This window comes from Benincasa hispida, chromosome 9 (assembly GCF_027475165.1).
Source record: "Benincasa hispida cultivar pf3 chromosome 9, pf3_genome.v1.1, whole genome shotgun sequence".
Classification (NCBI taxonomy): domain Eukaryota; kingdom Viridiplantae; phylum Streptophyta; class Magnoliopsida; order Cucurbitales; family Cucurbitaceae; genus Benincasa; species Benincasa hispida.
In genome coordinates this window covers 59,202,747-59,274,835 of record NC_143486.1, presented here as the reverse complement: position 1 = coordinate 59,274,835, position 72,089 = coordinate 59,202,747, and the positions used below count along the sequence as shown (strand labels likewise).

The 72,089-nt window shown below is 34.2% G+C and overlaps 2 protein-coding genes and 1 non-coding gene across 3 annotated transcripts; 1 reads left to right on the top strand and 2 right to left on the bottom strand.

The window, feature by feature from the left end:
* Positions 1-25,223: 25,223 nt before the first annotated feature.
* Positions 25,224-28,650, bottom strand: LOC120087332 (vesicle-associated protein 4-1). The gene is made up of 7 exons (XM_039044317.2): positions 28,154-28,650; positions 27,703-27,773; positions 26,943-27,024; positions 26,631-26,749; positions 26,048-26,125; positions 25,811-25,933; positions 25,224-25,685 (listed from the first exon to the last, which is right to left on the bottom strand). The coding sequence occupies exons 1-7, from the start codon at positions 28,428-28,430 to the stop codon at positions 25,626-25,628; spliced, it is 810 nt and encodes a 269-aa protein (XP_038900245.1). The 5' UTR covers positions 28,431-28,650; the 3' UTR covers positions 25,224-25,625.
* Positions 28,651-34,618: 5,968 nt separating this feature from the next.
* UBP14 (ubiquitin-specific protease 14) lies at positions 34,619-50,924 on the bottom strand. The gene is made up of 19 exons (XM_039042489.2): positions 50,545-50,924; positions 49,479-49,650; positions 45,319-45,431; positions 44,815-45,151; positions 43,638-43,732; positions 41,996-42,129; positions 41,858-41,914; positions 41,694-41,771; positions 41,492-41,546; positions 41,032-41,112; positions 38,116-38,314; positions 37,988-38,045; positions 37,788-37,910; positions 37,583-37,671; positions 37,401-37,490; positions 36,452-36,622; positions 36,173-36,288; positions 35,893-36,031; positions 34,619-35,128 (listed from the first exon to the last, which is right to left on the bottom strand). Exons 1-19 carry the CDS (start codon positions 50,650-50,652, stop codon positions 34,950-34,952), a joined length of 2,394 nt encoding a protein of 797 aa, XP_038898417.2. The 5' UTR covers positions 50,653-50,924; the 3' UTR covers positions 34,619-34,949.
* Positions 50,925-62,773: 11,849 nt separating this feature from the next.
* LOC120087419 (small nucleolar RNA R71) lies at positions 62,774-62,880 on the top strand. The gene has a single exon (XR_005484559.1). It is a non-coding gene; the product is annotated as a small nucleolar RNA R71 (small nucleolar RNA).
* Positions 62,881-72,089: the final 9,209 nt, after the last annotated feature.

Below are 72,089 nucleotides of genomic sequence, written 5' to 3'. Positions count from 1 at the left end.
AAGAAAGAACCTAGACTTGAGAGAGTTAGATTAGAATCTAGGCTTGAGAAAGTCAGATTAGAACCGCATAAGTAAGAGATAGAAACTTAGAGATAAGTTTTGTTTGCTATCATGCATCGCATGCACCCTAGAAATAGGATATGATAGTATACGGTCGCCTTGTGTATGTGTGTATCATTCATCATCGCATAGACAAGAATAGAGGCTTAGACATAAGTCCTATAGACATTATCGTATACATCGCGTGCGTCCTAAAATTAGGAACTATGACATTTGCATTGAGAGATGACATGTTGTTGTATGTGTAGCATGATCGCATGACTTGAACGCAATCTTAGGAAATGTTAGCTAAATCCCTTCTCAACCCGTTCCCCGCATACTCATTGTAACTTTCTCTGTTATTAACTCTTTATTCAATTCTGCCGCATAGGATTTATACTTTAAACAACATACCAACCAACTTATTGTCTTTGTCACCGCAAAGGAATCAAGATTTACCAACACATAATATCTTAGTAGTCCCTGTGTTCGACCTTGGACTTACCAAGAAACCTAGTAGGATTTATACTTGGATTTTACTAGGAAAACTTGCATGTGCAACGCATACACCACTATCGCAATATACACCATTATTTCATCATATTCACAACACATCACTTCCACTTGTGATATTTAGATTTCTTTTCATGTTTTTACTTTTAGTTTTGATGTTTGAAACTTACCGTTAAGATTTGTTTTCATACCTATTTATTATCATTTATGATTTATGGGTACCCTATCATTTGTTTTAATATTTGAATTTAATGGAGGTCTTTTGAATTTACCTTATTTATTTAGCATTTACTACACTATAAAAGGGTGTTATTTTAAGTTCCATGCATGCATGTGTTTAGTAACGGCCTAGCTTGAGTTCTACGGGGTCAAGTCGTTACAAGTAGGCCACATCCTTCAAGCTCTGGGTTTGCAGTTACTCCCAACATTAACTTTTTTCTGCTTTCTTCTCTTCTCACTTATACAAAAACTTCTCTAATGTTATCTAATGGTTTGATAGCTAAGATTCGACCACGTACCTCATCCAAGTCTTTATTGAGACCGAGAAGGAATTTGAAGACTCGTTTCTTCTCAACAATATATTTGTATGTAGTTGCATCTTTTGTGCACTCCCACTTATGGCTTTCAAAGGTATCGAGTTGTTGCCACAAATGACAGAGTTGAATGAAGTAGTGAGTCACTTGCATATCGCTTTGTCTTAGCTCCTGCAATTTTCCTTCTAATTCAAATGATTCTGACGTATTTTCCTGATCTGAATAGGTATCACGAGCTGCTTCCCAAATTTCTCTTGCAGAGAAGAAGAAAGTGAAGCCTTCACCGATTTCTATAGTCGTGGAATTGATTAACCATGACATAACCATATTGTTTCTAGCCTTCCAAATCTTGTGTTTTTTTTTCACCTTTATCCGGTATAGGATGTTGGCTCACCTTTCTTGGTTGCCACTCGTATTTCAAACTTTTAGCATTTGTATCGACTGGCAGCTATATTGACTATTTTGTACCTATCCTCTTTATTCTTGATGTATCTCCACTTGTTCTTGTTTTTAGACATTCAGGGATCCTTTTCTTCCCTCCCCTCTACACTTTCTATAATCGTTCCTACCCTGGGGTTTCTTTTCCATTAACATTGAGCAATGGGGATAAGATTCTCTCATGCTCTCAAGTAATGGAACTTTTCCCTTGAGGGGATCCTAAACCAATTTAATCTTCTAATTTTGATTCTGTTGATAAAAAAACTTCTGATAGTTTGAAAACATCCCGATCTATCCCATTCATTCTTTTCTATAGAGCTTCAAACTTCTCCTTAGCTCGTTCTTCCTTTGATTGAGGCAGAAGAGACTTCTATTTGTTGACCCTATACAGATGGCAAAATTCATTAGAATCTTCATCATGCAAATCCTTGTTCATATATCTTCGGCTCATCTCTTTACCCTTATATCCTCTAATGTAAAATAAATTGACCCTAGTGTTTCTGTCGGCTAACTTTCTTAGTTGGTCTCAGCCTAGACCTCGACCTCTTCCTCTTGGTTGGAGAATCGATCATTTCTTCTTCATCTACAAAATTGGAAGCCCTTTTTGGTTTAGATTTCATTTTTATGAAAATTCTAAGGTTGGTCTCGCCTCAGCCAAATAACCCTATTTTGTCTCAGATTTTCTTATCTCATCTTCTTTCTTGCTTGAATATGCATCCATGAAACTCAGCATCTCGTGGTCGGTTGTTGCACCAATTAATCGATCAATTATGGGAAGAAGAAAATTGTCTTTTAGACAAACCTTATTCAGATCAGTAAAGTCTATTCGCCATTTTCCATGTTGGCTTTTTTACTAACACTACATTAGACAACCATTGGGAGTAATGAACCTCCCGAATGAACTTGGCTTTCAAAAAATCATCTGCCTAGCTTTCTATGATCTCGTTCATTCCTGATTAAATGTTCACCTGTAAACCCCGAACCTTATTTTTCCTACATAAGTATATTAATTAGTATATTAATTAAGTTTTAAGAATGATTTAATATTACGTTGTAGGGAAGAAGCTTGAGAATGATTAATGAAGGAACAAATATTCTAAGTAATGAGAATGAAGCTCATGGGTGTTAAGTAAAGGTAAAGGTAAGTTTGGTTAAGGAGAGCAAATTTGGCTAAGTATGGAAGCCGTGCGTTGAAGAACATGTTGAGGTATACGGTAGCCTAAGCATCTTGAGGTTATTTTAGTGCATGTTGGCTGTTAGGCAAAGAGTAGGCGGCCAAGTGTTAGCCAAAGGGTGTACCATGTGTTGGGCATGAGCTATGCGTTGGCCAAACCTTATGTTGAGGTTAGATGGGCATGCATGCGCGCAGCGTGGCAAGGTGCCTTGACGATGGGACTGTAGTGTGCATTGGCTAGGTGAAGGGTCGCGTGTGAGGAAGTCATGCGATGACCAAGTACAAGGTGATGGGCACAAGAGGTGCCAAGATATGCACTGAACAGATAGATGTGTACACCGAGTGTGCCTTGCGATGGTGAGGAATTGAAGAACCATGCATTGGTGATTAGGCTTAATCATTGACTTAAGTGGGTCAGCTGTCAAGGTTAGGAAAGTTAAACCCACTTAGTAGGTGAGTTGGTAGCCTAAGGTTAAAGGGGGGGCATGTAGTTCACGATATAAAAAGAAGGCCTCAGTTAAAAGCTCGGTTTGAGCACTCTACTCATGCAAAGGAGGTGATTCTAGAGTCATTTGTATGGGTGATGGGTGTAGTTGATCTCCTTAGGCTACTGAGAGGAAATTCTTAGAGATTCGAGTTGAAATCTGAAGGATTCTTCAAGAAGGTTAGGTTCTCTGATGAATCTAGGCCAGAAGTAGATATCAAAGGATTCCAACCAAACACGAGGAATTTAAAGCTCAAATTTTAAGTTAAGTAAAATAAAACATTTAAACGAGCTTGTAGAAGAAAATTTCCCAAGAAAAGGTCTGAAAAATAAGTTTTTGAGTTCAAATTTGAATCTGGAATTTTGGTTTGAATAAGCAAGCAGCTGCAACCATTGAGCAAGCAAGCAGCTCAACACAGGTAGGCTGTAGGTGTACGCGAAGGGCCAGGTTGAATGCAAGGTATGTGTTAGGCTACGTGCAAGGGTGTGCTGAAAGACAAGAGGTTGTGCGAGTGTGTGCACAAGGCTGGGAACACAAGGTTAAGCTAAATATGCAATAGTGTGTGGGATGAATTGACGTATAGGCATGCCCTGGCGCATGGGTGGTGCTAGGTGGCCGCATGGTTTAGCATAAAAAATAAGAAATTTCCTAAGTGTTGAACGCATAGAGGAGGTATGCGTTGAGGTCAAAGATGATGTTTTAAGTTAAATGTTAAGGTCATCTGGGTAAGTTAGTCCCATTAGTCTCACAAGGGGACTTAAAGCGTTGGCTAAACATGTTTATTATTTCCACAAGGTTAACGCCAATAGGAAAGGCCTATCAACCCTTGGAGGAACATCCAAGGCTGTTAGTGACAAAACTAAGTGTTTACCTAATGCTTCAGTAAATGCATGATTTACTTAAAAAGACTAGTTTTCATACTTGCTTTCATTTAAAGTGTGAATATGATAGTTCCTAAGCAAACTAGTTTTCTAAGAGTTTTCTTAACACATGCTTAGCTTAAAGTTCCATGAAAGCATGATTTAAGTATTTCTATTCTCTATGTTTACAGAGTATTGTCAGTAGTTTCATGATTATATGATAAAGATGTTCAAGCATATGATCTATGTGACTTATGCTTTCAGATATGCTTAATTCAATAAGTAAGTTTAATGATGATTATGATGAACTCGATACTGAAGGACTTTTAAAGGTATCTGGACCATAGTACCTAAGGTATGATGGTACTTAGTTGTTACGATGTGTACGTAGGTAGAATTGACATTGGTTGTATTGAGATTACTCCACACCAACTAAGGATAGAGGTTGAGGGATAGAGCAAAAGGGTTCTCTCTTAACAAGGTTAAAGAGGATTTATGATTTCAGAGAATTCCATGTATTAAAAAGTATAAAGTATGGTGTTGCTTAGCAGTTTTCAATTTTAAGCATGATGATTAAGTTTTATTAGCCAGTCACTAGGCTAGTAGCTCATTTTTTTCAAATGTTTTCCTTTTCCCCAAGTAGTGGTCATCTCTCTAGAAGTTAGTTGCCTTGCCGCTCTGCCACTCAAAGACTCAAGATTAACGAAAATTTTAGAGTGACGTTCTAGGTGTCTATTTTTCCTATGTCTGTACAAATGTGTTATTCATGCTAAGGACTAGTGATGAATGTTGGGACCCACCGAACTCTGTAACCATTATTATGATGTAATTATGCTCTATGTTGGACCCTGGTGTTTTGATGTTGTTTTTAAGTTTTCTTTAGTTTACTAAATGTTATATGTGAGTTCCAGGATTTCCCAAGCAGGTTAAGAAGGTTAGTAGGCAGTAAGTACCACTAAAAGGTTGGTAACTGTTGTTATCACATTCTTTTATAGGTTAAGAGGGTAATCTGGGAGGGGATGTGACATCACCTCTTTTGCTTCACTAGTTTGAAATTTCTATCTACATTAAGGCGATGTACTATTTCACGTGGATCTATCTCAGGCATATCCTCATGTGAGCAAGCAAATACATTTTCTTTTTCTATAAGAAATTTGATTAAGCTTTCTCTCTTTGCTTTTGTCCCATTCTACTTGCGATGTTCACCCTTTTATCCTCTTATATGGGAGGAATTGATTCATTCTATCAGCTGACTTCCTCAGTTGACCTCAGCCTTGGCCTCTGCCTCGTCCCCTTGGCTAAGGAACTGATTTCTCCTTTCCTTTCTTACAAAATTGGGAGTCCTTTTTTATTCAGGCTCGCCTTTCTTGAAAATTCAAGGGTTAGCCTTGGCCACTCCTTGGTTGGCAAACTGATCATTATTTCCCCTTTTCACAAGATTGAAAATCCCTTTTGATTTAGGCTCCCCTTTCTCGAAAACTCTAGGGTCACAGTCGGCTAAACGAATCCGCTCTACTTCAATTTCATTTTCTTCCTTGAATGTCTAATCTATGTCTTCATACTCTTCGATTCTTCTGGTTTCGAATTTTGGGGATCTAATTCTCTCATTCACTTTCCCAGGGCTTTGATTGTCTCTTGGGGACTGAAGGTTTTGAAGACTAAAGCATAAGCATGAAAGGCTATCGTGTCTCTCAATTTATTTTACAGCACAGTACCAAATCAGAGATGACGGAGACTTATGATAAAAATTCATACATACAACTGTTGCGGTTGATGCCCTAAATCTCGTAGGGTTCAATAGTTTGTAAACCTTGTATCGACAAACTTTTATGTGGTTAATAATATTTAATATTTTTATTCACTTTGTCTATAAAATATCTGATATTTTAGATGCATTAACCATAAACCAATAGACTAACATCCAAGGTTATCTTTGTAACTTAAACATATATGTGGAGACATACTGGTAGATCATGTTTAAGTGATAACCTAAATGGTCTGTAGTATATGGATAAGGTTAGGTACCTTATCCTGGTGACACTACGAGTATGATCCGCTTTGTAGGTGTTACAATTGTTGTAAAGTGCTACAAATAATCTGATCATGATCATTCATATATTAGACATACAAGTGGAGATATTCTATACAAAGGAGTTTGTATAAGACTGGACCAGGAAATGTTTAATCTCATTATATAACACCGTTCATAATAGAGACTTTCATTTCACTAAGATGGCCATAGATAACATGACTTTAATCCCGAGTGAGTTGTGAACTTCTGTCTATGAGGGCGGTTCTTTGATTTGTACAGGTGAGAGTGGCCAGATCTCCGACTCAATAAGGCTACCATTTTAGGGATTCATCTGACTGGGGAGCTGAGAACTCAGCTACACAAGATGGAATTCACACCTTCCCCGAAGCAGGAGTAAGTAGATAAATTGCTCCCTTAAGGGCTGATTCCGGGTCTTGAATAATGTGGCACCACACCCTCTCCTTGCCTGAGAGAGATTTAGTCATAGTGGGACTATGATCTATTGTTCATTAGAGGAATCAGTGGTACTTAAAGAGTTATATGTAACTACAGGAGCAATTTATAGAGGATCATCGTACTGTTGATTGGTTATATCCAATGGACACATAACTATAGATGTAGTGTAAAGAGTATAGTTGTTGGTCTTTAGTAGAGTGCCCGACAATTAACGTAAGGTGGATAATGTAATTAAGGAGTTTAATTCATTATTCACGTACCGTTAGAGCTTCAAGCTACAGGTCTATAAGGTCCCTTTGGTAGCTCAAAAAGATTTAGTTGAGAATCAATTTTTGGATTAATTTGAATTGTTCAAATGAATAAGAGAAAATTTAATTATATATGATATAATTCAATTAATTCAATTATATATGATATAATTGTTATAATGTACGTATTTGATACATTATAGTTTATTTGGAAGAAATAAATATTTGAATGAGATTCAAATAGTTGTTAAATTTAATATAAATATGATTTATATTAAATGCCATAAAATAGAAAAAAAAAAAAAAAAACTATAGTTTATATTGTATATGATACAATATTAAGACTATAGATTATGTGTTATATTTGATATAACATATAGTTTAATATAAATAAGATATGATAAGTTGGTTATCATATTTACTTATATTAAAACATTATTTTGGATAATTCATTCCTAGTTTCCCTCCAATCACCTTAGTGGGTAGTTAATTGGTTTTTTATGGCAAAAGAAATAGGATATTTGTAATACATAATAGAACAAGAGAAAAAATCTAAAAAATATATTACATCTTTAAAATATTTGCAAATATAGATAAGTTGACTAGTCAATCATTGATTTTTTTAATTAACAATTTCGTCCTCCCTTGTCTTATCTTGTTGTACACATTTTTTTTAGTCTTTTTATTTTCTTTCTTTTCTTCAAATTTTGCTTCTTTCCTTCATTTTTTTCATTTTTCCATTTTATTTTCTTTCTCAGTTTTTACTTTTTCTCTTTTTAAAAAAAAAAAATTATTCTTTCCTTTATCCGATTTTTTCTTCTTTCCTTTATTTTTTCTTTTCTTTCATTTCCTTCTTTTTTCCTTTCTTTTTCTTTCCTTTATTTTTTATTTTCTTTCATTTCTTTAATTTTCTTTTTTTAAATTTTCTTTTCTTTCTTCGGTTTTTGCTTTTTTAAAAAAAAAAAAATTACTTTCTTTCTTCAGTTCTTGCTTAATCCTTCTTTTATTTTTATTTTCTTCCTTTTCTTTGATTTTTGCTTCTCCTCTTATCTTTTTTTATTATTTTATTTTCTTTTCTTTCTCCGATTTTTTTGCTTCTTCCCTCTCTTTTCCTTTTTTTAGTTTTTCTTTCATTTGTCCAGTTTTTTCTTCCTTTTTTTCTATTTAATTTCTTTCCTCTTTTTTTTCAATCTTTGCTTCTTCTATTTCTCTTATTTTAAAAATTTTTCTTTCCTTTATTTGAATTTTTTCTTCTCTCCCTTTTTTTCACAAGAATTATGAGGTTGAGTTCCATACACAGATCTTGAAAGTACTCAATTCATAGGTGACTTAACATCAACAAGTCAATCATCAAGTTTGATTATTATAACAAATAATATAAATAGCAAATAAAAGTCTAACAGTGATAGCTACTAATATTTTCTATCATTGATAGCTTAATCTTTGATTATATTTTCGTAGTTAATAGCCACTTATAGAAATTTATCATTGATAGCCAACTTAGTGAATTTAATTAATAAAGTTGAATCTCGAACTAAAATGTAAGTGCAATGCCTAGAAGTTATCGCTAATAGCATGTTTATAAGTGATAGAAGCTATCATCGAAAAGAAAAGGGACTTATAAATATTTGGGAAGGACAAGAAAGGGGCAAAAAGGTGTTCAGTGGCTATGATTGATAGAAGCTACTACTGATAGCATGTTACCAATGATAGAAGCTAATACTAATAGCATGTTATCGATGATAGAAGCTGTCTGATAGCACGTTATCGGTGATAGAAGCTACCACTGATAGCACGTTATTGGTGATAGAGAACTATCACTAATAGCATGATATCAGTGAGATCATTGATAGCATCTTATTAGTGATGTTATCAGTGAAAAAAGCTATCACTAATAACCACGATATGAGTGATGTTAGTGATATCGGTGATAAAACTTAGGTGATATCTATATATTGAGTTTCTTTCAAAGGTGATAACCAGTTATAAAAGTCTATCATTGATAGCCTTAAGTGTTAATATTTCAAGGTTGATTCTAATTTATGAAAGTCTATCAGTGATAACGACTAATAGCTTCTATCAGTGATAGCCATGATAAAATATTATTAGTGATAACTACTATGGTAATCAAAGTTGTTGATTTTCTTACAAAGTTGATCACTATTTATAAATATATCATTGATAGCCACTGATAGCCTTAAGTAGTAATATTTCAATGTTGATTCCAATTGATGAAAGTGAATCAATGATAGCTACTAATAATTGATAGAAAATAAAAGCTAATATGTCAAGATTGTATTAATTTTTCTCAAATTGAAAGCTATCGCTGATAGCAACTATCATCGATAGCAATTGATAGAAGCTATCAATGATGGCAGCTGATAGCAGCTATCAATAATTATCACTGATAGCTGCTATCAATGATAGCTTTTAATTTGAGAAAATCGGGAAGAAGTGAACAAAATGGTGGCTAGGCATGGGTTTTTTAGTCTTTTACTATTTTTTGATCTATATATGCAATTATTTTATCCTTGTACTACATATTCTATTATTTTGGGCTTGAATTCTATTTATGCAACTAGCCCAAAGGAATAAAAAGAAAATGGTTTTCTTCTTCTTCCTAAGAGATCTACACGAAAAACACAGAGACAAAACAATTGAAGTTTGTTAAACGATAGAAGAGATCTATCTTCTTCAATCTTCTACCTCCTCTAAACTAAAATCTCCCTCCTTACCAAAACAATCAGAGCCCACGACTCCTGGACTCTCACCCTGAGTATACTGAAGGTTCCTGGTGATTGTGTCTCTTGTTGATACGAGATTTCTTGAAGATGATCTTCAAGTTTTGTTGCTTTTTTTTTTTGTGTTCGTGACAGTTCGAGGGATATACAAGAAGAAGGGTTCTTCAAAGGTATAATTTCTTGAACTCTATTTCTCATTTAAATAGCATGCTGTAATTTTTCTTAGAACGCATAATCTATATGTTTTTCTGTAAATTTGTGTTTTCAATCAAAATGGAATTTGGATAATCCGCTTCTACTCATGGATCTCTTTAAAATAAGTTCCTTCAATAACATGCTATTTACACAGTACATAGAGAGAAACGAAGGGAAAATGATTATTTACCCTTGAAGAGCAAGTTCTTCACGTCTTCTCTCCAACATACTGCTCGAACAACAGCAACCACAACTTTTCTCTTGAAGCCAAAAACTGTGCAACCGGACACCACCACTGGTTTACCTCGATATTCTTAGAGGGAGAGAATCAACGAAAGTGTGTGGGCTTCGCTTTAATTTTGGAAGATAGGAAGAATTTTTTGTTTGAGAGAGGAAAATTCACAAAGAATTCACTGAAAGCGTGAGATTGAGATGCTGTGTAGAAGGAGATAAATCTATAATCTTCTTATCCTGAAACCAACTCTCATGTTGGTTATATAAGAGAGTGGGTTGAGGGAGTTACAGTAACTCCTTCCTCATTATTTAATTTAAATTCAAAAATAATTTAATTAAAAATAAATATATCGTATCGTTACAATAACAACTACCAATTGTTTAGGGAGTTACAATAAGAACTACCATGCGGGTTGTATTCGTAGTGTCACTAGGATAAGATATCTAGCCTTATCCATCTACTACAGACCGTTTAGGTTATCACTTAAACATGATCCACCAGTATGTCTCCACATACATGCTTAAGTTACAAAAGATAACCTTGGATCTTAGTTTATTGGTTTTGTGGGTTAATGCTACTAAATATCAAATAAAAACATCTGATTTTATTAGATAAGTAAATGGTCCGTACAGTACAATTACAAACTACAAGACCCACGAAATTTAGGGTATTAACCCTAACAGGGACAGCCTTCATGTGGCCGAGGCCGAGGAGACACTTCACATTGCAAAACCTATTGCGGGTAACAATTTTGATCTGAACCTTCTATGCCTTAACCGGTACACTTCAAGAAAAACCACCTTTCTTGACGTTTGCAATTTTAAATACTTGACATTTTTATGAAAAAAAATGTCAAGAAATAGGTGATTTTAAAGAAAATACGTCAAGAATTTATTGGGATTGGTGTCCTAATTCTCCCGAAGTCTCGTAGTTTGGAAACAGTTTTGTACACATTGTTATTAATAAAATAAGAGTTATTTTATTTACATTTACTCATATCCAATAAACTAAGATTCGTGATTATTTTATGTAAACTTAAGCATATATGTGAGACATACAAGTGGATCATGCCTTAACCTAAATGGTCTATAGTATAAGGATAAAGGAGTGATACCTTATCATAGTGACACTATGGATATGACCCACTTTGTAGACGTTTACAAGTGTTGTAAACTACTACAGATTGTCTGATCCTTGCCATTCATGTGGAGACATGCAAGCGCGGGTGTCCTATACAAAGATTTTGTATAAGACCGAACCACGAGATGATTAGTCTCTTTATATAACGCCATTGATAATTGAGACTTACATCTCACTAAAACGACCATAGGTGACATGACCTTAATCCTAAGTGTTTTGGGAACTCTTGCCTATAAGGGTGGTTCTTTGATTAGTATGGGTGAGAGTGGCCAGATTGCCAACTCAATAAGCCTACCTTTTTGGGGATTGTCTGATTGGGGAGCTGGGAACTCAGTTACACAAGACGGAATTCACTCCTTCCCTGAAGCAATGGTAAGTAGATAGATTACTCCCTTAAGGGTTGATTTTTGGTCTTAAACATAGTGGCCACACCCTCTTTTTCGAAAAGAAAACTCAGTCGTAGTAGGACTATGACTTATTGTTCATTAGAGGAATCAGTGGTACTTAAGGAGTTAGATGTAACTATAGGGGCAAAACGGTAAATTGGCCCAGCTGTACTTACGAATGATTTGTGAAGGGTTATCGCACTGTTGATTGGTTAATATGGACACAGAAATATATCTGTAGTGAGAAAAGTGCAGCTGTCGATCTTTAGTGGAGTGCCCGGCAGTTAACAGATGGTGGATCTTGTGACTAAAGAGTTTGGTCAGTTATTCACATACCGTTGGAGCTTCAAGCTACAGGTCCATAAGGTCCCCTTGGTAGCTCAATGGGTTCAAGTTGAAAATCAGATTTTAGGATTAGTTTGAAGTGTCCAAATTAACAAGAGAAAATTCAATTATATGTGATATAATTGGTATGATGTATTAAATATATTATTTGGAGGAATTGATATAAATATGATTTATATCAAGTACCATAAAATAGAAAAAGAACTATGGTTTATATGTTTCATGAGATGAAATATTAAAACTTAGGTTATAAATATAATATGATAAGTTGGTTATCATATTTATTTATAATATATTAATTATATGATAATTAATTCTTTTTCTCTAATAACCGATTGAGGGGAGGTTATTAGAAGTTTTATGGTAACCATGAGATCAAAGGAAAATTATTTTCCTAAATTTAGAAGTTGATCCATTCGGAAATTACTCACGGTGACAAGTTATCAAGTAAAAAATTTTTACTAAGCGATAGCATTAAGAAACTAAACGATCGTTAAGAGTTGACAATATGATCGTTGACCTTCTGATCGTTGCTACACGATCCAGTGGCAAAGTCTATGTGATAGACTTCATTTACTAAACGATCAAGCACATCGTCTATGCGATAGACTAGCTTCTTATCTCCCACTTGCCCGATCGTCTACTCGATCGTAGATCTCCAGTCTCTTCCTCAAGCCAAGATCATACGGAGCCCACAACTCTTGGATTCTCACACCGAGAATACCAAGGTAACACTTGTGGTAGTGTTCTTACTCAGTTCGTGAATTGAGTTGGACTTGATTGGGTTCGAGGAGCATTCAGAAGATCGTTGTGTTCATGGTCGTGTTGTTCCGCTCATTGCGTTCGAGTGTTGCTATGTGGACGCATCGTAGGCCGTTCGAGGGATACGTGAAGAATTGTTCTTCAAAGGTACGCATACTCTATCCTTTGATTCCTATTGAAGCATGCTGTAATTTCGTTTTGTGCATGATCTGTTAGTTTCCGTTTAGACTATAATTGTTTTGTGTTCAATTCGAATGAAATTTGGAACGATCCCTTCTACTGCTCATGGAAATCCTCATGTTTGATTTCCTTCAAAATTTATTTTAAAAAAGCGAGGATTATGCATTTTTCCTAGAAAATACAGTACTTGACGTTTTAAAAATGTCAAGTTAATTTAATAGATTCTTGACGTTTTAAATGTTAAAAATTGTATTATATACAAGGTTGCGTTGCAACACTACGTATTTGGACAGAAAATGGAAAACGTGCATGTCTCACGAACCCAACACTGCAATGCTCTCAATAGTGTTGCAACGCTACGAGTTTTGACAAGAAAATTGCGCACCTCTTGAACAGTGTTGCAACGCTCTTTTAGTAGCATCATGACGCTATCAGACAGATTTAAAAGAAATTCCAACAGTTGATTTGCAGTCCCTTTGATTTTTTGCGCAATACATTCGAAATCTTCTTGGTTTTCACTTCCCTTTGATACATCTTTGTTATTCTATCAATCTTAAAGAGATTCTTCATTGAGGTAAGTAGATTTGAGGCAAGAACTTTCAAAGTTAGGGTTTAATCTTGATTTTCTTGTTTAGGTTGGGTTTAAGTCTTGATTTGTTTAGTTTGATTAGGCTTAATCTTGATTTTCTTGTTTAGATTAGGCTTAATCTTGTTTAGATTAGGTTTAATTCTTGATTTTCTTGGTTTGAGACATGAAGTTTCAAAGTTAGGGCTTGATTTTCTTGGTTTAAGGCATGAACTTTCAAAGTTAGGGTTTGATTTTTTTGGTTTGAGGCTTGAACTTTCAAAGTTAAGGTTTAATCTCTCATGTATATTCTCGAATCTCATAATAAACTCTTGTTTCATATTGTTCTTGAATGAGATTGAATTTTAGAGAACTTGCCAAAGTTGGGATTGCCACTTTGCCAAAGTTAGGGCTTGAATTTTAGAGAACTTGCCACCTTTCTTTAATTAAATGCTTGAAGCAGCAATCTAACATGCAGCGGAACAAATCAGAATCAATAAGCACTCTAACTACTCTTAATTTGAGTTTTAAACATGCTATTCAAGTGAAATTCAAAGAGGGTTTGAAGCAAACATTACCTTTGAAGACCTAATCCACGAATTCAGCAGTAATACTCCAAGATTGAGCTTGAAACTTCAACAAGACCACCATGAAGGTCTTCTCTACAAAGCTCAAGAAGGAATATGTGGTGGAAACACTCAAATCTAGCTGAATTGGAGAGAGATTTTGATAGGTTTAAGAGGGTTTTCAGTTTTCCAGCTTTTCAGTCAAAATTCCAGAAAATCTTCTTCCATTTCTCTGCATGCAGCATGTATATATACACTAAAACATGCAGGATCATCAGGTTGCATGGAAGGCAGCTCCTTGGAGTATTTGATGGAAAATGGTGAGTTACCACTTAAAGAGAAAGTGGATTTTTCCCAAAATTGAAAAAATCCACTTTCTCTTTAATTTTGTTTTTAAAATCAATTTTCCTAAAATTGATTTTTTTTTAAATAAAACTATTTTATTTAAATTTTATTTTTATAAATTTAATTTATATAAACTAATTTTATTTTAATTAAACCTTTTAATTAATAGAAAATTAATTTAATATCTTAATATTAAATTAATAAAACACCAATTCCATCAATAAGATTCAATTTCATATTTAAATAATAATTTAAATATTAATTGATTCTCCAATTTCATTTAATTTCAACTAAATTGAATGATTTTAATTGTATCAAATACAATAAATTGAAAACCCTAATAACTGAATTTTGAACATTTCAAATTCATAACCCTAATTCCAAAATTCATCTAATTAATACTCAATTTGCTATTCCAATTTATAGCCAGTATAGGGACCTAATGGACCTACAGATCATGAGCTCCAACAATTTGTAATTAATCGGTTAAACTCTTTAACCCGAATTAATTACTATTCGTTAACTATCAAGGTCCACCACTATAGCTCGATAGTTGCACTATCCTCACTATAGATATATTTTGTCCACTTCGACTATAATCAATAAGTCGATCCTTCACAGGTCATTCGTATTTACAGCTGGGTCAAAATTACCGTTTTACCCCTATAAATACATCTTGCACCTTAAGCTCCCACTGACCCTCTATTGAACAACTGATATGTAATACCATTTATAAATCAAATCCCTCTCTACCAATTGTTGGGGTTGATGTCCTAAAGTCTCGTGTCTTGTAGTTTGTAAACTATTTGTATGAACGCTTGTGTTGTATGATATATGATATTTACTTCACATCTTGTTTTTGCTCAGTTGTATGTTTTATTTGCTTTACCCCAAACCAATAAACATAAAGTCCCCGGTCATCTGTATGTAAGTTAAGCATGTATGTGGTGACATACAAGTGAATCATGTCTTGAGTGATAACCAAAATAGTCTGTAGTATATGGATATAGGAGGGAAACCTTATCCTGGTAACGCTATGGATGCAGCCCGTTTTATGGAATGGTCACAAGTGTTGTGACTTATCACAGATGATCTAATCCTAATCATTCGTGTAGGGGACATGCGAGCGGGGGCGTCCTATACAAAGAGTTTGTATAAGACCTGACTATGAAGTGTTAACGTCTCGTTATATAACACCGTTCTTAACAGAGACTTCACTTCACTAGGATGACCATAGGTAACATGACCTCAATCCTGAGTGACTTAGGAATTCCTACCATTGAGGGCGGTCCTTTGATTTGTATGGGTGCGAGTGGCCACGTCGCTGATTCAAACCTACTATTTTGGGGATTCACCTAATTTGGGAGCTGGAAACTCAGCTACACAAGATGGAATTCACTCCTTCCCCGAAGCAGGGGTAAGTAGATAGATAGCTCCCTTAAAGGCTGATTCCAGGGCTTGAACGATGTGGCGCCACACATCTTCTCTTAGCCCGAGAGGTGTTCACACATAGTTGGACTATGTTGTATTGTTCATTAGAGGAATCGGTGGTACTTAAGGAGTGAAATGTAACTACAGGAGAAAAATAGTAAATTGACCCAGTTGTACTTACGAGCATCTGTGATGGGTCATCGTACATATGATTGGTTATATCTGATAGACATAGAAATATATCTGTGGTAAAAAAAGTTCAGATGTTGGTCTTTATTGGAATGTCTAACAGTTAACTGATGGTGGATCTCGTGGCTAAAGAGTTTAGTCAGCTATTCACGTACCGTTGGAGCTTCGAGCCATAGGTCCATTAGGTCCCCTGGGTAGCTTGAATAAAGTCGAGAATCAGTGTTTGGGTCAGTTTGAAATGTTCAAATTGAAAAGAGGGTATTCGATTATATATGATATAATTGAACTGGTTAATTATATATGATATAAATAACTAAATGTATGAGATACATTATTTTTGAGGAAATTAGATATAAATATGATTTATATCAAGAGGAAGATAAATTACTATAGTAGATATGTGATATCAAACTATAGGGTAAGAATATAATATGATTATATTCTTTAATTATTAAATTGATTAATAATATGATAATTGACCGAAAACCTCTCCTCAAACGTGCGTTAGTGGGAGAATCTGAAGTCGGTTATTGTAACCGAAGAATAAAATGAAAATTTGTTTCATTTTGCAAAAAGTTCGAAAATTCTCAATCGGTGTGAAAACACATCGATCGCTTAGCTTGAGAGCCTATAAGATAGTTGCTCATTGCCTAAATGATCGCACGTCAGCGCCTAAACGATCGCTTAGCTTTCCTAAACGATCGCATAGTGTGTCGCGTTTTCTAAACGATCGTCTACCATTTATTAAACGATCGCTTAGTAAAACCTACACCATCGTGTAGCTTCTTCTAAACGATAAGCACACAGCTATACGATAGTTCTTTTACTCTCCCACTTGCTTATCGTCTATACGATTTGTTCTTTCTCAAACCTCTACAAATTCACCAAAGACCACACTTTGGATTCTCACTCCGAGAATACCAAAGGCTTCATTTGGTGGTGTCGTCTTCGCTGTTGTTCACTTGTTTGTGACTATTCGTGTAGACGATCGTGCTGCTGCAGCCGACTGGTTTGTAGGGCGATAGAGTGCGAGTGGAGGTTCTTCCGCTACGTCTGAGTTCAAAGTTTGAAGAGGGTCTTCAACTGGCATGAGAACTCTTTCCTTTGTATTTTTATTGTTCGAAGCATGCCTTTAATTACTGTGAATTTACATAATTGCCTGTTAGAATGTATGTGTTGTATTTCGGTCACAATAAAATCGAAAAGATCCTAACGTACTCATGGATGCTCTTCGTTAAGAGTTCCTTCACCAAGAGAGGGTGGGTCCCGTTGTTCAAGACTAGGCATCAACACTTAAGAGAACAACTTCTCTACTAACCCTAAGTCGGGTAGGAGTGAATTCCATCTTGCATAGCTATGTCCCCAGCTATTTACCCAATCTTATCCCCAAAATGGAAGGCTTATTGAGCAGTGCTGTTGGACTACTCTCACCTACGCAGATCAAAGGATAATCTCGAAATAAACAGGAGTTCATAGTTAGCTCAGGATTAAGATCGTGTTATCCTAGGTCATTTTAGTTTGAAATAGTCAATTTTAACAGTAAACGGTCGTTATAAAGAAAAGTGACTACTTCGAGGTCCAGTCTTATGCAAACTCATTGATCACATCATTTGTATCAATATACGAAATGGGTCGCATCTAATAGTATTACCAGGATGAAATACCCAACTTCATCCATATACTTATAGACTATTTAGGCTATATACTATAACTTTATCTTATTTATGTCACCACATAAAGTTAAAATATTCATACTATAGCCATGGATATGTTTATTGGATTTTCATAATAGAATGCAATATCAATTTATTTATTGAATAAAATACTCAATAATATTTTATTGATAAATAGAATGTTAAACACAAAATTTACGAACTGCAAATTCTATGACATTCCCAACAATGCTTGTCAAAGTTAGACACAAGTTAGATATGTCAATGTGTCTAACTTGTTAGGGCTTTATGAACTAAGTAATGTTTTGCCAAACTTAGGTTCAATTTTTAGTTATTGGAATTAATATATGTTTAGCACATTCGAGCATATGCACACCTTGGGTTCAATTTTTTAAGGTTCGATTACACCCTGGGTTCAATTTTTTTAGATGTGTTTGTCTTTGTTCTCTGATTTGCCTTGAGGTTCTTTGATTTGTCTTACTTTCTTGAGGTTGGAATGTTGTAGAGCTAGAAATAACAAGTTGTATGTATTGGGAACTTGTTTATTTTCCACAACCGTTTTTATGAATCTGGTCATTGTTTATCATCTTTTCTTACTAGATTTACAATCATGGATAAATCATGGATGCATAAGAGTAGATTATCCAAAGATTATGAATTGGGTGTGGAAAACTTCATGAAATTTGGATTTTCTAATACAAATAGCTCCTAATTTGTTGCCCTTGTTTGAAATGTAGGAATTGTGAAAAGCATAGTAGCAAGGATATTAGAGATCATTTATATGTCAATGAGATTGATGAAAGTTATAAAATTTGGTTTTGGCATGAGGAAAAACTTCTTAACTCATCATTTTGTGGAGAATCTTCTAAGTTTGACACTCATATGTATGAAGAGACTGATGCTGGAAGTTTAAAAGAAATGGTTGAAGGTTGAAGTTGCTCACGAGGAATATTCAAGAGATCCGAATGGATTTGAGAAGTTGCTTAATGATATTGAAAAACCATTATACAAAGGGCAAAAAATACACTAAGTTTTCTACATTAGTCAAATTGTATAATTTAAAAGTTAGACATGGATGGAGTGATACTGTTACACCCCCCCCCCCTCCCAATTTACCCTCTAAAATCGAACGAGGAAATGACTGCAGCAGTTACCGACCTAGGTGCCAGCACTTACTGCGTAACTTAAGTGAACCTACTTAAACCTAAATATGCAAATGACTTGGCAAAACATATCCATGAAATTAAACAGTGCAAGTCTTAATTACAGTTCCAAAAACAAACATATGTCCAACGAAATAAGATAACCAAAAATAAACATATGTCTTAAAAGAAAATAAGTTTCACAAGTCCCCAACTCCTTTACAAGCTTAACCTAAGCTTCTTCCTAAGGTCACCAAACTTTGGGTGGCAAGCTACAGTGGATTCAACTGCAAGAGAACTAACTGCTACCTAGGAGAAAGAAAAACATTTGAAAACGGTGAGCTGGTTGCCCAGTGAGTGACACATAGAAATACATTTCTTTTCAAACCTTTCATATGCTTTAATGTAAAATGAATAATATACTGGAAAATAATCTCAAGCAACTTGCATAGTATTACATATTAATCATAACATTATAATCAATCATGCTACCAAACCTGAGTTGAGAACGAGCATTCATAGCTCAAGCTCCCAACGTCCATTCATGGCTGTGAGTCCCATACTTCGATCCCATAAAGAACTACCTACGTGCATGTGGTGTATACTAAGTATCGTCAACATCTTAGGTACTTCCTCGGATACCTTCTATACCTTCGGTACCCGGTATATTAGAAACATACATTCATGAAAGATTTGAGCATCATAAGTTTTAGGCTTGCACTTACTTTGCTTCCGCCCTAAGAACATCATTACCATTCAACATGCATACTTTACAATCAATAACATATAATTGTATTACGTTTTCATACATTCTTAACATACGCTAGGATTGGTAAAACTCATTTAAAACATAAATATAAAATTTAGTTTCTTGGAAAACGTGTGTCCCTTTTATGAACATATTTGAAAACATTTAGTCACTCACGGATCCTTGGGCTTGGTTCTTCCTAAGCTTTGTAGGCCTCCCCAATAGACGTAGCTCCTACACATAAAAGAATAAGAGTTTAGTTGCTACTTGGTCTCCCTTTTAAGACTACACTTTTAAATAAGCTCATACTTAGCAAGGGGTTGCCTAATCATCTAACATTATCCAGATTCAACTTCTAACGTAAATAACTTGAAAACTAGAACCCATTTTAAGAAAGTTCCTTCTCCAAACATGTTCGAAATTTCGTTACCAATGTTACCTAAAAGTTTCAGCATGAAACTTCTTGTGGTTTAACCTGGGCCTTCAAATCTTCCTGACAATCTTAATCGTAACTCCCTACTTGAGTAAAGATTCGAGGTTTAACTTCCCAAAATATGTAACTCGAACTCTAGACCTTTTCTTGCCAAGGTTTCTTCTACAAACTTACTTGAAATGGTGTTTACGAGAATACCTTAAAGTTTCAAAAGTCTAAATGGTTCGGTTTAGATCTATGTTTCTTCGTCGAGTGCCTGAAAATGCCTGAAAATGGACCTTCGACTCTTCCTTCCTTCTCCGGACCTCTTTCCGGTGAGAACTCCCTTTCAAAGGCTCAATTTCAAAAACTAGACTCGTAAAGCTTTTCAATGGTACCAAGTTCATCTGGTTAGTTTGAGTAAATTGTCCAAAACGAGTCCTTGAAGTTATCTTCCTTTTTATACTACTGCCCAGCCCTTTACATGAAATCTCCTTAAGCCACCTCACCCATTAGTGGAGATTAAGGGTCGAGATTAAGTCATCTGTCTAGGTAACTAAAAGAGAAGTTTAAAACTGAGCGTTTTGAGCAAATCAATCCTCGCTGGGAAAATTCGATGGAGAGAGGTCCTTACTCGACGGGAATTTTCGAGACTCTTTGTTAGATACCCAATGGAAGGACTCGCTACTCGATGGAGAAACTCGACACTAAGAGCTCGCTCGATGCACGCTCCTCACTCGACGCTCGACTCCTTCCTTAATCACTTATACTCGACACTCGGAAACCTTTACTCGATGCTTGATCCTTCCTCGATTACTTATACTCGACTCTCGGTAGCATTTACTCGATGCTCGCTTGGCGCTCACTCGATGCTCAAGCACTCTTCAGCACGATCAACACTTAGCCAGAATTTCCCTTGTAAGGTTAAATTAATAGGTACTGAGGGCTAAGTTTCCTTATGCAACCATTTTTCCTTCTTCATACTCATCCTTTATCTCGGAATGCACAAATCCAAACTAACTTAGATATTTAACCCAATATTTTGCATGACCTAAACAATAAACATAATTAAAAGGAGAAAGTAAGGTGGGGGTTTTACAATCTACCACCCTTAAAAGAAATTTCGTCCTCAAAATTTACCTGTATAAGTCAGTGGAAGAGTTGAGGATACTTCTTCTTTACTTGTTCCTCGGACTCCCACGTCGCTTATTCAACTCCATGGTTGTTCCATAATACCTTCATTAAAGGTATAGTTTTGTTCCTGAGCACCTATTCTTTCCTATCTAAGATCCGAACTGGCTCTTCGTCATACGACATATTTTCCTTGAGCTGAATTAGTTGATCTACCAGTACATGCGTAGGATCAGGTATATACTTGCTCAACATCAAAACATGGAACACGTTGTGAATACGTGTTAGCTCTCCGGAGGTAACTGCAACTTATATGCTACCGGGCCAACTCGTTCTATAATCTTGTAAGGTCTGATGTAGCGGGGACTCAGTTGTCCCTTTCTTCCAAACTTGAGAACTCCTTTCCATGGGGATAACCGAAGAAATACTTGGTCTCCAACCTCAAATTCTAGATCTCTCCTTCGCTTATTAGTGTAACTTTTCTGCCTATCTTGCGCTGTCTTCAAGTTTTACCTAATAAGCTTCACAGTATCTGCCGTTTTTTGCACTAATTTTGGACCAAAAAGTTTCCGTTCTCCACCTTCATTCCAACATACTGGGGTTCTGCATGGTCTGCCATACAATGTTTCGTACAGAGCCATGTTTATGCTCAAGTGATAATTGTTATTATACGCAAACTCAACCAATGGCAGTTGTGCATCCCAACTTCCTTTAAACTGAAAAACACATGTTCTCAGCATGTCTTCCAGTGTCTGTATTGTCTGCTCTGACTAACCATCTATCTGCGGATGAAAAGTCGTACTAAAATGTAGCTTGGTACCCAAGGCCTTCTGCAAACTAGACCAAAACTTCGAGGTAAACCTTAGATCCCGATTTGATACTATCGATACTCGAGCTCTGAATTGCCTTGCCTAAGCCAGCCTTTTTTTTTCTAGCATTGTGTTGGTTCAAAGTTGCCACCTTCAACCCAAATCATGCTATCCTCTTGGCCTTGTTGTTTCTGTTTGCATTTGATGTCGATTATGCCATTTGGTCCAAATTTACCCATAACATGTTTTTTTTTCTGTAGCTTTCAAATTTTATTCTGAATTTTGTAAACACCTATAAAATAGATAACAAAACATTAATTCATAGGCGAAAGTAGTGTTTATAAGCTTAATTTTTAAAAACTAAAACCTAAGACTTCGTAAATTTTCATAAGCTTAATTTTTTTTATCTTTCATAAGCTTAATTTTGTTTTTAGTTATGTTTTTTAAATTTATACTTTGTTCCTCCCAAATTTTCAAATATAGTTTTCACCTTTTTAAAAAATAATAATCCTAGTCATATTCTAAAAACAAAAAATAAGTTTTTAGAATTACTTTTTTTTAACTTTTCAAAATTTGGGTTAGTTTTTTAAAAACGTTAGTAGAAAGTTGATAACAAAACATAAAAACTTATGAGTTGAAGTAGAGTTATAAACTTAGGGTCTGTTTGAATTAACTTGAAAAAAAAAATTATTTTTAAAAAAGTCATTTTCATTTAAATACTTTTGATAAAAACTATTTAAAATAAAAAACACTTGTTTGACAACTCTTTCTTAAAATTGTTTTTATATACAAGATTGTTTGGTTTGTTGTGTATTAAAAATATTTTTATTAATATCAAATCACTATAATGGACAACAATAAAATACTATAAACCAATAAATAAAATAATTGTTGCTGAAGTTCGTCTAGAAGTGTTTTTATATACAAGTTTGTTTGGTTTGTTGTGTATTAAAAATGTTTTTATTAATATCAAATTACTATAATGGACAACTATAAAATACTATAGACCAATAATTAAAATAATTGTTGTTGAAGTTCGTCTAGGGTGGTAGACAAGAGTTGGTGGTCGAAGTTTGCAGCAACAGTGATGGCTACTAGAGTTGGTTGACAATGGTGGCCATAATTGGCCGGAGGTAACTGCAGATGTTGGTGGCCAAAGTTGACCGACAACGGTAGTGGTCGTAAAGCAATGGTTGCCACAGCAACATAGTGGAGGTGAGGTCGATGACTGTTTAAACGTCTTGGTAATTTTAAGAATTATATAAATTAGGAAGAGATTAATCATTAAACACTCACATTTATACTATCTAAAAATGAAGAAACTTTTAATTTTCTTTTTTTGTCCCTTTTATTGAATTGCTATAGAGATATAGGAGGTAATTTAATTATATTTATTATATATTTTAGATGTGATTTTCGTTCAAAGATTTGAATCTAAATATCCTTTATTCCATAAATTGGCCTAAATTATACCATCAATTTCCATATCTTTTATTTTAAAAATATTTCTTTCTATGGCAATTTCTTTTTGACACTTTTTTTTGTTTAGAAATCTTTTTCTTGAATTTTTATTCTCAACTCCAAAGGCAAACATCTCTTCCAATTTTTTAGGATTTTTGTTGTCAAAGTGTGCACATCTCTTTCAAATATTCATCTACTTAAAGTATATTTTTCTCACAATTTCGTTTGTGCTTTTTTCTCCTCTTTTTTTCCCTCAAACTTCTATCTTTTTTTAGAGGTAGGAATCTCATCCATTTTTTTCTCTCTTTTCAAACCATTGTTAACAAATAACAATGCCCTCATCGTGAAAATCATTGTCCTTTTCTTTACTCAAATTTTAAAAATTTAAAAATATCATCAAATCATATCAAATATTTAATAAGACACTAAAATAAAACACTAAGGTCCCAGTTTGGTCATTTCGTTTTTTTTTTCTTTGTTTTTAAAAATTAAGCATAATTCTTCCTCATTTCTTACAATGATTTGCATTTTTCTTAATTACAATGATTGAATTCTTAGCCAAATTCCAAAAATAAAAACAAGTTTTTGGTCATCTTTCTTCTTTCGAAGCAATTTCATGCAAGTTGTGTCTAATGCTCAAAGTCGAGACATAATCTTATTTTCTATCAATTAGGTGTAGTACTAAAATTTTTGTACTTTTATGATCGGATTATAATATACCTTGATAGACTTGCCTAATTGAGGGTTAGGTTTTTATTGTATATTTTTCATTTAGTTTGATGAAAAAAAGTAGTGTAAAGTTTGGGAGGGAAAAACTACTTTTTAATTTTTAAATTTTGGTTTAGTTTTTTAAACTATTGTTAAAAGTAGATAACAAATGAAGAAATTTGGAGATAAAAATAATGTCTATAAACTTAATTTTCAAAAAAAAAAATCAAAAGCTAAATAGTTATCAAACGAGACCTAAAATAACATATATTTAATTAATTTAAAAATGTATAATTATATTAATTTAATTTAAATGAATACATATTTATTTATTAAATTAAACTATATTTTTAAAAAAAAAAAAGTTTTAATTATTATATTTTTCTTAGGATTTAAAATAATCATTTTTTTATTAAATTAAACTATATGTGGAACTAAAAATAATATTTAAAAATAACAGTGATACAGAGGTCTTTCCATTCCAAATTGAATTCTGATTAACAAAATAAGTAATAGGTTATATTATGTTGTGATTAATTTATATTTATATGATTTTTTTTATTTATTAAGCTGAATAATATTTGGAACTAAAGAATTTAATTATATAATAGATAATATTTAATGAAATATACGCACAACTTCTATAAAAAAACTATATTTTTAAAATTTATAATACGTGCATATATGTATTAATAAACTAATTTTTCTAAAAATTGATTTCAAGTGTTTATCCTAAATCAACTTATTTCATAACCTCATTTTTTAAAAAAAAAGAAAAACTATTTTGAGTGGTTCTCAAGCACTAAAATTTTTTTTCTAAAATGAGTTATTTTTAAAATGAAACACTTCAAAATTAAACCAGACACACCCTTAAATTCAAAAATTAAAAATAGTTAGCAAACGGGACCTAAATGATTATCAAATGAATATTTTTTAACTTAATAAATTTAGGTCAATAGGCTTTGCTCAAAGTAATTTTAGAATAATTTTAGAAAAGTTCATTAACAGATACATATACAGCTATTGTACATATGCAACCCAATTTTAGAAAAATATTTACCAAGGATAAAAATACATAGTAATTAGAACACTAGTATGAATTAAAACACACCATAAAGGCTCCAAAAGAGAACCATGAGAAGTTTCACTTTTCTTCCAATGACATTTGAAACCCAAAAGGATGCCCTTTGATTGCACCTAGAAAATGGCATAAGCCATTCACATACATCTTATAACATGGCCCTGCTTGATTGAATAATTTTAAGCTCAGAAATTGTGGAATTTTTGGAAATACAACATCCTCCTTCAGCACAATACTACACAAACTTATCTGTCCAAAAGTTCTATTGATCAATTCCAACCAAGAAACCATATTATATTCTATCTTATGATCATAAGCTGAGGTGATTATTGTGTAAATACATTTATTTTCACAAACAAAATTCATTATCTACAATGAGCAGCATTCGACTTTCGATTAAGTTCTTCAAATTACGTGCTGCTCACTTCATGAGTAATGACATCGACATTGGATTTTCTTTTCTTTTCTGTTTTTTCCCTCTCAGATGAACATTCCAAGTAACAACTCCTTTCATCTTCCAGATATCCAGGGCTTGAGAAGAAGACAATACCTGAACAGATTTACCACCGAAAAGAGTGTGGCGCAACAATAAAAGTCTAACTTTACACAGAGTCTACTGCGCCCACTTGTTGACGAGCAAGGTATTTCTCCCTCCGTTCTTTCTGAACAATCCAAAAATAAAGATTAGAGGATTATAAGAGGTCAACTTAGGAATATAAGATGAACTTAATACTGATAACATGAATATTGAATCCAAAAATGCACCATCAGATCAAGATCAGCGTACCCATTCATCTATCACAAGACCTTCACCCCCTACAACCTGAGGACCTGTTTCCACTGGAGGTTTCTTGCGTGCTTCAAGTGCAGCCTCGGCTTCGGCCAATTGACGTTTCAGCTTGTCGAGAGCCTAAAATATCAAAATAAAGTTAAATTGGACCTCTCCCTCTCTCTCTCTCTCTCCACTCTCTCCACTCTCTCCAATATAGACAAGAACAAGCCATGTGTTCATTGATTCACTTACTGCACTAGGTCGCTCTGGATCTACAAATACGACCCGCAAAATCCGCTCAACTGTTACTTGATCCTTCTGTTCTTCAAACTGAAAATTTTGCAAAACATAAGTACATGCCATCAACAAGTTTGGCAATAAATTCACACTTTCACAATGTATTTATTCAGAGGTTGGACACAAATGTGAACCTAGTTGACTTCTTCAGGTGAGGTCATAACGTAATTCCGTACAAATTCAAATAATGATAAACAAACTTATTAACTTATTTCAGCTGCTACCACCAAAGAAAAGTCCATCACAATTTAGTGCGCTGATTAGATGACTATAGAACCCACAAACTGTAGAATGCAGATGTTGTTTGACAAAAAAACCACACTAAACAACATTGACAACATGTAGGTAACTAAAAGAAGTGCACTGAGGTAGCATGATGGGAACTTTAAGCTGTCAAATAATACACAAGAAATAACATAAAAGGCCAGATATTGGCTATCTTTCATAATGGAAAGCCAGAGAGGTTTGTGTTTAACAAACCAAAATAGCATAAAGAGAGGCATGGAAAGTTGGAAACCCAATTTAAACTGACACTCACCAGCTCAGGTGCGTATTCTGTTCCTCCTTTCACTTTAAGGCTCATGATCTTAAACTTAATTTTGCTTTTCTGGTCCATTGGCTTTTCATTGTTCTCAGGGTGCTCCACAAATCTGAAGACTGTTTAAAAGATGAAGCAAATGAACACTTGTGTTGATATTGATTACATAACATAATGTTTAAAGTAAGGAAACCATGAAAAAGGAGAAATGGAAGTACACTAATGAATTGAAAATACTACATTACCCAAAAAAAAAAAAAAGGAACAAACGTTTAACAAGAAGAGAAAAGATTGTGACAATGGAAACATTACCAGTAGCAATAAAATTTTCTCCAGGAGCAAGAATGCCACCAGGAGGCCGCATATAACAGCTCTTCGGGGCTGTAGTTTGAAACTGAAGAAAAATGCAGAGACCATTTAGAATGGTATGCATACTAATATTCTAATTACTTAACCATAGAAATGAACAGTCCACATTGATTTGAAATGACACTCAAACAAGTATGCAATTCACCAGCTATTACCTGCCTTGCTGGTAATGTCGATTTACGTTAGACAAACCAAAACCCAGACTAATAATACAGTAACTCCAATGATTGTTGAGTCAATTGAAAATTATAATAATTCAACGAAGGAAAAAAAAGGGAAAAAAATTATTGATATAAAATCCTCGCCATTAACGGATTAAACCTTTGATAGATTTTGATTGCCACAGGTGAACAACTTTACAAGAAGCTGAATACAATTTGAATGCAAATTTTCAGAGATTGAGATGATCAAGCAGAACCCCCGGACTAACTATGCTATGAGACAAGCAATTTGTTAGATGGCTGAAACTATCTTTTAATAAAGTTCCCAAAAACATTAATTACCTGAAAAAAAACAATTATTAACATGCATGAAATTTCAGAAAAGTACATGGAAGAACAGAATCACATGCATTCATGTTTCAGTTAAGCGTTTTCCGTACGCTTGGCTTGTTGGGACTTAAGAAGTAAGAAATCAATAAACGAATAACTGAAAGAACAAAAGGTGAAAGTAGGCCTGCAATGGAAAATAATTAAATTAATACCTTGAAAGCTACATGGGATCTGCTCGTATTCTTCAATCTGATGGCGCTCTTTACCTGCTTCCCGGGTTCATCTACAGAAAAACCATCAAACAATACAGAGTTGAAGATGAATGAAAATTCTAAACAATAATTCCGTACACTTCCCCTGCTTCAAGTAAATATGAACTTCAACTCGCAAATGGAAGCAGGAAAATCCGAAGACTAGAACCATTAATTAATTAATTAATTCAGAAAAGTTAAATATTATAATCCAACAGCAAATGAGTATAGTTTCGGCTCGCATTATCCAGATTGAAGATTAAAAACTTGCTAGCTTCTTCCACTCTCTCGAGTTGGAAACATCCACTTTCGAATTCTAATTAAACACTATTATTCAAAAACATCGAAAGCTCTCCATTCAATTCACAAATCTAAACACCACAACGTAAAAGAGAGAAGTAGAACAACTTACAAGGAAAGAACAAAGAATTGTTAGGATCAAGCCGGAGCCTACGCCGAGGAGGCAACAGCGACTTCGCCACAGAGGACACCGTCTTGGAAGACGCTGAAGCTTTCATGTTATTCGAGACCGTTGAGTTTCTGTCGCTGGGGCCATGGCTACTATGGTGAAGGTTCTGAGTCGACGACGAAGAAGACGAATTAGTATTCCCTGATTGCCAAATCGGACACAGCCTGAAGAGCTTGATATCGGCGTGTGGCTTGTGACGGTCGGCAACGGCCATGGTCATTAACACTATCACATTAATTTTTTCCGGCCAAAACTGAAATTCTTCAATTTCTATCTGACGGAGGAGGAGGAGACGACGGTAGCAGAGAGAAAGCGGATTCGAGAGACGAATGTAAATACGACGGAATTTGGTTTTGATGTCCGTGCGGAGGTGGACACGTGGCGCACGGAGAATGCGTATTGACAGCCCAAAGGGCCGTTCGTGCAATTATTACGAATCCGTGCTGCTCTGAGTTGTAATATTTCTTATTTCCGATGAGATGGAATTATTTGGAATAATTATCCCACGCGCTCTTCGGATGGCGTGAGTTGCACGAGTCCATTTTTCATCGTTTAAGATCATTTTACTAAGACGTAGGTCCATTAGATAATCATTTGCTTTTTTATTTTTTTTTAAATTAAACTTACTTCATCCATATTTCTTATCATAATTTGCATCTTAGTAAGTACAATTTTTAGCTAAATTTTAAAAATTATTTTTTGAAAATTACTTGTTTTAATTCTCAAAATTTGACTAGATTTTTTAAATCATTGGTGGAAAACAGATAACAATGGAAGTGAGCGTAGAAGTAATGTCTATAAGCTTAATTTTCAAAAACAAAAACAAAAAACGAAATGGTTACTAAATGGGCCCTTAGTTGTCAGCTATTTGTAACAATTTAATCCTTATACTTTCAGATTTATGATAACTTGGTCGTTGAACTTTAGAATGTAACAATTTAGTTTTTATATTTTAAATTTTATAATAATTTAATGATTAAAATATTATTTTTGTTTCTATACTTTAAAAATTATTCAATTTTAGTACTCATACTTTCAAATGTTGAATTTTGATCTCTATATTTTTAATAAATTTTAATTTAGTCTCTCGAAGTCAATTTTTTATCGAAGCTAAACTAAATAATTATAATAATTTTTTCAAAGAAACACAATATGTGAATATGTTTTCAAAATTTATAGTGAAAATGTTAATAAAAAATTAAAAGTAATATGGATTTAATTTAAAACTTATTGAAAGTACAAGCATTGGAATTGGACATTTAAAAGTAAAAGAAATTGAAGAGACTAAAATGATATTTTAAACCTAATTTAATTCTCATCGTGAAAGATCTAATCAAACTTAATCATTAATTTTGATTATGTAACAACTTGATCTTTATACTTAATTAGTTTATTAATATTCTAACTAAATTATAATGAAAAATTATAAAGTATAATTACTAAATCGATAATCACGAAAGTATAATGATTAAATCATTAAAAATTTGAAAGTATAGAAGTTAAAAGATTGAAAATAAAAATTCATGGATTAAGAGATTTTTTCTATAAAAATTTTTTGGACGAAAAGTGATTTTTAATTTTTTTGTTTTTTTCTCTTTTAAATTGAGGGCATTTTTTTCCTTTTTTTTTTTTTTCCAACAAGCGCGTCAACTAACGAGGGAAAGAATAATACGTTACAACCACTTCAAGCATTTGAAGCTATTACCAGGTAATTTTGATTAATTTTAAGTATTTAATAAAATGTAGTTATAAGTCAACTCTGTTTTTTAGTCAATTACCTAAAAAATAAATCTAGTGATCTATTTTTAGAGTTTTCTAGTGATTTGAAAATGTTTTAAGCTACGAAAGTAGTAGTATTGAGTTTGGATCGATGATACATGTATATTTTAAGTAGTTTAATCTCTTTATAATAGTTGTATAAATAATTCTTTGTATCATTCGATTTGAGATTTTCTTTTAAAACATATTTTCGATAGATTAAAGTTTTTTTTACTTTTATTAAAAATAATTCAGGTGGACCATGCCATAGTTTATATCGAACGTCGTGAGACTTTTGAAGCCTAAAACCAACATTAATTTTGAGACTTAGAAGCAAAAGACTAAACCTATGACTAGAAGCCTATATATATACAAACTAACATTAATTTTGATAAACAGAAAAAACTAATAACATTAAATGAGTTGTCGGATTTTGAACGAACATTGAGTTGATTGATTATTTACATGTCAATCTAATTAGAAGTGACGCTATTAAAGTTTAAAGTAATAGTCGAGTGTATTAAAGTACATTTTAACTAAAGCAATACTTAGGTGCATCTCAAGATGCACACATCTCTATGCATTTTACTTTTATCACACACATGAAAAATGAATTAAAATATTTCAAGAAAATGAGCAATAAGAATTTACTATTTGGTAAATTGTGATTGGACAATTTGGTGACCTAAATACTTTCCTTTTTAACTCTAGTTTAGTGATTTTGGGTGTTACCTTGTAGCTTATAGGTCAAGTTGAGCCATGAAAATAATATCAAATCACTATATATAATGAATTGTTTATTCTAAGTTTATTTGTTTTGGTTTAGTTTGTGATTTTTTCCAATATTTATTTTAGTAAACTTGAAAAGAAATAGTTTGGCTATCAATATTATGTCATTATTAATGATTTGATAAATTGATGATGCAACTTTTAAAATGTATATTAACATGTTTTCTTGGTATAACAAATGGATGTAAGTGAGGATTTAAAACTTCAACCAAGAAGTAGATAGCTTAACATGATATGAGCTATATACTTAGTGTGTATTGTTGACATATGTTGGTCCAATTATGTAGGTTTAAATTACAATAGTAACCCCTTTGAATATTTCGGTTTGTATCTATTTTGGTCCTTCTTTCTTAAGTATATAAAAAGTTTTTAAACTTTTTGTATCTACAAAGTTCTTACCATAAACATGTTTAAAAAGTCAATTGATCTATAAGATATAAATTTAGATTATTTTATGTCTAATAGATCGTGAATATTTCAATTTGTGTCTAATAGGTTTTTGAAATTTTAATTGTGTTTAGTAAATCCCTACCTTTAAATTTGTATCTAACAAGTCTCTAAACTTTCAATTTTGTATCTAACAGATCTCTTATATACTCAATTAAAAAAAAATAATAATTAATATATCAAATATAAAATTGAATTTTATATCTAATAAAAATCCTATATTTTATATTTTATATTTAGTAGATATATGTGAATTTAAAAAATTATGGTGAATAGATCAATGACATATTAGATACAAAATTGAAAAATTTAAGGATCTATTGAGCACAAAATTGGAAGTTTAAGTATCTATCATATACTTTTTAAAGTTTAGGAACTTAATAAACATAAATTTAAGAATTTAAGAATCTATTAGATACATTTTAAAGTGTAGACCTATCGGATACAAAGTTGAAAATTTAGGGACCTATTTAAAACTTTTCGAAAATTTGTGGACTAAATGTGTAAACCGTAAAAGTTTTTGGCCAACAAAGTTAACTGCTCATTTGAAAAAAATAAAAAAATAATAATAATAAAAACAAAGGAAAGCTTGTACTCTAGTTGTATTAATTAAAATTCTGAACTAAAAATTGTATCAATTTAAACCTTTAATTTTAGTAAGTATCATCAATTTATACTTGTGTCATTATATTTTGTATGGATAAACATCAAGTGATTACATTTAGTATGGATAAAAATCCAGAGACTTATAATTTAACTCACCCCTAAATTTTCATCAATGAATAAATATAAACTATAACAAATGTAAGAGTTTTAATTAATACAATTATAAGTAACAATTGTGGGGTGTTTTTTGTTCTTCTGGATGTTTTGTTACTGTTCATTTTGTCATTTTTGTTGGTTATGTTTTTTCGCTTTGTGCGTCTTTGTAGGTACTTCTTTTACTTTGATACCTTAATCTTGGGTTGTGGAATCCCTCTGGTTGTTATATAATAATACTGTCTATTAAAAAAATGTAAGAGTTTAATTAATACAATTATAAGTTTCACGCAATATTTTTTTAAATAAAATCTAAATAAGAATATAAGAGGGTGTTTGGACCCCAACTAATCTAGGTTGAAGTGAGCTATTATAGTCTTTTCAATGTTTGGGTCTCCTGTTATAATAATAGAAGTACTTAATTATTATAACTCACACTTAGCTAGTAAAAAAACTATATGAAATTTTCATTATCTATAGTATTTACTAAGTTTAAATTTTATTTTGGTCTTTGAACTTTGAATCTTATTCTAATTTAGTCCATAAACTTTCAAAAACGTCATTTAAGTCCCTAAACTTTTAGAAAATAGATTTTGTAAATTATTTGATGAATTGCATCTAACATGTGTTGATCAAAATAGATGAAGTAAAATGCCACAATCAACGCGCCAAAATAATGAACGACCAAAATATTGAATGCAAAATTACTTTTGAGTTCTATAGAAAATCGCTTTACCAACTAATTCAAAATTGAAACGCTACATTTTTTTAGTGTGACTAACTTATTTGACAATATAATTATCTAAAAATACAAATCATTTCATCATTTTGTTTAAGAGTTAACAAAATTTGAATAACATAGACAAAATTAAGCACTTTTTAAAAATTTAAGAACTATAATAGTTAATTTTAAAAATATAGAGACCAAAATAAAATGAGCTTCAAAATTTATAGACTAAAATAGGATTTAAACTATTTATTATCTTGTAATTATCCTCTCCCTTCATTTATAATAATCTAGATTAGAATAATTCGAAATCGAAATGCTGAGGATTATAAAATTTAAAGACTATAATAATTAACTCAACGGTCGAAATTGTTAGAAGCTTGCGAGTGGGAAGGAAAGAGAGAGAGAGAGTAGGCGAAGGAAGTAATGATAATAAATGATGAGAAGAGAATTAGGTAAAGAAAGAGAGAGAATAGGGGGTTCGTACGGCAATTAAAATGGTCGGCTGCGGCTAAAGCAGTTTGGTGGAAAGTTGTTGGTCCGTTTGTTTCCAATTTAATTGCCTCAATAATGATGAAACAAAATTTCTTCAACTTGACATTTTCTCTCTCTCTCTCTTTTGTAAGTTTCACTGAACAAAACAAAACAAATATCGTAACAATGATTATGTTATTACTTATTAATAACTTTTAGTATTTAAAATTAGAAAAAAAAAATCTTTTTTTTTCTTTTTTCTTTTTGAACATTCATTTTTAGGTAGTGATTGGTAAAGCCTACATCCTCCAATGTTTTTCAAAATATTTCTCAAACAAGTGCTTCATATATGATACTCTATTTCTTGTTGCTGCAAACTTCAGAACTAATTTATTTGACAACAATTTTTATTATTATATTTTATAGATTGTTTGGTAATGATGTTTAATTTAAAAGTTCTATTAAAAAGGAAAATCATACTAGAATTTTGTTTGTTTGAAGGATACATCATAACTAGTTAAACCATTTGTCAAGTTATGCTCTAACTTAACATTTAATTTGATCATTTTTTAAATAGCAGCAAATATTTACAAAAAAAATTATGACTTTACTTTTATAAAGGGACCTTTTTAAATAAAAAAATATTTAAAAATATTTACATTAGCAAAAAATTCCAAAAGTAAAAAAACACTTGAAATTTTTTGCCATAAAATGTAAATATTTTTTGAATTTTTTTTATTTATAAAAATTTTCCTTTTATTAAACAATACCAATTGTCTTTAACGAAAATTTAATCACGCACTTTAGTAGGATTAAAGATAATTAACAATGAATGCTTACCATTTTCCAGAATTGAATTTGAACTTATACAACCAATAACATACATCCATTTGATACATCCATTTGAATTATATTATTGTAAACTTATAATGAAAAATAAAAAGACATAACAAAAACAAATGTCCTTTTTTGAAAAAAAAAATATTTTAATAAGTTATGAATCTCTATAAAAACCATAGATGTTTTCTTAATGTGTAAATCTACAACTTTCGAATTTTAACTCCCCAACTCGCTCTAAAAATGGTGTAAACCCAGCTTCCCATAAAATTTTACTTTTTGCTACTTTTCATTAAAAAAAATCAAATAAAAAAGAAAATAAAAAACCAAATTAAAGTATTTTCCAAGAACGATTTAAACACAACCACAAGTCATCATAAGTGCAAAATCAAATGAGTTATTCAGAGCATATTTAACTTAAAACCGTCTCTTTTCACCTAAAAATACTTTTTTAAACATTTAAAAAATCAATCCAAATATAGCCTTCAAGATTCTTGCTGTTTCCATCATGCCAATTATTAAAAATTGACAAATAACATTCAGTATGAGTTGTACTTGGGCTTTTTTTTTTTAAAAAAAAAAAAAAAAAAAAAAAAAAAAAAATTGTGGAATCAGTATTTGACTTTAGGTTATATTCAACTCTTCCTAATTTTTTTTTCCACAAATTTGGAAAAACAGAGGGAGAACCATGGAAACAAATGTATATAAGTAAATTTTCTGTGGGAGAAAAGGGAGGCAGGGGCAACCAACATTGAATAACATCCATTACAGCAATGAAATAAGTCCCAACAAGCCACCATTTTTCACAAATTTTTTTCCATAACCGATCCGATCAGTGCACCGAAGCTGGTGAATCTGTGAATGATTTTTCCTTCTCCCTGGCTCAGTTCTTACCATATTTGGGTGAATCTCAAAAGCTTGTGTTCTTTTTACGACCATATCAGTTAACTACTCTTTGAGCCTTTCAAAGAAATACAAATATCCCATGTCCTTGGGCGGGTTGACCGAAACCCCAACTTTGTCGTCATTGAAAATAACCCATCTACCATCTTTAAAGATGTGTGCAACATAGTGACCGCATTGAGTAGAAGTCCCAATGTGGCTTATTATTCCCATCAGCCTATATCCTGGAAAAAAAAAAAAAACAGAACTCCAAAGATTTTAGTCGAGCATCAAATATTGAGTAGAAATTCAACAGATTGGACTGGGCCAACGATAAGAAAATTGATTGAAAGTAAAGTTGTTAAAAGGGTACTCGGCAAGGCATGCATAATGTAATGACCTAGAAACAAAAACCGAAACTCGCCGAATAAAGGAAGAATTTCCCTTTACCATATAACGTTCACCATCATATAGGTGTATGTGATAAAGTGGCATAAAATATTGTTCAGAATTTTCCACACAACAGAACAAAATTTTCTACGTAATGGGGTTACCTAGTGTAAAATCTCCAAGGAAAAAGGAGAAACTTTTGGATTGGTACTTATATAAGTCCAGGCTATTTCAAACCATCACAATACCTTAATCATCGACACAGCTTTGGTCTAAAAACAAGCCATTTAAAATTTTATGAAAATAAATTAGATTTTTTTAATAATTGATTTAAATTTCCTATTCTCTAATCTCTCTTTTCCACTAAGAACAACACGTTTCTCAGAATTAACTTATAAAGTAAATATGTATATGATTTTCCTTCTATTATGTTCAAATCTAACTTAGAATATCGACCATCATCACATTCATACAAATGTGGCATCAGATTTTTTGTTCTGTAGAATGTTTTAATAATTTGAAATGGTTAAAAGATGGATAGTGAGATATAGAAAGGTTCATAGAAACCAAGAATATGATCAGGTGACACAAAAATAATTATCAAGAGTAAGAAACTGACTCTCTCCACCGTCAGGTAGCTCAGCATTGGGATTAGTTGGTATGCTTGATGTAGTGGCGTCCAAATAGTCTGATTCTGATGATATAGAAGCTTCAGGATTGTTAAATATCCAATCTGTCGCTTTCTCAATGTCACCACCCTACAATCAAAGATGCAGGGAGAATCAAAACCCATACATGACCTAAATGTTTCTTTTTAGTTGTTTTCTTTCCTATTCTCTTCACCCTCTTTTAGAGGTTCTATTTCTGTGTGACTTGTGAAGTAAAGAAGCAGCGCTTACAGATGCCTTTAGTGCTTTCTTAGCAATGGCTTCTTGAAAACCAAATTGAAGCAACGTGTCAACTTTTGTTTGGTCAACAACAAAATCTGCCTTGTCGGAGATCGGATCATTTATATCTACCAGAAAAATACATGAATGGCGAATATTTACAAATAACACCTTAAAACATAATTGCTGAAACAATCAAAACTGAGCATGTAATGTTCCACAAGGACATAAATGAAATAGAAACACAAGGAGAAGAATCTGATGTACACAAGGACAATATTATTTGAATACCTGGATCATCCATGTGAGAAAGTAACCAATTCATAGCCTCTTCAACTCCAGCGTTTGAGGTATTAATGGCAGCTTTTTGACAGTGAAGATGGTTAAATCCCATTGACACAAGTTGAGCAACAATATCATCGTTGGCTGAAGGTATATTTGACTGAAACCCATCCTCAGGACCTGACAATAATTACAAAAAGTGGGCACAAATACACATTATATCACGTAAAGTTATCGATATAGAAGCCCAGAAAATTTGAGAGCTTGTGTTCTTAAGAAGATGCAGTCGTTGCAACATTATATTCCATAAATTAGAAGATTGACAAGATAGAGACAAAGATCAAAACCTACATTTAGATTACAATCCATATTTCTATAGATTGAAAATTACATTGATAGGTAAGCTACAGATATACAATTTTATAGTCATCCACGCAAAAAGCTCCTTTATCCACACATCTTCATGAGCACTGTTATTCCTTATTTTTTAAATTATTTTTGTCATCTTATTGATAGTCTTTTCTATTAATTTATTTTCATTCTTTCTTTTCTTCCCCTCTTAATTGTGGTGCATGGTTTTCTATTTTTCAAATTTCTTCAAGACAGGATATTTGCGAGTATCAATAAAAAAAACTATCCTGATACTATTTATTCATTATCTATACCAAAACATGTATCTTTGCTCATTTCCCCAGTTACACGTTGCATAGATATATAAGTAGGAAAACAAAACCCTTCCAATCATGTGCCTCGTGAAATGACTGTGCTAAACATGTTTGAAATATTAAAACTTGTAAGTGTTCCTACACAAGAGGCAGATACACAAATGCTTGCATGCACAATCTATGTTAATTGAAAATAACTGAAACATAATTCCAATAAATTATACAAATATGACATAAACAGTAAATTTATGTAATATGAGTGCTGACTGAAAGACCAAGAAGAATCCACCTACCAGCCTCGGGCAAAAGCTCTTCCCCAGCCTGAGGTCCTTTACTACGCAATTGACCGAGATCAATGATGTCAGGGACATCAATATAGACATCTAAGTCAAGCAACATGAGAAGGTTAAAACATAAGAAACAGAAAGATCACATAAGGGAGAACAAGAAAATCAAGAAAGTTGCAGAGAAATACCTAGTTTTTTGGGCACCCAGCCCTCCCCCATAATAAATTTGCGCATATGCAAGACCAGGTAGTCTGGGAAGGAAGTTAATCTTGTTGTCCTGTAGAGTTATAGAGCAGGGAAGATGAAAATACTCACTTTTGCTAATGGCAACACTTCACTTAATTATGCCAGGAAAAATTATTTCGTCACATTCCTAGAAAAATGAATGCTTACTTCGTTGCTGTAGTCTTAGTTTGCAAGGCAGTGCTGTAAAAATCATGAATCTCCTCGGGAGATGAAAAGCTTGCAAGGCATGCCTCTAGAGGTACTCTAGGCCGGACAATTTCATCAGTGCCTCTGTTAAACACATTATTCTTAGCAACAAACTATCAATGTGAAATGGTAAGAACATGCACAAGAAGACTCCCACTTACAGTTCCTTCCCTACTGAGATCTTTTGTGTCTTGAGCTTTTGGAAGGCTTCAACTTCATCTGAGGTTTCAAACAATGGTGTCATTTCATGATAGATCGCTATAAAGAAATAATAGTTAAACCATCTTACCTTTATTAGTAGCTTCATGTAATGGGATGTTCAATGAGAGAATATAATCATCCCGTCTGTTATAAGCAACTTTTCCAGAGGAACACACAATACGATCCTCAATGCCAAATTTGAAGCTTCTTGCAGGATCACTTTCAGAACTCCCAGAATTCTGTCGCTCAACTTGGTCAAGAAAATGCAGGAAAAATTCCAAGGCATCCTGTAAAAAATTCATTCACTTTTGTGTAAAATAGACTAGCGGATTTTGTGTACAAAACTAGATACATCTGAAATGGAATGGTATTCTCAACAAAAACAATTATTTCCGTGGCCATCCAGCACAGACCGTGGTTTTAGAAAACATCTTTGACGGTCAAAGCCTGAAAAGTTAATCATCTGAGTCTCTGGGCTCCAGTATAAGTGGATACAATGCATTGAAATAGTCGAAAGAAAACTTTAAGATATTATAACGTAAGAAAGCAACATAACTGAACAAGAACAAACTGGAAGACATGATATTTGATAATAAAAACATAAATGAATAGCCAGTAGTGGTACTTATTTCTTCCAACATGGAGTCGACCCTGAAGGTCACCCAATATAGGTTGAGGCTTTTGCAACAGACTAATGAAATGTAATCCTGATCTCCAAGTTCCAAAGGTCTAATGCAATACATTAACAGACTTATTCCTTGCAAAGGAGTCATTGCATTTCCACCATGGCGACAGGCGAGCCTCATCACACCTTTTCACCTTTACCCAAGAGTTCCTTGCAATTATTAATCTTCCGACTGTTCCCTTCTACAAAGCCTATCCAGCTCTTCTTCGTTCCAACATTTCAAAAACATCTCATTCACAAAGGACTAATAATGCAAATATGCCCCCACAAACACTCCCTTTGGAGCTTCTTCAATATCAACCAACCTTGTTGGTATCAAGGTACAGTCCCAAGCAAATATTGACTCACAAATACCTCATTCATTCTCCCCTCTATCATTCCGAACAGAAGTACTGCTTCTTCTCTAAAATAATCTCCAATGTTTTTGCAATCATTCCATATTAAACTAGAACTTTCTTTCAAAGTTAGCTCACTTAAAGAGTTTGCCACCTCCACTCCATGTACAACAGGGTTCTCCTTCCTCGACATGTTGAGTAATACTACCTCAACTCAAGAAACCTTAGGGGAGTGTTTGGCCCATGGGTTTTGAAGCCAAGCCCATATTTGGGCACTTTGAATAAATTTACAAGGATTAAGAAACCAAACATATGGGTTTAGAATAGGCTTTTTTTTTCCTAATGAATGTCATGGGTTTGAGAAAAGAGCAAGGCTGCACCAAAGTCCATGCTCACCATTTTCCTACACAAAAAAATAATTATTAAAAAAAAAGGTAAACTGCCACGTGATAGTTTTTAATTGGGTGCAGCAGGAAGCTATACAATAGATGGTTGCACCCATCCTAATTTCTACCTCCTACCTCTTATCAGTGGTTGTCGGTGACTACCACAACCACCGCCAGCTAGTGGTCGTGACGACCATTGTGATGGTCAATGCCCAACCGCTGTGACCATCAACGACATTTTTTTCCTCTTCCCTTCTCCTCCAACTCCCTTTCTTCCTCCCCTTTCCCTTGGATTTCTATTTCCTTATTGGTAGCCCACTAGCACCAACAATCACCAACAACCTATCGGACATGTGTGGGGTACATGTCGAACATGGACACTGGATTGTATATGTTTATGTTTTATGCTTTTTTGGTAATAGAAATATTTCATTGATGAATGAAATTAGGGGAGAACTCCCAAACACCTAAAGGCAATTACAAAAGAGATGGCCAATTACCAACTAAAAAGGATAAGCTAATATGAGAGAAAGGGTGATTTGTTTTGCACCATGAAAATACAGTAGACAAACAAACTCCATAAAACAAACAAAAGAGAAGAGTCACGAAAAAGCCTCCTATTCCTCTTGTGGGGAGCACGCACCAGAGCCAACCAAATCTTCTTCTTTGCACCACCAAAAGGGTGACCCACCAACAATGGAACCAAGATGTCCAATGCAAGAAGAGCTCCATATAGAATTGATCAAAAAGGAATCCCCTGTTGACAGTGGTGATTCACGTAGGAGAACAATGGCAGAGTTGTGCTGAAAAACCAAGGTATCATTCCTCCAAGAATTGAGGCTCCTTACGTTCCAAGTTAGGAACTTCATTGGTGATATGATGCACCCTCCTGAGTAGCCAAGGTGGTTGATTTGTCATAGTGGATCGATGTGTATATTTCTCTCTAAAGCTTTGGCTTTTTGCCAGCAGTAGTTTGCGATTTCTTGGTTCTAGAGGGAGGAGGGATGGTTGAAATTGCCATAACACGAAGGCCATGTTTAGTCAATAAGGAAGCTAAATCTCAAAGGCTGAAAGGCAAGGAAGGTGAGGCTATGAGCTGCAGCTGTGTAAAAGAATGGGGGAACGATTGTAGTGAGTCAATAGCCTGTGAAGCAGCAATTTGATTGTCATCAGTTGGCAAAGGGATGGTGTGGCTAGAAAAGTCCGTTGGGAGGGGAGGAAAAAAGTATAATGACAGTTGATTGGATTCATCTAGTTCTCTCCAAAGACAGTCATATCAAGAGGATGTTTGGTAAAATCCAGATCTTTGGTAGGGCTAGATAGATATCGTTCTGTATCAGAACCAGCAAATAGTATATTAGTTTTATTGGCTGAGGTAGAAAATTTGTTGCCAGCTTGGAGGGTGGTGGGCCCATTTCGGAAGGTAATGTTTATGTTTTATGTGTTGCATCTACTCAACCTTTTTGTTTCAAACAAGTGCAATCACATCTATTGACCCAAATCCAAAATACACTATTTGGAAATTCAAATAGAGCAAAACAATATTTTCTATTAAACGAGCATTTTGCATAAATAAGAAACTTACAATCCGAACATACCTGCTGTCTCATCGTAGAAAATTCAGGATGGCTCGCGGCAATAACTGCTTTGAACATTCGAGGGGGTATGCCTTCCTGTTTCTAAGGTTGATGCACGTAAATGGCAACAGAAAGACAAACAAGAAGAGCTTCACAAATATGTCCAATAGTTCGACCCGGCAGTACAAGAACAGAAATTGCTAATGAACAAAGAATGCCTGATTACTTGAGCTCAAGAACAACATGCAAAACAAAGAAACGTTTATAATTCCAAGGTATTGGAAGCAAAATAGCAATTCCATTATCCAATTTCAGGTCTTTAGAACAAAAAAAAGACACAGTTTGTCCAAAACTCACTGCATTTATTGCTGAGGAAGAAGAATTCAACTTTTCAAATTTCTGGAGGACAGATCAGAGAACGCAAAACAACTAATAGCAGAAATAATTGATATAGAGGGCTTGTTTGTCTTTAGCAACTTACATCTGATGAAGGAATTGAATATTTTCCGGATAGCAAACCATGTGCCAGCTTTGTTCTGTAAGACCAAAAACGTAACTGGTGTAAATACACCATCATCGAACCCCATCCCCCCCCCCCCCCCCCCCCCCAAAAAAAAAGGAAGAAAAGAGCGAAGAAAAATTATAGGAAATTATAAAAGCTTTAAAATTTCCTAGCCACTTACAGTTGCATGTTAAGATCGACAGTTGGATCTGCAGGTGCAGTGTCAAAAGCTGATTTTAAACTTTGTTTCATGTAGTATCTGAAAGCATACCCGAAGAAAAGTAAATTTTGAAAGAACATACAAGACAGTTCGCTGTAATAAAACCATATAGATATTACAAGAACCTTTCACAGAATAGATGCGTTGAAAATACAACTTGCATTGTCGCTGCCAGGTAGCAGCTGCAAGAATAAACATATTTGAGAGGCAAGAAAAAGTTTAGATACCCAAATTTAATTAACAGTCAAACACTATATTGATACCTGTTTCCTAAATTAACAAGCCCAGTGTAACCTGGTCCAAAAACTGGTTCAACTTCCTGCCCACTTTCTTGTATCCGATTCCAATCAAAATTAGTGTTTTGGTCAAGTTCTCTTTCAGCAGTGGTCATTTCAGTCTGAAAAGGAAAATGGAAGCTACTTTCAACAAGATTGACATAAAAAAGAGACGCAAGATCGGAAAGTCAACCTATAAGTGTTATTTCAATTTTTAAGAAAGTATTAAAACGTTTTTCAAGGTTTAACTGTTCACAACAAATAGCTAGTCAAATCCCTTCAAACAATGTCCATCCTGCTCCAATTAAAAGAAGAAACAAACAAAAAAAACAAAATATATACCAAGATATATAAACAAACATTAACGTTAAAGGCGCAATGGGATTGTTGTGATCACCACAACGGCAGAGCCAGACAGGGATAGAGGGTATGTCAAAGTAGAGGAAGGATAATGTTGTAATTCATTGAAGATCATTCAATTCCTACCCTTCACCAAATTTTTGTTTCCTACACATTTTGAGACTGTTTTAATCTGGGAGGGTGGCCATCCACAAGCCAAATCCTAAAAATTAAAATAAATAGTGACTAGGGCAATCAATCTGACTCCCACTAACAATGCCGATTTGGGGAGACCCAAAAATCTCCTACCATGATCATACTATTCCACATTCTGCAAAATCAAAGCTCTTGGACCTTAGTCCTCTCTTGCTATGAGAACCCTAACCTTCCCCACTTGTCACTTGTCCTCTGATGTCCTTGTCATGCTCTTTGGATGCTTATTCTATTATCTTCAGAGATGTTACCAGTATAAAACACCTGTGAATATACTCATGCTTTTTGGTCCAAGTTACTGGGGGCCTTCAAATACCAAATGGTGTTTCCCAATGTTCCTCTTATCCTTCTCCTGACGATTCACCCTTTCAAACAGGAAAAAGAGATCATATGGAACTACTTTGTTAAAGCTTCTTTTGGCTTATCTAGCTCGGAAGAAATCGGCGCATCTTCCATGACAAAGTGACAGATTTCTCCTCCTTTTTTGACACCTCACATACATAGGATTCTCTTGGTGTAAATTTAACACATTCTTTTGGGATACAATCTTACATCTCTTACATCACAGTGGAGCGGTTTCATGTAATCTTCATGGCAATCCTTGCCCTTATAATTTCATTTGATCAATGAAATCATTTCTTACTTTTCTCATTTTAAAAAAAAATAACAAAATAAAACAAAACACTTATATTACGCAATGGCATTAGATATCCATATCACAAATTAAGATTTACCTCACTTCAAATAGCAAAAGAATAAAAAGATGGAAAATTGATAACGAGATATTAGCCATAACAAGGTGCAAAGTCTAAAGCAAAACCATTATATAATTCCTATCCTAAAAAGATTGTGGATCCGTTGCAAATTGCAGATAAACAACGACATCATAAGATGTTGCAAATTGCAGATAAACAACCACATCATAAGATGAAGATATGCACTGCAAGTCTAGCTTACAGTACACCACAACAAATAACTTTCAATCCAAACTAAAAATATCCAGTTTTCATCTTTTGCCACATATAAGCTCCCTGGAAAAATGTAAACAAGCTCTTCAAGCATTCTGTGAATATCTAACCTTCTGTAAGGATGAAAAGTCGATGCCAAAGAAGGCAAGATGTTGTCCTAGAATTGGGTCCAAGACACTATCATCCTCTGGATAAGAGTAAACATCTGAGCTGCCACAAAAACATTACCCATTATTAAAATTAAAACATGTGTCGGCTGTGATAAAAGACCAAAAGAGGGCAAAGTAACAAAACTACTTGCTTCCAAAAATTCCAATCATAGGAAAAACGGATGTAAATTGCTTTGGCAAAGAACCAAGGGAAACAATCCTAAATACTGTTACCAAAGGAGGCTTACTACCATTAACAACACGAATAAAAGATTCTGCATATTGCAAAAATAGAAATAAAAATTCAAAATGTTTCACCAAGGGCTCCATTCAATGCATGGCCTGCTTTCTTGTGTTATGTAGTCCATCTACGTTAATCCTTCCCAAAATACAAGCCACCATCTTATGGTGCAACTCATTTGTTTCCTTGAGAATCTTCAATACTATTTTCTTAACAGGCTTTAATCACATTCCTTACTTCACCAAGTCTCAAATCTCCACAATCAAAGGACTTGGAAACTATATCCCATCTCATCTGCCCTCTGCTTCTCCGTTTCCCACACAAAGAAAGTTATTTTTCACTCTATTTGTAATGCTACCCTTACTTTATATCCCCAAAACAATTTTTAAAGTATACTTATAGTTATAGGTGGGAAAAAGGTAGCTTATATGCCTCTGCTAATTTTTTTCTTTTTCCTTTTTTTTTTTTTTTTTTTTGCAGATAAGAAACATTTCATTGATTAATGAAAAATGAAATAGGCGAAACCCCAAAAGCCAATAGGCCATATGCCTCAACTAAATCTTACAGGACAAATGGTTAACCCTGCAATATTTGGTCCCAACAAGTTTGCATGATATCTAATATCCTAAGTAGATGGCCATCCTAGTTTGATCATAACCTCATTAGTATATAATTTCACAACTCTGGCTATTGCCCAGTTAAGCATAGTAACTTGGGTAAAATTTGTAAGGCCAGATATAGGAAATCTTTTATCCTTGCATGGTTCTTCTCACCATTTAGTAGCCTTCCATTTTTTTTTTTTTTTTGAATGAATTCATCTTTAATAAAAAGTAAGTGAATCAATCAAGATGAATACTTATAAAGTGACATTGTCAACTTTATCAAGCAAAACATTACCTGCTGCTTCAAGGTCAGCTGTGATCGTCCCTAGCTTAACAGCAAGAGGATAGCCCGTCTCTTTGTAGTGCTCAACAGCATGGTTGTTACCTCCTGTTCCATCCCAATTTCTTCTCCCACAAAGGATCATTCCATCAGTTAAATTGAGCCACAGATTCTCAGTTTTATCACATTTAGAACACTTCCATCCAGAAGGAGGAACTATAACACCATTGTCAATCTGCTGCAGATTCATTGCATATGAACTGATCTGCTTCTTATCAGCTGTCCATGCTGCAAGTTGCTCTTTTCTCTCAGCGCCCTCGGCCAATAAGACAGCATCAACTGCCAACCTTACCTGCAATTATAGCATAACCCTGGGTTTAAAATCTATGTATAATGTGTGTGTGTACATATACATATACATTTACATATATACATACATACAGACAGACAGACATATATATATATTAAAAAAAGTTTTCTGCTTTAGATTAGAGATGGGGGTGGGGGAAGGACTTTCACCTTCTCTGGCAGCTCCACAGAAGGAAATGGAAGAGTTGCATAATTAGGCAGTATCACTATATTATAAGTTTCATCATATTCAGGTTCATTGTTATCAAACCCACCATCAACTCCTGGAGAAAAATAATAATAAGGATCACAAGGATAGAATAGATGTTCCATAATTAGACGTTATTTGGAAGTTTCATAATATGCATTCTAGGTGGTGTCGTAGTGAATGTTATTTCAGTAAAAGCACTTTATCCACATTACTATTCAATAGAACAAAACTTTGGTATTAACTGAAGAGAGCAGAATGCTAAAATAAATTGATTCAATTTCTTAACAAAATAGGTTCCGCAACCATAAATTTTGGAAGCTTGGACTGTGAAGATTACAGTTCCTTTATACCAATTATAACATAATTAATCAAATAAGTAAGCAAAGACACTAATTAAAGTTATTCTACACTGGAACACTTACACAAATGGGAAACAATTATCTTGTAAAATATGTTAACTCTATTTGTAAGGAAAAAAGAAGACATTAATACAGTAAAGAGTAATAGAATGATGGAACAACAACTGGAAATGGGAGGTGCAAAGGGTTCCTGTAGCAAAAATTATAATGCATTGTTCCTCCTTATACCAAGAGTGGCCAAGCCCTACGTAACCTGCACTAATTGCACAGCACCCTCACTAGATCCTACAGCATGTAGAGTCAAATAAATTGGAAATCTCAAAGATACTAATACCATATGAAGGTTTCCATCAGTAAGAAAACTCAATTGATAGCCTAGTGAATGGGGATTATAGCACAATATTGCATTCTTTTTCTTAACAGAAAATAATCTTCTTTCTATCCTGTTATTATTTATGGAGACTTATTTTCATACTCACCATTGCTTCCTTCACAAAAGGTAGATTTTAGAGGAAAATGCACTTTTTTGGTCCTTGAGTTTTCAAACACAACTTGTTAACCCCCAAGGTTTGGGTTCAGTAGCATTTTAGACCCTACTATCAGTTTTCTGTCAATCAACTAATGAAAAGATGACGTGACACTTTTTTACTAAAAGAAACATTTTTTTTTAAATATATATATATATATATATATATATATATAGTATTTTTAATTAATTTTCTCTCTTTTCTACCCATGATGTATTAAACTTGGGAGAAAAGGAGAAATAGAAGAAGAAGAAAGGAAGGAAAGGAAAGAGGAGGAAGTAAAGAAAGGAAAAGAAACAAGTGGAGGCAATGGTAGCCATGGATGGGTAGAGGGAGAAAGAAGAAAGAGGAAAACCATGGAAAAGATATTATAAATATTTTTTATTAAAAATGTGTTATTTGATGTAATTTGCTATCCCAAACCTCAAAGACCAAAAGTGTAATTTTTCATAGATTTTACATCAATTTGTTGCCATGGATTATTCTATCTTTCTCATCAAAAAAACATCCTCCATTTAGACAAATATAAAGAATACAAAGGGCTCCAATTGTAAAGAATAGTTACAAAAATTCTAAAAAATGGACACCCAAAGAAAAACTCACAATTGGCATTATAGCACACCTTTCAAGCTCACTTAAAATGTTGTTAGGGATTGCTATTTTATGCGCGATGTTCCATAAAATAGCAAAAATAATTGCACACCACAAGATCCATCCCTTGTCCCAAAATGGAGGGTGATATCTCCGAGTAGCAGGATCTATTCTGATAAGACACATACCAGAAGTCTTTTTATAAAACCTACCCCAAATGGCGTGTGTGAATGAAACCTCTACAATACATGATCCAAGTTATTCATTTTTTAAAGGACATAATAATTGTTGAATCAGAAGGGTTCTTGCATTCTAGATTAGAAAAAATGGCATTGGCTAATTAATTTCCAACATTTATCCCCACTTAGCTCCTATCTATCTTCAAATACCCACAACAGTGTCAGTACACTAGAAATTTGAAACATCTTGTTGAAATCCAACAAAGAGGGAGAAGGGAACCAATTAGTTTAATCAAGTAACCTAGGAACAAAGGTGGTTCTAGGTTGGGAAATTTCAAAAACGTTAAGAAGCTTCCTTGTTTAAATCGTTATGGCAATTTCCAGTCAGTGTCAACATACTAGAAAGAAATTTGAAATATCTTTTTGAAATCCAACATAAAGGGAGAAGGAAGCCACCTAGTTTAATCAGTAAGACTTTAATGATCATGGAACAGAGGTGGTTCAAGGTTGGGAAAATTCAAAAACGTTATGAGCTTCTTTTGGTTAAATGGCTAGGGCCTAGGGCAATTTTCCTTTTTTTTCACCACTAAGCTAACTGGCGAGCTTTTTTGCAATCTCTTTAATAGGAACCTTTGTACATTTGGTAATATTTCATTTTATCAATGAAATATTTGTTTCCAAAAAAAATCCACTTGAATGAGAGTTTGCAGTGCAAATATGATAAAAAGCATCCATGACAAGGAACAGCCTTGCCTGGTTTACATGTATGAAGTAAAATATTTATCAGAGCCATTGGAAAAACATCTCCAAACTTATAATGGTGATGGACGTTAAAACCTTGGGAAGATAACGAGGCTTCTGAGAACCAGTTTCACTGTGCACTTACAGTGACGATTGATGACAATCGGAATCAGAGGTCTAGCTGAGCAAGAGTTTAAAGATAACCAACTGAAATTACAGATTAGAAATAATGATTATAATAAAATAAAAATGCTTGACAATTCCAAAAAACTCTTTCAAGCCTCTCTTTCACGTTTGAAGGCAAAGTTTGTCTCCAGTTGGAAATCAACAAGAATTGTATGGTGGCATAAGACTCCCAAGTTTTTTTGAAAAGAAAAGTTGTAGGCACTCAACATGCTGGGTCTTTTTGTTTAACAAAAAAATTAAATTAAACTTTTTAAGAAAATAGTTAAGGGAACCATGATCTCTTTGTTCATCTTCATCCGCATTCATTTTAGTTTCAAGACAGGTATACTCCATAAGAAAAAAAAAACAATAGTCGAGGATTATCTAAATGAATGTTGGCAAATCCTTGCTATGGGAGCTAAGTTCGAATGGAAATAACATGATTGTCTTGGAGAAATCTAAAGTTAGGGAAGAAATTTGAGCACTAGCTAATCTATTATCATTTTGGTATACTAGACAAACAATTTTGTAATGATCCATATTTCAAAATCTCTCTTGGAGTAGTTGCAATTTAAGTTCCTAGAATTCGACCTTTGGCCACTTTTTGTATTTTTCATACAATCAATGAGATGTTCTCTCTGACAAAAATATTATCTATCTATCTATATATATGTGTGTGTGTGTGTGTATATATATCGAAAATACTATGTCTCCGTATCTAAATTATATGGAGAAAGGTTCTCAAAAATTCCTTGCTATGGGAGCTAAGTTTGAATGGAAATAACATGATTCTCTTGGAGATATCTAAAGTTAGGGAAGAAATTTAAGCACTAGTTGAACTTCTATTATCGTCTTGGTATACTAGACAAACAATTTTGTAATGATCCATATTTCAAAATCTCTCTTGGAGTAGTTGCGATATAAGTTCCTAGAATTCGGCCTTTGGCCACTTTTTGTATTTTTCATACAATCAATGAGATGTTCTCTCTGACAAAAATATTATCTATCTATCTATATATATGTGTGTGTGTGTGTGTATATATATCGAAAATACTATGTCTCCGTATCTAAATTATATGGAGAAAGGTTCTCAAAAATTCCTTGCTATGGGAGCTAAGTTTGAATGGAAATAACATGATTCTCTTGGAGATATCTAAAGTTAGGGAAGAAATTTAAGCACTAGTTGAACTTCTATTATCGTCTTGGTATACTAGACAAACAATTTTGTAATGATCCATATTTCAAAATCTCTCTTGGAGTAGTTGCGATATAAGTTCCTAGAATTCGGCCTTTGGTCACTTTTTGTATTTTTCATACAATCAATGAGATGTTCTCTCTGATAAAAATATTATCTATCTATCTATCTATCTATCTATATATATATATATATATATATATATAAGAGTACCAATGATGCTATTGGGACCAAGAACTTATTGGGAGGAAAAAAGAAAAATACAAAAAGCAATAAAATTGGGCATGTACCCCAATCACATAAGAAAAGTGGCCAGTTAAAGACAGATTAAATGAAGATGTATCAACATAGTGGTAAAAATACCTATAGCTAAGAGAGTAGGTTTCTTTGAAGGCCTGTCTTCAGGAACCAACTTCTTTCTTTGCTTTATGTGTAAATACACAGGATTTCCAGTCCTCTCATAGTTCCAACCTACAAAATCCTTCCCAAATGCTAGAAATGTATTCAAATCAATGAACAAACCACCTTCTGACCTCTGAAACTCAAAAGAAAACAAACATCATCAGACAGCGTCATAGAAGAACAGCTTCCAAAGATTAAAAAAAGTGGCTGACATCATAAAAATGTACGGAACGAATGTTGTTGCTTTTGGACAAACAATATGCAGATAAAGGCATAAAGAGCCCAGGAGGTTACCAAGGTGAATGTTACTGATCCAACATTTTCATACACATGGAATTTGAATTTCATTGATATTCCTTGATGATCCGCATATCATGTTTTTCTACTCAAGCTAGGAAAACTATGAAATAATGTTAGGTTGAACATGTTCTTGAATTTTAGCTGCGTATTTTGCAGGCCTACTTGTAATGTAGTTCAGTTCATACTGATACAACCATTGACATTCTCAATGTCTTACTACAGACCAAAATCTAACCATATTTCATTAATTTGATCACGGTTTTTTTTCTCTTGTCCAAGTGAAGAAATGAACTACATATATGTATAATAGTACATCGCTGAAACTAAAGTATCTTTCACTCACTGTATGACTAAATTACACTGCTGGACCTATCTCCAAACAATCAATAATTACAAAGAAAATAAACGCAACCACAGGCAGAGAATAATACCTGGCCGCTTGAAATGAATATAACATGACGACGATGTGGCCATTAAAAAATAGAGGTTCTACGAATTAACACTCGCAATCCAAATGTTCAGAGGAAATAACCATCCACATAAGCGCAAAGACCAAACAAAGACTCGCTACTTCCTTGACATTCATTCATTTCTGACAAAAACAGTTCTCAAGCAAACACTCAGCGATTAAAAAGCTTGTAACTAGTGAACATCAGAATTCCAGCACAAAGTGAAGGAATCACAATAGAAATTACGGCAGAACACACAACAAGGGAGAAGATAATACCGGAGTGTCGAAGGACAAGCAGCATTCCTGCTTGTAGATGCGATTGGTAGGCTCCGGAATACGAACACGGGAGAGATTAGATCGAAGCAAGTCCATGGGGTCCGTCATTTGAAGGAAGCGCGAAGTAGATATGGAGGATTGAGAGAAGGAAAGAAGAGGAAGAGAATATATTCGTTTCGCTTTGCCCTAAGCTGAAGGAAAGCAACTGAATAGGCTCTTGCTCTCTCTGCGAGTACTCAGTGGAAATGATGAGGAACAAACAAAGCTTTTTATATACAGCGCGATTTTTCCATTTTCTCTGTCTCCTCGTTTTCGTTTCTTATTCTACTAATTGAGTCGGGGAGACGGGTATACGCAATGCAAGCACGAAAAAGGAAAATGGTTAAAATATAATCAATTTATCCATTAAAATATGTGATTAATGATGGTATCAATTTACGCTTAGATTTCATCCTTTAAACTTCTAAATTATCATAAATAAATTCATTTAAATAGTCTATATTCCAACATTGAGGTTGATACACGATTGTAAATTTCTTCAAATATTAGATTAACAAAATAGGTCTTTATATTTTTGGTTTAAATTAATTTAGTTTGTATGCTTTTAACATTGATTCATTTTGTTTCCTATATTTTTAAAAGGTGATCATTTTAGCTCTTTCGTTTTCATTTTAATTTCATTTTTAAATGACTAAAATGTGTTTTTAAAGTCCAGTGACCAAAACAGACCAAGGTCAAAAACTATGATTAACAACGGGGTAGGGATGGGACGGAAGATTTCTCATCCCCATCTCTATTCTCACGGGTGTATTTCTCCCCATCCCCACCAATTGAAGGCGGAGATGGAGATGGGGATTCCCCATGGGACCCATCCCCGGTTTTTTTGTAATATATATAATTATATAAATACTTGTATAATTAATATATATTTATATGGTATATATATATTTATATATTCTATATGTTTATTTGTAAAATTAATATAGGGTTGTTTTCAAATATATAAAAATGAACAAAAATATTTACAAAATATAGCAAAATTTTAGAATTATCAAGGTTGGGGATGGGGATGGGGATGTGGCAAGGATACTCTCCCCGTCCCCGACTAGGGACCTAGTTATGATCCCCGATTTGACTTCATCCATGATCAAAACGGAGTTTTCCTGTCTCGAACCCGTGGGAATTTTTGTCAACCCTATTTAAAATAAGGATCATAAAAACTCTTTTAAAAGTACAAGGACCAATATGAACCAAAATTCAACGTATAGGGACCAAAATGAACATATAAGAACCAAAATGAATCATGTGAAAAGTATAGAGACAAAAGTAGTATTTAAACAATTGTTTTATTAATACTATACTTAAAAAACGTTGGTTAAATTACAAATTTGGTCCCATGATTTGAAGAGAATTATAATTTAATCCTATAGTTTTAAAAGTTAAAATATAGTCCTTGTGGTTTGATAAATCATCATAAATAGTTCGTATGACTCGATAAAATCATCTTAATAGTCCTTATCATATGGACTATTTATGACATTTTTACCCAACCATACTAATTAAATTCTAATTATAAACAACTAAATTCTAACTTACCATAGGGACCAAAATTTATAATTTAATTAAAAAAAATACTTTAAAACAGTTATTTAAAATGCTTCTTCTCTCGTCATTTTTTCCTCCGGGAGTTTTTTTAGTTATTATTTTTTTAAGATAGAAGAAACTAAACTAACAAGTCTTATGGGCAACAAGAAAAGAAAAATCACGGGAATATAGAAAACTCCAAGTGTGAAGGAAGGCAATTTAGCCATATCAAATTCCTTCCATGAAAACCTTCGTGCACCAAATAATGTGCCGTTATGTTTTGAATTATCGACACGTGCTAAAGAGAGAGAATCAATAAGTTGCTTTATATCAGCCATGTAATTAGCCACCTCCACCTGAGGAGTTGAACCTAAGCATCTGTGTTACAAATATTGTGTTGGCAATGATTGTTTAAGGTTGGACATGTGTTGTTTGAGTTGTCTCTACATTTAAATTATCTGACTAAAGGATGTTATCTAAAAATGTTGTTTCTACAAAATACCTTTTTTATGTGAAAAATCTTGTCTGAAATATTGTTGCAAATATTTTCCTTCTCCTTGCGCGAATTTTTGGAAGTTAGGGTTACACTTTTTATATATCTGTTGTGCTGATTTAAAGACTCTTAGTCCTTGGATTAGGGTTGGCCGTTTTCACGAAAGAATTTGTAGTGTCGTTGTATTATGAAGTTTTTCTGTCACAAGAGCGTGGTTTATCAACCTTTAAAGGTGTTGAAGACTGTGTAGCTATAAGGCTGAAGACATACTCCAAGTCATCTGTGTGCATCATCAATAGACTTCTTGAGAAGGGATTCTCAAACTCAAGGGGAGCCCAAGCTAAACAAGTGAAATGGTCTTTGCTTGAAAGGGAAAGATAAAGTGCATGTGAGAAGGAGTCTCACGACTTAAAGGGAGCTTAATTCTAGTTAAGAGGGAATCTTAGGGGGAGCCAAAGACGATATTCACTGATATCACCACTTAAGGAGAACCTAAGTATCTGAGAGAGAGAATCTCACATCTATGGGAGCCTAAGTGAACGGTTGAGTGGTTGAGCTTTATAGAGGTCACTGTAATTGTATTGTCGTTACAAATAAGTATTATGTTATAGTTACTTATCTTCTATATTAGTAAAGTTACTTTCCTAAGCATACTATCCCCTGGACGTAGGTGTGTTTTCACCAAATTAGATCACCAATCATCGGTGTCCACTTTGTTTATTTTTATATTTGTTGAATGTTCTGTGGAATGTTGTAACATTATTCATAATATCGTTTGACAAGCGATATGTACTTCCATATTATTTTTCAATTTGAATAACAATTAACGAGTTAGATAAGACCAATAACTAGGTTAGATACATTCTTTCTGCCAGACGAAGGACTTCATAAACCATAAGAGCTTTAACACCCAATACATTCAAAATTGTCTCACAATAACCACTCGTGGATGCCATAATATGCCCCGAAGACTTCCTAACAATCCCACCAAATCTAACCATGTTCGTTAAAAATTTACAAGCTACATAAGCATGAATGATGTTCACATTTTGTCCCTTGGATCATAAAATCTAGATGATAAATTGGCATTGCAATATTAGGCTCTTTCGGCAAGTCGCCAAAAAACTAGTCATGTGGTAAAAAAAAAATCCATTCAAAATGACCCTCCACCACAACCCAATGAATAGTATAAACAAACTTTTCCAAATCCACTCCAAACAAGCATAAAATTTAACCATTTCCACCAAATTTAAGCCCTCCATTTGATGAATTTCAATTTCTCATATAAAAATCTTTGTACACTGTTTTTTTTTTTTTAAAAAAAAAAATTATATAATGGATGTTTGATGTTTTTTTTAGATTGAGGGAATGACAATGGAAGAAGAAGATATTGGGATTGGTGTTCTAAATCTCTTGTATTCTCGTAGTTTGTAAACTTTGTATTAACAAATTGTTATTAATAAAATAATTGTTATTTTATAAGCATACACTCAATCCAATAAACTAAGATCCTAGGTTATTTTATGTAATTTAAACTAGTATGTAGATACATACAGGTGGATCTTGTTTATACTTGTTTAAATAATAACCTAAACGATCTGTAGTAGATGGATAAGACTAGGTACCTTATCCTGGTGACACTACGAATACGACCAGCTTTGTAAATGTTACAAGTGTTGTAAAGTGCTACAAATGATCTGATCCTGATCATTCATGTGCAAACATGTGAGCAGGGGTATCCTATACAAAGAGTTTGTATAAGATCGGACCATGAAATAGTTAGTCTCATTATATAACACTGTTAATAGTAGAGACTTATATTTCACCAGGATGGCTATTGGTGACATGACCTAAATCCTAAGTGAGTTGTGAATTCCTGCTCATAAAGGGGGTCTTTGAATTTGTATGGGTGGGGGTGGCTAGATTGCCAACTCAATAAGCCTACCACTTTGGGGATTCGTTTGATTGGGGAGTTGAAAACACAGCTACACAAGACGGAATTCACTCCTTCCCTGATGACGGAGTAAGTAGATAAATTGCTCCTTTAAGGGTTGATTCTAGGGCTCGAACAATGTGGCCACATCCTCTCCTGGCCCGAAAGGGACTTATGAAGGAAATCAATCATGAGGATTTCCATGAGCAGCAGAAAAAATCATTCCAAATTACAATCATGTATGAACACTACAAATTACATTCATAAACAAAACATATAGTTATACATTCAATACAGAAATTACACATGATAATACAAAGAATCAAGGAGAAACTCTACGCACATTGGTAGACTCATCGCCAATGCTCCTTAATCACGATTGTTCGAACATAACAACCTCGAATGCTCGTCCAACACAACCGCTCCACTGCACGAACACTGCGCACTCGAACTCAACGATCGCCTCGATCACGAACACCCCAACAACACGAACGACCTCCATAAAACCTCGACAGCGTCGAGTTGAGTATGACACCACCAAGAAGGCTACCTTGGTATTCTCGGTGTGAGAATTCAGAGGGTGGACTCTGTGTGGACTTGCTTTGAGGTAGAAGACGGAGGATACAACAATCGTGTAAACGATTGAACAAGTGGGAGATGGCTAAAACCTATCATATAGGTCGATGCCCAATCGTTTAGCAAAAGCTAAACGATCGTCTAGCAAAAACTAAGCGATCGTTTAGCTCATCGCTTAGCTGTGTGTCTGTCGCCTACAAACACTACACAATCGTTTACCTTAGTCAAGCTGTCGCTTAGTAAATCATATTTACTTGACAACTTCCGTGATTTTAATTTTCTGAGAGAAAAATCTCAAAATCAATTTTTTCAACATTACTAAAATTAGGGAAACAATTTTCCTTTTATCTCATGGTTACCATGAAACCACCAATAACCTCCCACTCAAATGGTTATTAGAGAAAATGATTTAATTATCCAATAATTAATATTATTATAAATATAAATGATAATCAACTTATCATACTATATTTATAACCTATAGTTTTAATATTTCATCTCATTAAACATATAAACCATAGCTCTTTTTCTATTCCATGGCACTTAATATAAATCTCATTTGCATTAATTCTCTACTAGATGTATCTCATACATCATACCGATCATATCATATATAATCGAATTACCTCTTGTCAATTTGAACATTTCAAATCAACACCAAGAACTGATCCTCAACTGAATCCATTGAGCTACCAAGGGGATCTTATGGACTTGTAGCTCGAAGCTCCAATGGTACGTGAATAACTGACTAAACTTTTTAGTTACGGGATCCACCATCGTTAACTGCCAGACACTCCACTAAAGACCGACAGCTGAACTCTCTTTACCACAGATATATTATATGTTCATCTTAACCAATTAGAAGTGCGACAACTCTTCACAGATCGCTCGTAAGTACAGCTAGGCCAATAACCGTTATGCCCCTGTAGTTACATCTAACTCCTTAAGCACCACTGATCCCTCTAATGAATATAAGTCATAGTCCTACTATGACTGAGTCCTCTCTTCCAAAAAGAAGCTGTGGCCACTATGTTCAAGCCCTGGAATCAGCCCTTAAGGGAGCAATCTCTCTATTTATCCCTGCTTTGGGAAATGAGTGAATTCCATCTTGTGGATTGAGTTCCCATCTCCTAGATCAGACAAGTCCCCAAAAAGGTAGGCATGTTGAGTTGACAATCTGGCCACTCTCACCCATACTAATCAAAGGACAGCCCTCAAAGGCAGGAGTTTCCAAAACACTCAGGATTGAGGTCGTGTCACCTATGGTCATTTAGGTGAGATGTAAGTCTCTAGTATCAACGGCGTTATATATAGAGTCTAATCATCTCATGGTTCGGTCTTATACAAACTCTTTGTATAGGACACCCCCGCTCGCACGTCTCCACATGAATAGTCAAAATCTACCATTTGTAGTAGTTTAAAACACTTGCAAACCTCTACAAAGCGAGCCGTATCCGTAGTGTCACCAGGATCAGGTATCCCACCATAATCCTTATACTACAGACCTATTTAGGTTATCACTTAAGGCATGATCCACTTGTATATCACATATACATGCTTAAGTTCACATAAGATAACCAATGAGCTTTGTTTATTGGATATGAGTAAATGCTAGAATGAAATAATATTTATTTTATTCATCAAACAATGTGTAACATTACAAACAACGAGACTCCGGGAGAATTAGGACACCAATCCCAACAACTTGGTCATAATTGGACTATGACTTATTGTTCATTAGAGGAATCAGTGGTATTTAAGGAATTAGATGTAACTATAGGGACAAAATGGTAATTTTGGCCCAGTTGTACATACGAGCAATTTGTTAAGGGTCATCGCTGAAGGAACTAAAAAATAAGAGAACCTTGAGTGGAAGCAAGATCGTCCCAATTCCCATTTTTCATTGAATGTAAATTTTACATTAAAGAAATCACAAATTATGCATTTACATAAATTAATTATAGCATGCTTAAATAAACAAAAGGAGTTTCAGAAACCTCTACCTTTCAGAAACACTTCAAGAATCCCTCAAACTTAAAAGCGACACTACCACGATGAATTCCTCGATATTCTTAGGTAGAGAACCTAGGAGTGGTGGGCTCTGACTATTTTGGAATGATGAAATTTAGATTTGAGTAGAAGGGAGGAAGAATGGAGATTGTTCACCAACAATCCAAAAACTCGCAGAAGAATTTCTATATTTCTCACAGTGTATGTCTTTCAATCAACAAGATGATGAAGATGTGGGAGACTCTCTCCTATCTTTCAAAAGCAAAAAATACAACCACCACCCATGTAGAGAGTTGTAACTCCCTCCCTCATTTTAAAATTAAAATAGCATTTGATATATATATATATATATATATATATATATATATTAAATTATATGTTATATCAAATATAACATATAACCTATAGTTTTAATATTGTATCATATACAATATAACCTATAGTTTCTTTTCTCTCTCATATGACATTTAATATAAATCACATTTATATTAAATTTAACAATTATAAATCCAATTCAAAATATTTGAATCATATTCAAATATTTATTTCCTCTCACTAAAGCCATAATGTATCAAATATATTATAATAATTTTAACACATATAATTAAAACAACTTAATTATATCATATATAATTAAATCTCCCTATTAATTTGAACAATTCAAATTAATCCAAAAACTGATTCTCATTTAATTCTATTGAGCTACTAAGGGTACCTCATGAACCTGTAGTTTGAAGCTCCAACGATACATGAATAATTAACCAAACTCTTTAATTAAATTATTCACCATCCGTTAACTATCGAGCACTTCACTAAAGATCGATAGCTACACTCTTCACACTACAAATATATTTATGTATCCATTGGATATAACCAATCAACAATACGACGACCCTTCACAAATTGCCGTAAGTACAACTAGGCCAAAATTACCGTTTTACCCCTATAGTTACATCTAACTCCTTAAGTACCACTGATTCTTCTAATGAACAAAAGATCATAGTCAAATTATGACTAAACCCCTCTTGGGCCAGGAGAGCGTGTGGTGCCACATTGTTCAAGCCCTAGAATCAGTCTTTAAGGGAAAAATTTATCTACTTAACCCGAACTCAGGGAAGGAGTGAATTTCTTCTTGTGTAGCTGTGTTCCCAGCTCACCAATCAGACGAATCCCCAAAATGGTAGGCTTGTTGAGTCAGCGATTAGGCCATTCTTACCCATACAAATCAAAGGACTGCCCTCATAGGCAGGAGCTCACAACTCACTCAGGATTCAGGTCATGTTACCTATGGTCATCCTAGTGAAATGTAAGTCTCTATTATGATCGATGTCATATAATGAGACTAAACATTTTGTGGCCCAGTCTTATACAAACTCCTTTGTATAGAATATCCCCGTTCACATATCTATACATGAATGATCAAGATCAGATCATTTGTAGCACTTTACAACAATTGTAACACCTACAAAGTGGACCATACTCTCAGTGTCACCAAGATAAGGTATCCAACCTTATCCATCTACTACATACCATTTAGGTTATTACTTAAATATGATCCACCGTATGTTTCTACATACATGTTTAAGTTACAAGATAACCTTGGATGTTAGTTTATTGGTTTGTGGTTAATGCAACTAAAAAAAGAATAAAATATCATATATTTTATTAAATATACAATGAGTTTGAATAAAATATAATATATTTTATTAAATAAACAATGGGTTTGTTCAATACATTTACAAACTATAGGACTGTACAGATTTAGGACATCAACCCCAACAATCGCACTGTTGATTGGTTATATTCAATGGACACAAAAATATAGCTGTAGTGCGAAGAGTGCAGTTGTCAGTCTTTAGTGGAGTGACCTACAGTTAATGGAAGTTGGGTAATTTTATTAAAGAGTTTAGTTAATTATCCAAGTACCATTGGAGCTTCAATCTATAGGTCCATAAAGTCCCATCTGTAACTCAACAGGGATTTAATTGAGAATTAATTTTGTATTAATTTGAAGTGTTCAAATTAATTATATATAATATAATTATATATGTGATATAATTAATATAATGTATTTGATACATTATAGTATAAAGTATTTTGAGAGGAATTTGAATATGATTCAAATACTAATTATGTGAATGAGATGCATATATTAAGTTTAATATAAATATGGTTTATGTTAAGTATCATAAATAGTTTAGAGGAATTAAATATTTGGATGTGGTCAAATATTAATTATATGGATGAGATTCATATAATTAATTTTAGTATAAATGTGATTTATATTAAATGTCATGTATTGTTAAGAGAAAATAAAACTATAGGTTATGTTCTATTTGATACAATATAAAACTATAGATTATGTTGTATTTGATACAACATAAAACTATAGGTTATGTGTTATATTTGATATAACATATAGTATATATAATATTAAAGTAATTATTATTATTATTATTATTATTATATATATATATATATATATATATATTAAATTAGATTTATTATTTATTTTTAATTTAATTAAAGGGGGGAGTTGTCCCTTAATTTCTCTCAAGTTACGTGTAGATGATGGTGTGTGGGTTAGATGATCATTCATTTTCTTCCTGAGATTTCTAAGAGAATGGTTCTCTCTGCAGACAATTACAAAGAAGAAATTCTTCCCCTCCTCACTCTCAATCTCTCTTCTTCCCTCTTCCAAATCTAAGGTAGAACTAACAACTCCTACCTATTCTCAACCCTAGATAATACAAAATGTTTCGTTTGTGGTGCTATCTTCCAATTGGAGATCGAAGAGGATCGTGATCGTGATCAAGAGGGAATACATGAAGAAGTGTGGCTACAAGAGTATGTATATCTTCTTCCCTTTTTCTCCCTCTACGCATGCTCTAAAATTTAGTCTTTGATGCATAATCTCTCTATTCTGTTTTGTAATTGGAATTCTGTGAATAAAAAAAATTGGGATCGATCCCCACTTCCGGTGCAGAACCGTCACTGGTTTCTTTCAATTAGTATCAAAGCGTGGTTTCAATCCCAAATTTTATAATTCCAGAATTTAATTGTAGTTTTTTTTGTGGGTGCATTCTGGTTTAATTCATGTTGATGAATGTAGAATGTCTTTATTTGCAATTTGGATGTTTCAGGATTAGGGATTTTAGATTTACAAATTTCCTTTATCAATTTGTTGTGTAAGGCTCCTTTGTTTTTTTGGCATAAATTGTTATAGAGTCTGTAAATTTGGTATATTGAGTCGTTCGTGCTGCTCCTGGCGAATGTTTGGTGAAACGGGGCTCAAATCGGACGTGGAATCAAAGGAGATCAAATCTGTATAGTAGCGTCGCGACGTTGCAAACGACGAATAGAGTTTTTTCTCCGTAACATCGTGACGTTAGGACACAACATCGCGACGATCCGAGATGAAGAAGAACGACCAATTCACACGCATTTCAATTCAGTTTAGAGATGATTTAGGTCCAGTTCGCTTGGTTCGAGGATGGTTCGGTTGTTGAATGGTCCAGTTCGAGCTATTTCAAGACCCGGTTCACTTGTTTCAAACTGATTGAACTATTTATTATTGTAATAGGTAGTTTTTGGTTAATTAAATTAATATAATCGTTTATTAGTTTAATTAATGCTTTTAGGAGTCCAATCCCGGTCCATAATTTTTATTTAAATTATGCATATGATGTATGGTTTAATTGTTTTATATATATCATAATGTATGTCATATAGTAAAATCCCACCATAGGTTATGCATTATTCATACATCATTCATATTATAAATATTATAATATATGTTTGCACGATTTATTATTATAGCATGCTCGTGCTGAAGGATCTCATATCGATGAGTTCCATGAGTGTGTTCGAATCGCTCTGATCTCACTGTGATCAAAATATAACATTATACATTCAACACATATAGTTATGCAAATAAACTCTAATTAACGGCATTTTGTGAATAAAAAAATTATAAGGGAAAGAGTTCCATACTAGTTGAAGACTATCTTCAAACTTCATAACTCCTCCACAGTGGAAACCCTCCCAGTGATCTACCAACACTCGACGGGAACATCGACTGCAGCAGCAGGATCAACGCGAACTCACGACCGCAACGGGGATGACACCACCACTAATGAGCCCCAGGTATTCTCGGAGTGAAAATTCAAAGGATGGGCTTTGGTGAATTTGGTAGAGGACAGAGGAAATACGAATCGTGTAGGCGATAAGAAAATGGGAGAGAAAACAACGCTATCATATAGCAGAAGTGCTTATCGCATAGGAGAAGCTACACGATCGTGTAGGATTTACTGAACAATCGTTTATGAAAAGGTATATGATCGTTTAGCTAAATTGGCACACTATAAGATCGTTTAGAGAAGCTATCCAATCGTGTAAGTGAGAGTGTGGATCATTTAGCGCGAGGTGGACGATCGTTTAGGCGGAGAAGAGACTATCGTATAGGCTATTGAACGATCATTTTCTTTGACCAACGCACGCTTCACGAAATCTTTTGGGCGAATGACTTACTATCGATTGAACCATTCAAAAATGAAAACATTTTACCATCGGTTACCATAACCGACGTTGCCCACTAACCCATGTCCAAACACGAAATTTGACATAATTATTTTATAATTAACCAACTAATTAATTAATAAATATAATAATATTATTTTTTTTATCCTATAGTTTGATATCACATATCTACTATAGTATTTTATCATCTACTTGATATAAATCATATTTATATCTAATTTATTCATAATTAATGTATCTCATACATTTGCCAATCATATCATATATAATTAACCAGTCCAATTATATCATGTATAATCGAACTTCCTCTTGTCAATTTAAACATTTCAAATTAACCCAAATACTAGTTCTCGACTTTATCCAAGCTACCCAGGGGACCTAATGAACCCGTGGCTTGAAGCTCCAACGGTACGTGAATAATTGACTAAACTCTTTAGCCATGAGATCCACCATTCATTAACTATCAGACATTCCACTAAAAACTAACAGCTAAACTCTTCTTACCACAAATATATTTTCGTGTCCATCGGATATAACCAATCATGAGTACGATGACCCTTCACTGATGTTTGTAAGTACAACTGGGCCAAATTACCATTTTGCCCCTGTAGTTACATTTCACTCCTTAAGTACCACTGATTCCTTTAATGAACAATACAACATAGTCCAACTATGTGTGAACACCTCTCGGGCCAAGAGAAGGTGTGTAGCGCCACATCGTTCAAGCTTCAAAATCAGCCCTTAAGGAAGCTATCTATCTACTTACCCCTGCCTCGGGGAAGGAGTGAATTCTATCTTATATAGATGAGTTCCCAACTCAACTCACCCAGGATTGAGGTCATGTTACCTATGGTCATCCTAGTGAAGTGAAATCTCTGTCATGAACAGTGTTATATAACGAGACGTTAGCACTTCATGGTCAAATCTTATACAAACTCTTTGTTTAGGACGCCCCTGCTCGCATGTCTCCAACACGAATGATCAGGATCAGACCATCTGTGACAAGTCACAACACTTGTGTGGGCAGTCACATACTAGCCTCTTGAATCCATTGTGTAATCCAAGGTTTAATCTCCATTTGGAGGCAATCAGGTAATCCATTGTGTGGGCAGTCACATACTAGCCTCTTGAATCTCGCCCGTGCGTCACTGAGCGATTCATCTTCTTTTTGTTCAAAATTGGTGATAAATCTCCTCATTTTGGTTTTTTCTATTAGAGGGAAATACTTTTTCATAAATTTCTCCAAAACTTGTTCCTTTGACGTTATCTCTCTTGGTTTGAGAGAATATACCAATTTTCTTGCTTTATCACATAGTGAAAATGGAAATAACATGAGTCGAACCTCTTCTGGGGAAATATTAGGGAACACAAATGAGTTGCAGATTTCAATGAAGCTTCATAGATGGGCGTGCGGATCTTCACCAGGCCGTCCTCAGAACTGTCCCGTTGTTTGTATCATTTGTAACATTACTGGCTTCATCTCAAACCTTGATCCATCCAATGCTGGTTTCATGATTCTTGGGGAGAAATCATACAGATTTGGTGACGCATAGTCTCGGATGGGTCTATTGCGATCATTTGTCAGTATGATGGGATTTTCCATCATGTTGTTTTCATTTGCTACTCATTCTTCATGTTGTTCAGCAATCCTACGAACTCTTCCTTGCCATCTGCGTCTATTTATCTGCCTTCTGCGAAAAGTTTTTTCAATCTCTAGGTCGTACTCGAGCTCAGGAGTATTTCCTTTACTCATAGGACGCTTGCTTCTTCCTTCACAGGTGGAATGGAAATACTCCAAAGGTTAAAAGCTACAAAGATCAAAGAGGTTTGATGTTAGCACAATCTATACTGTAATCCCCGGCAACGATACCAAAAACTTGATACGTTGATTTATCATGCGATGAAAGGGTGTGTGGATGCGATGATCATGCAAGTTTTCCTAACAAAGCCCAAGTATAATCCTTCTTAGAGTCCTGGTAAGTCCAGGGTCGAACGCAGGAATTACTCAGAAGACTCTATCTCTGATCTTATTGCTATTTTGAAGTTTAAGAAGTTGGATGGTGATTGACTTTAGTTTCTTAAGGTGATGGAATTAAATGCAAAGCGATAGAAGAGAGGTAACAAATATTGATAAAGGGTTGAGAAGAGGTTTTGCTAATATTTCTTAAGATATTCTATAAGTCATGCGATCATGCTATACACAAATATTAAGCACTTCCTTTCTCAATGCATATAGACACATTTCCTATGTCTAGGATGCATGATGTGTAGGGAATGCAACAAATAGAACTTATTTCTAAGTCTCCTCTACTCTTACTTATGAGATTTAATCCGATTGTTTCAAGCCTAGATTCTATGTCTTTAGACTACTCTCTAAAGTACTCAAAGTGATGAATGAAGCATACATAAGACAAGATGATCTCATGAAGTGCATAACTTAAGTCATGCTAGCTAAGTACTTCTCAACCCTTTCACTAATTTAGCTACTCATGTATGGCGTAAAAAGAATGAACATAGATTGAAATGTCTTTTTTATTCTTGCAAATAAAATGTTCATGTACAAAATAATAGATGATGTAAGTGGTAAGCCAGGTAAGCAGTGTCTTGCTTCCTCTGGCGTTTACACGGCTTTTAGCACTCTAATTCTTTTCTAATTTGTAACTCTTGCTCTCATAAGAGTTAGTTGTGGGTTGGTGTCTCTCCTCTGTGTTGTTTCGGCAGTCTCTCGACCTCTCCGAAAATTAATTCCCCTTAAGAATTCCTTTCAGAAATCCTGTCCTTTGGTTTGGTAGCATTGAATGGTATTTATAGACTTCTAGACAAAACAGTTCTTCATCTCACTAATAATTGCATGGATGTGCGGCATTAATTTCCATACCCTGTTGTGTCGTCTGATGGTCACTAGAGATTCAATGAATTTGCAACGGTATGGTCTTTAACGGTCGCCAACTGAATTTCTGATTTGACCATTATCGGCTTTACGTCCCATCACGTTTTATCACATTAGGCTACTGCCTTTATGTAAGGTTATCACGCGATTGTCTTTGAAGTACCATTGGATCACCAACTCAGGAGATCGTGCTATCACTTTGTTCCATTGGATTGCCAACTCAGGAGATTGCGCTATTGCCTTATTCCTACACAGAAATACAAGATTAACTCAGTTTAACTGCTTTTATGCGATGAGAGTTAGCAATCACGATTTTGCTTTTAGTTTGGCTCGTTCAATCGTAATATTGCTTATTTACTAACCCTTTCTCTCATTGTTTTAATAATTTGAGCTGTAATAACTTGTATTTCTACAAGTTATCACCTTCCCCGCTGAGCGACAGGCTGTGGGTTAGCAGGTTCCTTCTCCTTCCCCTTACCACCCTTATTTTTCTTTCACTTAGAAGTGTTAGAAGTAGAAGGTGTAGACTTAGTCCTTGAGGTCGAACCTCGATGGAACTTCTTTAAAGATGAAGCAACATTTGCCTCTCCTACCTTCTTCTCCTTACTTTCAATAAGGATTGGAATGTCTGCAACTCATTAAGGAGAGTTGTAAGGGTATGTCTACTTTGTTCAGTATAGCATTATTGACAAAGTGCAGGAATCTATCTGGCAACGAGTGTAGAATTATGCTAACCCGACTACTCCCATCGATGCGTGACTAATTCATCTCCGCCACATTGAAGTGGACCATCATGTTTAGAACATGTTCACGAAAAAAATGTGCCTTCCTCCATTTTGGAGTTGAAGATGCATTTAAGAGCTTCATGCTTGAGCTGTCCAGATGGTTGTCCGAATATTCCCCACAGGGACTCTATGATCTCACGCGCCGAGACCATAGGCTCATGCTTCTTGGCCAAAACATCATTTAGACTGGCTAAGATGTAAGTTCGGGCCTTTTCATTCACTCGTGTCCATCTCTCATAAGCCTCTCGAACATTTCGAGTGGTGTTCTGAGGTGGAATAGGAGGACACTCCTCCGTAAGGACGAACCTCAGGACATCGATGATTAAAATTGTAGTGATTGTGTATTTCCAACTAGCGTACTTCTCGCCAGTCAACTTATAGGCGCTTAATAGAGCTAATGTGGCTGTAGCCATTCTAATGTTGCTGAGAAAAGAACAAACTTAATGAGTCTATACAATACCACTTTTAACACCAATTTTAGTTTTAGTAAAATAGTTTCCATGTACCCTAAGTGAAAAGACATATATTTCGCAATGATACCCTAGTGAGGCAGGACAAAAGTCAATAGTGGGGTGATTAAATGCCCTTCACTGGGATGAGACATTCTCAACAATTAGGCAGAAAAAAGTCTTGTAACTGACCTTAACAGTCACCATTTTTCAGTCTAGAATTGTTAACCTTTAACAATTCCGTGTAAGTGTAACCCTTCATTTACGGCCCTAGAGTCCCGCCCTAATGTGCCCACCATAGGAAAAAACTAGATTAGGATAAGAGACTAAAGTGACCTTATCCTATATAGGAGATCAGATAAAGAGTTGTGCAAAACTGCCATCCTATAAGGGGACACTCCCAGGGTGCCTTGAGGCGATGCACCAGAAACGTTATCCAACCTAATGAGAGAGAATGTGGGATATGTTGTCACACATCCCGCTCCCACTTACTATGAACATTCTCTCCATTCACCTTGATATTGACCTACCCATACACCATCCTTTAGGAGGACATTCCCAGGGTGCCTCGAGGCCGAGGATAGATCTCACGGTGTGAACATAAAGGGAGAAACGTTGAGAGGTTTAAATGAAGTATCATTTACCCCAAGTACCTCCCATTGAATGTTCTACTTAGAGGTTCATTAACTTAGATCATCCGGCTACTGATTTTATGTAAGTGTGTTTAATTTGCTCAGAAACAACTCTTGTCTTTGATATTAAATAAGTTCAAGTCAAGTCTCATTAAACTCTTTAATGGACTATCCTCAAATTTGCATGCATACATCAAATCTATCTAATTCACATTTCCAAGTAGGGATATTTCGTTTCCATCAGCTTAAGTACCCCAACCTAGACAGAACCCGCCTCATACAAAAGGCCCCTTATAGATAGATTTACTATATATTTAATCTTTTATTAGTCAATTTAATTAATCTATTAAATTGATTAAAAGATTAAACCTTAGGTTGTTAATCTCATTAGAATTGTAATCTTAGGTCTATCTCCATCAAGTTTTAAAACTCTTTTACAAAACATGATTCAAGCCTAAGTTCGCATGCACGTCTTTCTTATTTATTTTAGTTCTAATTTCCCTTGTAACTCTTATAAAAGAAACAACCAAAACCATTCATATTGCTATGCATAACTAGGTATTTATAACTCTTATGAATTTAACCTATGTGTCATGCTTCATGCAATGTCCATTCATTACTATATATAACGCTTATATACTTTGTAATGAACTAAGCATACATGCTTCCATACACCCTTATACTATAACACTTATAATATAAAGATGATGCATGAATATGCTTAATGCATGCATAAATATAACTCTTTTATTACATGATGCATGAGCATGCTCTTGAAGTAATTTAATCATGCAAACTACTATTTCATAACTCTTACAATATAGAGATGATGCATGACTAATGCATAACCTAATGTGGGATTTCAACTATATGGCATACTATATGACATATAATAAAACATACATCTCATGTACATTCACAAAATTAATGGACCGAGATGATTAGCCTAAAAATCTGAAAATAAATTCTATCTATTACATAAAACTATCGAGTAAACCGATTCACAAGCGAACCGGGTCTTGAACCGCCCGGGGGAAGTCTTCCCTGATCGTTTAGTAAATTGGATAAGTAACCACGATCGCTTAGCTACGATCGAGTACCATTTACAATGCAATGAAGCATGAGGCCACTTAATCGTTTAGCGCACTAATTTAAAACAACACAAGTCTAAACGATCGTATAGACGACTACGTTGCTGTGAAGCACGATCGTCTAGACGATCATAGAACAAGCGCTAAGTAACTTCTACTACGCGATCGTGTAGTCAGTGATTAAGCAATGAAGCTTGCTGAGCTACACGATCGTTTAGTGTGCGTGCGTTTACCTTGTTGCTGAGTATCCCATACACAACGATCGCTTACCCCATCGTTTATATGTTCTGACCAACACTTGGTCTTTTTCCTCTTCAAAGTAATGTGTATCTTCATTCCATGAAGCTTCATCATGAGCGACTCACACTGATTCAAACACTTTGAATTACAGACTCAATAGCAAGTTAATATGCCCAAAAACACAGGGGCCCTTACAATTAACTTTAAACGTAAAAGAATTCAACAACCAGAGGCAATCATCCCAAAAAACTCCATTAATCCACATCCACAAACTTATTTAACACTTAAATAGAATGCAGATATGCTTTACCCACCAAGAGTATAAATGCTATTCTATACATCAATGGATTTTGAATATCAGAACCTGGCTCTGATACCAATTGAAGGAACTCTTATCGAAGAGAACCCATGAGCGGAAGCACAATCGATTCAAATTCATTGTGACAGAATTACAAGCATTCACAAACATACAAACTAGTTATGCATCTTTAACAAAATTACGACATGCTTTAGAAATTAAATACAAAAGGAGCGAGAGACTTACCTTTGAAGAACTCTTCTTCCATAGATCTCTCACTCTTGTGAAGAACTTGGAACAACTACCTCTCGTTGTTGCTTAAAATACCAACCTAATCGTCTAGTGGTCACGAACAAACTTCTCCATGAACAAATAACCTCTCGGACACCACCACTCGGAGTGAGAATCCAAGAGGTGTGGGCTCTATCAGATTTGGTAGAGGGTTGGAGGAAACTACGATCACACTATACGACCAAGCAAGTGGGAAAATAAACTGTCTATCGTATAAACTTTGTGTGCTTGATCGTTTAGTAAATCTCAGTAGGTACGTGATCGTTTAGAAAAATAGGTTTGATCGTTTACACGATCATTTAGTGAAACTCGCTTGCCACATGCTCATTTAGTAAAAAGGTACACGATCATTTAGAGAATGACGCGTGTACACGATTGTTTAGACAAAAAACTTGAAGGCTATCATGTAGTCTCTCGTGAGCTAAACGATTAGCAGTGTACTTAATGTAGCGATTATTTTCAAGATGAAAACATTTTTCATTTTATCCTTCAGTTATGAAACTGAACATAACCTCCCACTTCACGCACGATTAAAGAAGAAACCGCCTACAATTATCGTATAATTGTTTTAATATAAATAAATATAATAATTAACTTATCATATTATATTTATAACCTATAGTTTTAATATCACGTCATATGTAACATTTAAACCATAGTCTTTTTCTCCTTTACTTGATATAAATCATATTTATATCAAATTCCTCCAATGTATCTCATACATCATATCAATTATATCACATATAACTGAACCAGTTTATTCATATCATATATAATCACAATCCCTCATGTCAATTTGAACACTTCAAACTGACCTAAAAACTGATTCTCAACTTGAATCCATTGAGCTACCAAGGGACCTTATGAACCTGTAGCTTGAAGCTCCAATAGTACGTGAATAGCTAACTAAATTCTTTAATCACGAGATCCACCATCCGTTAACTGCCAGGCACTCAACTAAAGATCGACAGCTGCAATCTTCTCATCATAGATATATTTCTTTGCCCATCGGATATAACCATTCAATAGTACGATAACTCTTCACAGATCCCTCGTAAGTACAGCTTGGCCAATTTATCGTTTTGCCCCTGTAGTTACATCTAACTCCTTAAGTACCACCGATCCCTCTAATGAATAATACATCATAGTTCTACTATGAGTGGACACCTCTCGGGCTTTGAGAAGGTGTGTGGCACCACATTGTTCAAGCCCCAGAATCAGCCCTTAAGGGAGCAATCTATCTACTTACCTTTACTTCAGGGAAGGAATGAATTCCATTTTGTGTAGTTGAGTTCCCAGCTCCCTAATCAGACGAATCCTTAAAGTGGTAGGTTTTAGGCTACAATCTGGCCATTCGCATCCATGCAAACCAAAGGACCGCCCTCATAGGCAGGAGTTCCCAACTCACTCATGATTAAGGTCATGTTACCTATGGTCATCCTAGTGAAATGAAAGTCTTTATCATGAACGGTGTTATATAACGAGACTAAACACTTCGTGGTCCGATCTTTTACAAACTCCTTTATATAAGACACCTCTACTCGCATGTCTCCTCATGAATGATCAGGATCAGACCAATTGTAGCACGTCACAACACTTGTAACTATCTATAAAGCGAGCTGTATCCGTAGTGTCACTAGGATAAGGTTTCCCTCCTATATCCATATACTATAGACCATTTAGGTTATCACTTAAGGCATGATCCACTTGTATGTCTCCCCATACATGCTTAAGTTATAACGACAAACAAGGATCTTAGTTTATTGGTTTGTGGTAAATGCAAATAAAATATCACATATTTCATAAACAACAGTGATGAAAATATCTCATATTATTACATCTGATATGAATTCAACCATTGAACCATTGCATGTGCCTAAAGAACCAATTACAAGAAGTAAGGCAAAGAAGATTCAAGAGGCATTCACACTACATCTTCAAAAACTAGCAAATTCACAAGAACCGACAAATAATTTTGAGACCAAAGTTATATATAATGTTAGTTCAATGAGTCAAGAAGAGAATGGCATGAAGATGGCATGAGAAAATTCCTATAATTTGGAAGATGACATGGTGGTAAAAAAAAGTGTGCAGGTTTTGTGAAGAAAATGTTGTCAAGTGTGCACTACATGGGGAAATGTGATGTCAAACTTTGTCAAACGTGCATATCTACTTTGCCACCTTCTAGAGGAGATATTTAAGGCAATTGGAAGACTTTCTACATTTCTAGTTTTGCATTTGGGCTTATAATTTAGTATGCAATTAAGTTTCAAGTTTCTAGGTGTTATTTTCTATAATTTGCAATTATTTGTATTTGAATGACTTTTGAGTTTCTTGCATCCACGACCATTTGGCCTATAAAATGGCTTGGAATGTTCTTCAAAACTCAGATTATCAATAGTAAAAATCTTGTGCTTATTCAACCTTTTGGTATTGTCTTTTTCTTTCAAATCTTGCTTTAGATTTGATATTTGAATCAATTCATTGGATTGGTCTTGATCAAACTAATTCTGGAGTGAGTTGTCTTAGGATCTAAGAGTGACCATCATAGATTCTAAGTTCGATCTAAGTAGCTTTCTTTGTGAGTGTTTGCAAGGATCCTAGAAGGACCTCTAGCTTTGCATCCAACAAGCATCGCGGGCGCTTATCATTTGGTATCAGAGCATTTGTTCATCGTTCTTGGCCGACTTTGGAGGTGTTATCTTTACTTTGTTTCAATTTATTTTGTTTCACTTTTTTTTCCATAGCAATTGCTTACATCTTGTAACAAGACATAGTACAACTTGTCTTCAAAACTTCTTTAAATCAGCTTGGATCTTAAAGAAAAAAAAAGTCAGCAAAAAAAAAAAAAAGAAAAAAAAGAAAAGAAATCAAAGATCCAAAGCACATGAAAGTTTCTTGCCATTCATTTGAGGAAAAAAAATCCATATTTATTTTATTTTTAGCCTAAGTTTAGTTACTCTAGCCTTAGTTTGTGAGAGTTGATCATTTTGAATTGGTTTTTTTTTTATTAAACTTTTAGTGAGATTGCACCAAAAATATAAGTCAATTCATACATCTTTGACCTAGTACCAAAAGCCTACCCTTGAGTGATAAACACGACTGTTCTTGAGTGAAATTGGTGAGAAATGTGGTGAGGTCCTTTTATTACTAACTTTAAAATGTCACAGGATGAAGGAGTACCACAAGTACAAGATACTAATATGGCTATTCTTTAAGTCATTCAAGGCATGATGGAAATGATGAGGGAAGATAGGCAAGAAAGAAGGGCACAACAACAAAGAGTCTTATAAGAAGATGAGGGAGTAATTGACTTAGTTGAACAAGAAAGACAAATTGGAGGAAGAGGAAACATGATAGGAAGAGGAAGAAATAATATGCACCCTAGACGAGGAGAAAGAATCCATGAAGATAGAGATAGTGGAGCCAAGCTCAAAATTCCACCATTTTGTGGAACGTCGGATACGGAGACATACTTAGAATGGGAAAGGAAGATAGAACATGTGTTTGATTGTAACACTCAGTGAGAATAAGAAGATGAGACTTGCCATTGTCGAATTCACTAACCATACGGGAAATTGGTATCAACATCTCAAATCCGAGAGAAGGAGGAAAAAGGAGGATCTCATTGAAACTTGGGAAGAACTTAAAGAAGCCATGAGAAAGAGGTATGTTCCAAAACATTATGAAAGAGATTTGAGAACTAAATTGCAAGTTTTGACGCAGGGAACAAA

Bases quoted from the DNA above. Each gene is read 5' to 3' on its own strand.
- LOC120087332 (XM_039044317.2), bottom strand. From the start codon at position 28,430: ATGACCATGGCCGTTGCCGACCGTCACAAGCCACACGCCGATATCAAG. The intron at 27,025-27,702 runs GTATTAATTTAA...ATTTTTCTTCAG, and splicing joins GATCCCATGTAGCTTTCAAG to TTTCAAACTACAGCCCCGAA. The intron at 25,934-26,047 runs GTAAGTGAATCA...TTGATATTTTAG, and splicing joins ATCCAGAGCGACCTAGTGCA to GCTCTCGACAAGCTGAAACG.
- UBP14 (XM_039042489.2), bottom strand. From the start codon at position 50,652: ATGACGGACCCCATGGACTTGCTTCGATCTAATCTCTCCCGTGTTCGT. The intron at 45,152-45,318 runs GTGAAAGTCCTT...CTATAATTGCAG, and splicing joins CTGTGGAGCTGCCAGAGAAG to GTAAGGTTGGCAGTTGATGC. The intron at 41,113-41,491 runs GTAAGTTGCTAA...CATCAACCTTAG, and splicing joins ATTCAATTCCTTCATCAGAT to AAACAGGAAGGCATACCCCC.